Source organism: Condylostylus longicornis, unplaced genomic scaffold (assembly GCF_029603195.1).
Source record: "Condylostylus longicornis isolate FDR11 unplaced genomic scaffold, ASM2960319v2 ptg000028l, whole genome shotgun sequence".
NCBI classification, from domain to species: Eukaryota; Metazoa; Arthropoda; class Insecta; order Diptera; family Dolichopodidae; genus Condylostylus; species Condylostylus longicornis.
The window spans coordinates 3,784,985-3,857,073 of record NW_026577997.1 but is presented as its reverse complement, the minus strand read 5'-3'; the positions used below and the strand labels follow the sequence as shown (position 1 = coordinate 3,857,073).

The 72,089-nt window shown below is 24.8% G+C and overlaps 5 protein-coding genes and 2 non-coding genes across 10 annotated transcripts; 3 read left to right on the top strand and 4 right to left on the bottom strand.

The window, feature by feature from the left end:
• Positions 1-19,516: 19,516 nt before the first annotated feature.
• LOC129607665 (phosphatidylinositol 4-kinase alpha) lies at positions 19,517-27,401 on the bottom strand. The gene is made up of 13 exons (XM_055518806.1): positions 27,223-27,401; positions 26,922-27,135; positions 25,830-26,828; positions 25,057-25,157; positions 24,614-24,987; positions 23,680-24,555; positions 22,717-23,621; positions 21,588-22,648; positions 20,709-21,512; positions 20,462-20,653; positions 20,262-20,394; positions 20,078-20,191; positions 19,517-19,923 (listed from the first exon to the last, which is right to left on the bottom strand). Exons 1-13 carry the CDS (start codon positions 27,313-27,315, stop codon positions 19,538-19,540), a joined length of 6,252 nt encoding a protein of 2,083 aa, XP_055374781.1. The 5' UTR covers positions 27,316-27,401; the 3' UTR covers positions 19,517-19,537.
• Positions 27,402-27,898: 497 nt separating this feature from the next.
• Positions 27,899-30,809, top strand: LOC129607666 (DNA replication licensing factor MCM4). Of its 2 annotated transcripts, XM_055518808.1 has the most exons (3): positions 27,899-27,948; positions 28,009-29,643; positions 29,708-30,809. In XM_055518808.1, the coding sequence occupies exons 2-3, from the start codon at positions 28,046-28,048 to the stop codon at positions 30,690-30,692; spliced, it is 2,583 nt and encodes an 860-aa protein (XP_055374783.1). In that variant the 5' UTR covers positions 27,899-27,948; positions 28,009-28,045; the 3' UTR covers positions 30,693-30,809. The 2 variants fall into 2 exon arrangements, with proteins under 2 accessions (XP_055374783.1, XP_055374782.1); XM_055518807.1 differs by having other exon boundaries at positions 27,927-29,643.
• A 4,258-nt stretch (positions 30,810-35,067) lies between these two features.
• Positions 35,068-42,826, bottom strand: LOC129607684 (LIM domain kinase 1). Of its 2 annotated transcripts, XM_055518838.1 has the most exons (8): positions 42,748-42,826; positions 40,901-41,173; positions 40,563-40,839; positions 40,304-40,378; positions 38,755-40,054; positions 38,501-38,655; positions 37,156-38,435; positions 35,068-37,095 (listed from the first exon to the last, which is right to left on the bottom strand). In XM_055518838.1, exons 1-8 carry the CDS (start codon positions 42,761-42,763, stop codon positions 35,282-35,284), a joined length of 5,190 nt encoding a protein of 1,729 aa, XP_055374813.1. In that variant the 5' UTR covers positions 42,764-42,826; the 3' UTR covers positions 35,068-35,281. The 2 variants fall into 2 exon arrangements, with proteins under 2 accessions (XP_055374813.1, XP_055374814.1); XM_055518839.1 differs by lacking the exon at positions 40,304-40,378.
• Positions 42,827-43,392: 566 nt separating this feature from the next.
• Positions 43,393-47,957, top strand: LOC129607641 (symplekin). The gene is made up of 6 exons (XM_055518773.1): positions 43,393-43,585; positions 43,666-43,859; positions 43,920-45,182; positions 45,241-46,094; positions 46,663-47,576; positions 47,647-47,957. The coding sequence occupies exons 1-6, from the start codon at positions 43,499-43,501 to the stop codon at positions 47,830-47,832; spliced, it is 3,498 nt and encodes a 1,165-aa protein (XP_055374748.1). The 5' UTR covers positions 43,393-43,498; the 3' UTR covers positions 47,833-47,957.
• Positions 46,261-46,334, top strand: Trnai-aau (transfer RNA isoleucine (anticodon AAU)). The gene has a single exon. It is a non-coding gene; the product is annotated as a tRNA-Ile (tRNA).
• Trnai-aau (transfer RNA isoleucine (anticodon AAU)) lies at positions 46,498-46,571 on the bottom strand. Its single transcript has one exon. It is a non-coding gene; the product is annotated as a tRNA-Ile (tRNA).
• A 280-nt stretch (positions 47,958-48,237) lies between the features above and the next one.
• On the bottom strand, positions 48,238-52,591 carry LOC129607642 (CLK4-associating serine/arginine rich protein). 2 transcript variants are annotated; one of them, XM_055518774.1, is made up of 7 exons: positions 52,326-52,591; positions 52,165-52,262; positions 50,185-51,930; positions 50,029-50,128; positions 49,331-49,412; positions 49,160-49,265; positions 48,238-49,097 (listed from the first exon to the last, which is right to left on the bottom strand). In XM_055518774.1, the coding sequence occupies exons 1-7, from the start codon at positions 52,422-52,424 to the stop codon at positions 48,380-48,382; spliced, it is 2,949 nt and encodes a 982-aa protein (XP_055374749.1). In that variant the 5' UTR covers positions 52,425-52,591; the 3' UTR covers positions 48,238-48,379. The 2 variants fall into 2 exon arrangements, with proteins under 2 accessions (XP_055374749.1, XP_055374750.1); XM_055518775.1 differs by having other exon boundaries at positions 49,331-49,397.
• Between the last annotated feature and the right edge of the window lie 19,498 nt (positions 52,592-72,089).

Genomic DNA, 72,089 nt, shown 5'->3' with positions numbered 1-72,089 from the left:
TTATCCTAATAAGCTTCCATTAACAATCAAACAAAGTCATACTCTCTTTCTCATATAAAAAATGTTGTACAGAGTGTGTAATAATACTGCCATAACAGCGTTCAATTTGTTTTTTACAAATTACAAACCTAAACATATGTTAATTATTGAAATTTTATAATCATTGATTAATTAAAACTATACCGTAGTTTCGCAGGAATTTGTAATTTAACAAAATTTATTTTATAATAAATTTCATGAAAAACAATCCATTTAAAATCATTAATATCTTCAATTAACAAATTTAATTTATAATCAAACAACACTGAATTGTAGGTTTTAGTAATATTATATTGAGGAAGAATAATAACGTATCTCATTTCGGTGAACCTAAAATAGGAGGTCATTCAAATATTAATTTTCCTCAGTTTTTTCCTAATTTGTAAAAATACCTATATATGTATTTAATGCCTAACTTCCAAAATTGTGATTCTTCGATAATAACCAATACTTAAGCACTCTGTAAATAAACTAAAAATTCCTTAATCTTTAAATATATTTACATATATATATACACAAACATATATGTATAATGAAAATTAAAAAAAAAAATAAATATAAGTGAAAATATAAACAAAAAAAAAAAGTTTTAAATTGGAAATCGTGCATCATAATCATATCTGGGCGCCAACATAATTATTTTAAGAGTTTTGGTCTTTGGTGTTTATCATTTCTCTTGCGCCACGGGTTATTTATTTTTCTTGCCTTTTTCATTTTTCTTTTTTTTATATCTTTTCTCCTAATAACATTTTTTTTTCTGTTTTTTTTTTTTTTGATGAATTTTATTGTTACTAGCATAATATACAAACTTTAATTTTGTTATATTTTCAGGTTAAAGTATTTAACAGTATAACAGCAGCTTTAACAACATTATAACAACATCAGTAATAAAAAAAATATGTAAGTAAGAACTGAAAAATAAAAATTCATATTGAAAGAACATCATCAATATCATTTAAGTAAGTTAAATTATAATCATCATCATTATGATCACCATAAAACATCAGTTTCAAAGTATTTTAATATGTATATCAATTTTTTCTGTAACAAAAACTGTATTGTAATTGTGACAGGACTTAAATCCCAAACGAATTTTTGCAAATCTTGTGATATTTTCTTCTAGGCGGGTCATTTTATAATTTTTCTCTTGGGGGAATAAGGCCCATAGGCCCTTCTCAAGTCGATCCACGAAACTTTCATTGGAGTCACAAAACCCATTTCAAAAAAGCAGCTCCTTATTAGCCTTTCGCGGCTTAGCCTTGCAAATCACCTCAAAGAATTTGTTAAACAGGAGGTTTCAATCAAGAACGAGTTATTAATAGGCTTAAAAAAAATTTTCAATAAAAATTTGATATTTTATGTACTAGAATTAGAAATTTCATAAAAATTAATAATTTCTGGATCTTATTTCCTGCAGTCCCTATCATATAACTACATATAGACATTTCAAATAAACATTGTTTTACAGATTCATATATCTTCAATCAGTACACTTTAGGTCAGTCAAAGTTTTGAATTTTTTGAAAAAAGAAAATTATGTGTTGTTCTTTTTTTTTTTCTTCTCCCTACATAATATACTTAGCTTGTTTAAGTCAATTGGCTATTTAGATATTTTTGAGCTGATAAATTATTATTTTTTTTTTCTTTGCTCTTTATTTTTTAATTCTCGATCAAAGAGGCTAAATATTCTCATGTTAATATACTTTTCATTTGTATAAAAACATATAGGTACATTCATATGAACAGAATTTATGCAATTTACTTTAAAACAATTCTTCTTATTCCAGGTTATATATTAATATAGTCTCTAAACTAAAACGAATCATGATGCAAAATCTTCTTATAATGATGTAAAACTAATATATTATAACAAAAAAATAAAAAGAAAACACAAGGAGGAAGAGTTGATCATCAGAAGGAAAAGAATAATAACAAGATTTAATACCATTTAGAATAATATTCGAAGTTCATTCATGAACTTTATAATACATTGATTCTACACTTACACATCATAATACTGGAACAAAAAAATCAGTAATATTTTTTTTTTAAATAACAACGTTTCTTAGGGTGTAAATTTGAAAATGAACGTGAGTATAAAAAGTAATAATACAAAAAAAAAAAAACGAATGATGAGATGATATAATTATGAATTGGATGCTGCAATGTGTGGAGCCAAAAGTAACATTGATAATGTTAAAGAATTGAGTGCTGCCAGATATTTAATTTTGAATGGTATTTTTTGGTGTTTCTTATACCATTCTTTATATGCCTTCGTTTTAGTTCTCATAAATATATGCATGTATGTATATCAATAGCACAAACATGTATATCAACTGTATATTAGTGCGTGTGGTCAGACGTAAAACATCTAAAATTTGGTTACTTTAAATTAATATTAAAAGGAACAAAAGCAAAGCTTCACAAAATAAAAATTATAGTTATAACTACAATTTAAATTACTTTAACAAGATATTAAAAATAATTTACGGAAACGAGAAATTTATACATGTAGACATAATAATCGTATCTGTAAAGATATACTTAAATAATATGTGATTTGCAGATATGCATATAAGTGATTACATTGCGGAATAAAAACAACTATGTGACCTCAAACAAGAATTTGAGAAAAAATCAATAAAATTATTAAAATTAAGTCAAAATAATATATGAAATATATGAAATTACTTTTATATGACCGTTGATGATTTCGCCTCTGCTATAGTCGATTGTGGTTGGTGAAGTTCAATGTATTATCATCAGTAAGTTTGGAACAGACAGGGATAAGCTGATAACATAGTCATCCTCAATTGAATCAATGCAAAATTTGAGATTCACATTGTAGAATTCTGATCGAGAGGGGTTGTACTTAATATAACCCAAAAAAAAAATTATCCAATAATAGCAGAATAAATTCTAACATATAAACAACGATGGTTATAAACATCGTATTACCAAAGGCAGCTCAGGCGGTGTAATACAAATGCTACAAATACTGGCCCTCCGCATTGTGATGTGCGTATTGGTAGTGGAAGTGATCCGCCTCTTTTAATTATCTGAATCCAATCTGAATACAGAATATTATGTCCAATTTATTGTGCAGTATCATCAGGTTCCTTAAGGAACTTTGTCTACGGAGGGTGATTGAATTTTCTTAGTTATAAAGCTCGCCCATATATTATCAAATTAATATTTTCATACTCTCATACACCAGCTACATATATTGCAGCCATATTTTTTACCAAAAAATTATTCAACAACTACTTGTGAGCTTACATTAAAATTTTGTACAAAAAATTTTTCAAAAACATTACATTTACTATAAAAAAAAAAAAAATTAATTTAATAAATCAAGAAAAAATTTCTCAACATGAAAGTCAATTTCAAATAATAAAAAAATATATATTAAATTAAAATCTTAAGTACGTAATCCAAAAATTGAAGGAAAAAAGAAGACAATGCAAACATATTGTGAATTATAACTTTCCAAAAAACTATGAGCAGCTTTATTATATTATAAAACAAGCAAATGTACATAACTATTTGAGATATGGACATGCACACAAACAGCCAAATATTACAAGTATGCAATATATGTACTTATATAGGAAAAGATTTACTTATTCAATATAATATAGTATGCTTTTTTGTGCCTCCAACGAAGATTACAATGAAGATTTATAATAATGATTATATTATCATAATTGATATTATGATGATCATTATGACAATGATGATAGTGATGACAGCAGCTTAGCAAAAAAAAAAAATTACAAAAAGGAAAGAAAACCACCACGACATGATTTGTTGATTTAAATTATACGCCATTGTGTAGCCATCATTAAATCAGCCGCCCCAATAGTCACTCAATTTTAATAATTCCTCTAAATCAGGGCGGTCTGTTATGTTTTAATTTTTCTTGTTTTTTTTTCATTTTATTTGTTAAATTTTATTTTTTTTTTCCTTATTTGCTTTCTTACATAAAAATATAAAAATATTTTTGTGGTTTATTTTATAAGCAAAATTGACTGCCATGTATAGAGAAAACTATTTTCTTAATACAAGAAAAACAAAAAAAAAAAAAACAAGTAAATAAACAGAAATTTCTTTTAATTTAATTTAATTTAGAAGCTTTCATAAGTACAATACTTGAATATATGTACATACTTATATACATATACATATATATATATTAATTTAAACAATAGATGTGCTTGCATACTTATACTTGCCCACTTCAAATATAGACAATAAATTCAATTCATGTTTTACTAAAGAACACTTTTATTAAATTAAGGGGGCTATCATTAAATAATGTTACACAAATTTTGATATATATGTATGTACATATACATATGTATGTGAAATAAAAATAAATTAAGAAATTATTGTTTTGTCCAATTCTTAAATTATGTGAATGTTTCATTATATATACTATTTTAATCAATTAAATGTTTAAAATGGAAAACTTTAAATTAAATACGTTGTTTTAGTTGTAAGAAACCCCAAAATTCCAATGTAAATTAGATGTCTATATTACTTTCTTAATATAAGATCTAGAAAGCAAATATTTTCAATATAACAATCACCATTTCTATGTACCATGTTTGAAATAATATCTAAAATAATTTATAATTTATGTGTAGTAAATTGTGAGCACTAGGTTTATAGAAAAGATTGATTGTATTTACTTTAATTGATTGAAGTTTATGTATAAGAATTCTTATGTAGTTACCATAAAAACAATTTAATAGTGCATGGGCCTGATTACATTCCATAGTAAAACAATTCTAAATAGTTAATTTCTGAATTAAATTAAAACCCTTAGAAGTTTTAAAATGGTTTTGAAAAATTTTTCCAACAATTCAAATTTTTTAATTTTTTAACTTGGAACTTTTGTAGATCTTACACTTTTCAATTAAAATTTTCCCTTTTTACGTAATTTTCAAATATTCCCATTTTCATTTTTTAAAAATTAATTAATTTTGAAAAAAAAAAAAATCATTTTAAATAAAGTCTTTTTATCATGTCATCTCGCGTTCAACTGAACATAATAAGAAAAATGTTCATTGATTCTTTCAACAATACACAAAATCAAAAAACAATCTCCCAAAGGAGGTTAAAACTATTATTTTTCCTCTTCCCTAATAAATCTAATTATAAAGTATTTAATTCTAATATATTTTGTATTCCTTTTACATTCCTTGTTATTTTTTGTTTTTAACAATATAATCATTTTTAATCATTCAGATATACAAAAGTGCTTTAATCAGTATATAATCTTCTTGTTCATCAATTTAAAATACCAACAAACGATAATCTCTGCATTAAAAGAAGAGAAAACAACAGGAAAAAATTTAAAATATCTTGTTTGAATCGCGTGCGTCTGTCTTTATTAGACACTAGAAGCATCATCATCACAATTAGAACCCAAAAATACAACAAAAAACCAAAAACCAGAACAAAAAATGATTAAATCTTCTACTCACATATAAAAAGTTTCAAATGGAGTAAACTGAGATGAACGGCAGGGCGACTTTAATAAAAAAAAAAATTTCAAAAGTCCATTCATTTATATAGAATTTTTTTCTTATATTTGCTTTTTATTTTTCTTTCTTAATGATCATCAAATGATTATCAAATGATCACCATATTAAGACTTTAAAAAAAAAAATATTTCATTAAAGGAATTTTTTAATATGATTGTAATAATGTACTCATCATTTTATAACATTATGTGAAAATGAGGATCACAGAATAAAAAGAATAACAGAATAAGTAGAACAACAGATTAACAAAAGACATAACACGTTATGTCGGCACCACCATGGCAGTAGCTCAACATTTAAATATTCTAATATTGTCTTATTTCCTATATATAGGTAATCGTTATATACAAATATAAAAAAAAATTATACCGCCATCATTGTTTCCTCTTCTCTTCAAAATTATTATTAACTCTAACAAGTTCTTTTTAAGTTTGAGGAAAAGATATTATGAAAAATAAGTTAAAAATAGATTTTTTTTTTTCCTAAAAAAAATTTTTAAAGAAAATGATAATTAACTAACCGTTTTTTATATATGTATCTATTTTATATTAGAAACCACTCGATCCGTTTTAAATACCAAACGACTAAATAATTTGAGAATCACAAATAAAAAGAAAATGTGATAGATAATATTTAATTATATGGTGATCCAAAACATTTAAATTTGTTTCGAAATATTTTTTTCTCAGGCCACATAATAAAATGTTAAAATAGAATTAGGAGGTCTACACTACAATATCATTGTAGATTGTATTATAAAATTTAAATTTCGTTGTTCATTTAATAGTAAATTAGATTAGATTTATAGATTGGCAGATGATAACCTAAAATTGAGTCATCGTTAATATAGAGGTAGCTAGGCTTATAATCCTTACGTAATTGCAGATTCAAACAATCGCCACTTCCTACAAGTACCAAGGTGTCATCTCATATTATCCTAAGTAAACCAATTGCCACAGATCTTCGCAATTTATGCAAGTAATAAGCTAATTTGAAATCACTTAATTTAATAGTATATATACGTGTATAGAGTTTCCATATATGTAAATTTATAAATATGACAAAAGCTTAGATTTATTTATGATTTCAAAAATTAATTCTCACGCATATTTATTTAAAAATTTTAGATTATGTATAGTTAGTAGCCACATACCATGCTTTTATATCCGACCTCTTCTTCTATTTGATAATTATATAGAAATTCTGAAATATCTTAGTTTACTCATTTGCATTTAGATCAAGTAAAATCTTAATATAAAATTCACCAGAAGAAGAAACAATTTTCAACCGTAATGGTATAATGGTAAAATAAAATTAATAAAATTTTCAAAATATTTTCTTATCATTTTATATTGTATATGACTTTTCCTTGATCCCTAATATATGTACATAAAAATTCCTTCACAAATTCTATTTATAACACAATATGTTTGTTATACACAATATTAAAGATGAGAAAATGTAACTCAACACTTTTAGGTAGTACTTAGATACTATTAAATTTTTTTTATTTTGTAACCCTACAAACAAAATATATAATATCCAAAACAAAAAATTGTTTTAGATATTATATATTTTGTGTTTCTTAACAACTTAATCAGTACCCAACTATATTGGTAATCAAAAAACCAACAAACAAAAAAAAGCACGAAAATTAAAGGAACCCCATAAATAACTTGGATTGATAATATCGGGAATATGGCATGGTTCATTAAGTTAATGAACTTTAAAATTTTCTAATACTTATTAATTTTTTTCTAATAACAATAATGCAATTTACTCTAATACATATTAGAGTTTATCATTTATAAAACTTCACATATAACCATTTTAGGAAATAAGTGATCATTTATTAGAAAAAACAATAGATGGAATGTTGAGATTTTCAAAGAATTTTAAATTTAGTTTCCGAGTAGAAAAGAAAAAATTATTATAATTAAAGCTATACAACTTATATAACAGGAATTAAATATACGTTTGGAGAAAAAAATTTGTCATCAATAAAAATGTTATTGAAAAAACTAGTTTTGGGGTTCAAAATTGAAACTGTATGATCATAAAGTAATAGTATTCAATTATTTTTTAAATATTTTGTAATAGTTGCTGTATTAACTGTCAAACTTGTATTAAATGCAAATTAAATTTTATTACAATTGTAAAAATAAACTACTTCATCCTAATAATTTCCTTCTATAATGGTCTTTTAGAATTAAATTTACGATATACAGATACTATTAGATTCATACTATTACCTAAACAAAAAATAATAATCAACTCAAATTTTAATATCGAAGTAATTATTGTACAAAGGTAATTAACATTGTCCAGCAATAAAATATAACGTGAAACTGATCTTTGGATACCATATATAAAATTTATACAAATCAGTAAAATTTCTTAATTACCATAAATTTATAATATAAGTTACAAGTGGTATTTCATATATGTACGTAGTTTTATCTGTCAGTCAATTCTATTTCGACTAAAGGCCCCCCCCAAAAAACGAAGAATTTCCCAAATAATCTAAGGAAGTCATTAAAATTTACAAAGAGAAAAAAAAATAAAAGAGAATATCAGAAATATGTAGACATTAAATTTTTTTGTATAATTATAAAAAATATACACAAGAAGTATGTACTTTTAACAGTACAACAAATATATTATAAAATGATGAAATAGTAGAAAATAATTATATTAAATGGTAAGGTTGCAATTCAACAAAGAAAATGCGTTAATCAGATGTAAAATTGCAGTGCATAACATTTTAAATTTAATTACATTATGAAAAAATCCAATTATAATCTCTTTAATTAATAAATTTAAATTGATTTTATGTACATACATACAAAATTATGTATACATACGTATGAGTATGTAATTGAGTACAAAATAAAAAATTCAGTACAAAATAACAGAAAAAATAATTTTATTGAGTTTTAAAAAAATTTTACCAAATTTTCTCAGTTAAAGCAATGCTTAAGAAGAATTAAGAATTTACTTAAGAACCCCAAATATCTCTTATATAAGTCCAGACAAAAAACGTGATATTGTATTGGTACAAAATCTTGTTAAGCTGAAAATGTTATGTTTCGTTATAATTTTCAAATTAATGCAATTGCTTAAGACTGTGGAAAGTGTGGAGACTGCCTACAACATTCAATTTTAAATAATTTGATTATTATGCATCTATAAGAGGTTTATATTAATTCTGTACTTCGAAAATCATTCGATAAAAATTATTATCACAAATTAATTATGTGGATGACCAAAGAAAGCGGCTGATGATATAGTTATATGTATAGATAAATGTGGTGGCTCTAAATGAATAAATCAGAAAACAAACAAAAAATATATTCAAAAAATTCATTCAACTAAAACAAACATTGTTCAATAAACTTATTTTAAACAGATTTTTAAAATTTTTTTAGTTAAATGCTGTAATATGTAAAGAAAACTATTAAAATTAAATGTTATTACCGACGTATACCACATAAAATTTTACATGATCGTATAATTTCCCTCATAAATGCAAATTTACGTTTTATAAATAAAAATTTTATGATAATTCTTAAGAAAACCAGAAACCAATATATTTTACCTTGTAATTTTATTACTTAAAATTTTAATTTCAAAATAGAAATTATAATAAAAATTTAAGGTAAAACTTGCATTTATAATCATTTTGTGTATATGACCATTTAAATACGCTCCATTAATCACAGTAATATTAAGTATGTAGATTTAATAACCTTATTGTTAAATTTTTGTGACAATATATAGAAATATTTATGTATATAAAACTCATACTATAAAATCTGAATATGTGCAATAAAATTTATTGTATATATATTTAATATTCTTTGTTTGCTCGACTATGTATGTACATATATCAAAAAAAAAATTTTGAACTAAAATTTATAAACTATATGAATTACAAAATTAATTTAAGTATAGTAAGGGCAGTTAATTTTATTTTATTTTCAGTTAGATATTATACAATATTTTGACAATAATTGTAACATATTAAAGGATTCAATGAAAATTTATAAGAATAATAATATATTAAATATTTTAATGAAAAATTATATACTATGTGTGTATGTACATTTGTAATGCAAATAACCTACGTACTGCAATTTTTTTAAAATAATGAAGAAAATGTTGCATACATTACGGGGCATTTATAATGTAAAGGTACAATTTTTCTTAACAAAATATTAAAATTATCATATTGTACGCATCTCTTTATTCTCAAACTAATATGTACTGTTCGTGTGTTTTGTAATATAACCTAGCCGAACCTAATTCAAATAGTCTTGGTCAAATGAAATTTTAAATACTTAATAAATAAATGGTATGGTTGAAATGAAAATTATGTGAAAATTTGAAATTTTTCTATGTTATTTTTTTAAATTTATAAATCAAGTGCTTAGTAAATCACCCTATATTAAATAGATCATTTTGTGATTTATAATTTATATTAATTTCATATTAATTTCATAAAATATTTATGAAGCTATATGTATTAATATGTATTCTATAATAGTTTTAGTCAATTAACAAAAATATCTATATGGATATGAAAAGTATAATAATTTATTGATTCATAATACGTATAATTTATATATCTACTTATATGTGTACAATTAAAATATAAATTACGGAATGGCAATATACATATATTTTAAATACAATAATGTTATGTAAATATTGCCAAAACACATACTTAAAAATTACTATGCCTTAGGTTAAACTTTTAAAATTTCTTATTTTACTTACATATAATTTAATGAACAAATTTTGTATATGTACAATAATATGTATATATATATATAAATTTGTTTAATAATTATTTTACATAGAATATAATTCTTAAATAATTGAAAATTATCGCATTAATTACTTTATACTAAAATTAAATGTCAAAGTGTTTTAATCCTTTTCTAATAAAATTAAATAATTTTTGAAAATCAAAATTATTGATCACACTGACTATAGGATACACATATAGTGAGATAATAATTTAATTCAAGCATTTTAAAAATTTTTTTATCACAGATTCTGGAAATAATGTTATTTTCAATAGAAACTATAATTTCCTTTTATTATTTTCATTTAACGATAAGCGAACGATTTTTGTGTCCATTTTGGTGTCTCTTTATTTCTTCTGCTTATCATTTATTTATATTAAGTTTAGGTATTAACTGAACATTTTCAATCAGCCCCCTTGAGTCTTTAGTAATTTTTTCAATATCTCGTTGGTATTGACCTTCATTTTGGAGTGTTGATACTTCTATTCTCTCTTCTGCTGTAAAACGAATAATTTGTTCATTCCTTTAACGAATAGCTCTCCAATTCGAATTGATATTTGGAATTAAACTTGCAATAAAAATTTTAAAAATAAGGTTAAATAATATTTTTTATATTGACTACATAAGATATTGATTTTATAGCATACCATCAGGCGCAAATTAAATTTTTATAATATTTTAATTTCATGTTTGTCTTCCTTTAATTTTAATCTCTCCTATTTCAATATACTCTAAAAGAAATAGAAATAAAAAATCATTAAAAATTCAAAATTATTAATTATCGCATATCAAAACGCAATTATCATACAATTAACACCATTTTTAAGCTCATTATTTTTATTGCATATTTTCTTTTTATGAATTCAATTCAAATATTCCAAAGATTTCATCTCTTTTTCATACATACATTCATGTACAAACAAATGAAATGATTTAAGAAAAATGTTATTAATAAAAACAAAATTAACAACTAAAATCAGAAAAAAAAAAAAACTAAAGACGTCATAAATGAGGGAACGAAAATTATGTTTACAACTGGCGCCTATAATTTTTTTTTTCTTTTGATTTTATATTCAATTGTGGTCCAATTTTCAACTTAGGAGGGCGCCAGAATTTTTCACCATATACACATTCACTCATTCATCCCGCCACTAAAAAAAAAATTCACTTACTAAAAGCAAAAAAAAAAAGTTTCGTGAATAACTCTAACTAACGTTAACCGTTAACGATTTATGAAAAAAAAAAAAAAAACTAAAATTCCTATAAAGAAATGAAAAAGGAGTAAAAATAAATTTGAAAAAAAAAAAATTTTTTATGTTATTAAAAAAAAATCAAAAATATTATCAAAATATATACAGTGTGGAATTTTGATCGATTCCGATTCACAAATATGAATCCGAATGGGGAGAATGAGGAAACCTCAGTGTCAGTACACCATCCGCAAGAGTATGACGCTCTCGCTTGTAGGAGAAAGGAAACAACAAAGACTTTGCTCTGATGGTGGTGGAATTAGGCCTTACAAGATACTTCAATCACTGCTTTCAATACAAAACGAAGCTAAAGTTTCAAAATGACAATATAAACACAAAAAGAAAGTTCCCATTACATGTTTTGTTCACATTATTATTTGATATTAACAGTATTTGCTCATCTACTAATTATACCATATTTCAAAATCTGCTATTTTAGTAACCATTGTAATAATTGACGCTAAATATATTAAAAACTTATGTAAATACAAATGCTTACAAAAGCAAAGCAAAAAGCAAATTCATAAAGCAAAAATTTTGGAAATTAATAAATTTCAAATAAAGTGGGGCTGTGTTGTAAAAACCAATAATAAAAAATGTTGCCCATATAAAATTGCACGTCATTGTGTATACTTATAAAATTTTACATTCATTCTTATTTATATATATATATATATATATATATGTTATAGTGCATAAAAAACAAAAAAGAAGAGAAAAATTTTAGAGAAATTGATGCAGACTTTATTACAATTCCATCACGAATCCCCAAAGTGCCCTAACATAAAATTTAGTACATCAAATTTTTCTTGTATTTTTTTTTTGTGCTCTCTGTTAATATACAAAAAAAAATATGATGTTATAATGATGAAAACTTCAACTGAGTTTTGAAGTAAAATTGAAAAGATTTAAACTATATGTAAGTTATAAATGTATGTATGTATGTACAAATATATGTGTGTAAAAGAAAAATATTAAAAAATTGTATTATACTTCATCCGTCCAGCATGTAATTTTTTTTTTCTTATATTGTATTTTTTCTATATATTTTTAATGTTTCTCCTGTGGAGACTCTAATTATTTGGTTTTCAGCAATTTGGTATACATTATATTATAGTACTTGGAGTATAACACATATTTTATGTATTATGATAAATTTAACTTACATATATAATTTTTTCATTTTAGAAATTATGATAGATGACTCTGGCTAAAAAAGATTTGGTACCTACCTACGTCACAATTGCTATTATCTATGTATATTGCATTGAGATGAGAATTTGAATAAGAAATTGTGTTTATGATTCATTAACTAATTAACATATAGGTAAGTTTAAAATTTAAGTATATATTTATGCATAAATGAATTTTTATTTATTTTTTTTTAGTGTACATCTATTCTATTAAATGTTATACTCAGCAACACCACCTCAACTCAAACAATTCGAATTTGGATTTGATTTAACGTGTATTGTGCTTCTAAATAATATGTTAAGGCAGATTATTACAAGTTTATATAAGAAATTTAATATTATAAAGGAAATCCTCCGTTATTCCTACAGTTTCAATATCTAAGAAAAAAAATCCAAGATAAAATTTTCAAAGAATAAAATAATAATAATAATTTTTTTTTAATTTTGATTTTCAAAATTTTATCAATGAAAATATTTTGTTCTGGTGTATTTTCTATATGAACCCCCAAACAAAAGTAAAAGAAAATTTATTGTAAGACAAACGGCAAAAAGAGAATGGACTACAAAAAAAAATTTTTCAAATAAATCTTAAAAAAAAAATTATGTTCACATTTAAAACAAAAGCACAATAAAATCGAATAATAACCCACAAAACGATTACTACATTTTTAACAAGTTAAACATTTACCCATTTAACATAGAATATTTGGTGACTGAACCATTTTATTGATGATTATGTCTCGTCTTCTTAATTTTTTTTTTCCCTTAAATTTATAACTATCACGAATTGAGACTATACACGCATTAGAATACCATTATGAGACAATAAAATTAAAAACCCGCTTTGATTTTTAAATAACATTTTTATTAAATACAATATAACCTTGCTCCTCATATTGTCCCACCCATGGAGAAAGGGAAAGAAATGCACATATAGGCATAGATGCACGTAAACATAGAATATTATAAAATTAAAGAATACATAAAATAATTTTTATATTAGACATAGATGACTGCATCTCAGTTATGTGAATGAAAAATTCTAAATATAGTTTTGAAAAACAAAACCACGGTGATTTTTGAAACTATTGTATTTAAGTCTCATAAATGTATAATAAAAATTATTGGTTATCATTAATTATTATTCCTCTATATATGTATGTATAATATCATCATCAACTTCCAAAAAAATTCTCAGCAATCTATTCCACATTGAATGTAAGAAAAAAAAAACATTAATAAAGGCACATTATAAGTACGGACATATGGATTCTTGTATACATATATCTGAAATCAATGTGATATTGGTAAACCTTTTCAAAAACAAAATTAATTAAGATGTTAAATGTCTCTACATATTATGTGTAACCCCTTTTTTACAACAATATAATGAAAGAATAATAGAAAAGAAATAGAAATTCTTTATTCAAAATTAATGTCAGTTTTGATATTTATCTAAATATATATAAACAGATTGGGCTACCTAATGGTTATCTTCCGTAGCTTTTAAAATTTTATATTAAATAGTCATAGCACGTACATATATATAAAATAATTTACATGCCTATTATAGGATATTATAAAAAAAAATTACTGAGATTTTTTTGAATTATTTGAAATCCATATATATATATAGGATTAATTAAGATATGATGAGCTCGTATTTTAAATAAAATTCATTAATTAAAATATTTTTAAGGAAGATGTTGTATTTTAATTGAAATTTCATTACATGTGCTCATAATTATGAAAAGTAGATTTATGAATAATTTTATAATTTATTTAACAATAAATTTAGTTAATAATAACTTGAATTTGTAATTTATAGCAAAAAATTCTTCTTTAAAATTAAAACCACAGTAAATTTGTGCAAATTAAAAGACGCACCTGTAATATTTCCAAATATTTATTTAATATTAATGTAATTGGAAATACTTGAGGAATAAAATTTTTAAAATAAAAATTATTGTTAATTCAATATCAATAAATAAATTTTTCACAAAAAATTTACCACATAAAAAAAGAAGACTCAACATTTTGTTATACGAGAATAATATTTTCCTTAAATTGAATACATACATTTAACTTAAAATTTTGGGTGGTCTAATATTTTAAATTAAAATTGTACCTTCTGCTCTTTTAAAACAACATAATTTTTTTACAGTTTCTTTGTGTAATCTAAACTACAGCTCGAATATATTAATATTTTCATAAATGTAATAAAAATCATAATTTATAGCACACGATTTTATATACGTTCTATAATTAATATTAAAAATAAATTTTTTTTTTATAAATAATTCATAATTTAAAATCAGACAATTTTATATTCGAATACTTATGGTTTGCTTGTACGCCCAATTATAATTCATAATGTCCAATTTTTGATAATGGTCAAAAATATTAAAAAAATTTTAAATTTTAGATCATATACGTTAAGTATTCATCCATATGAATGTATGTATGTATTTATTAACAAAATTCTTATTAATTATATTTTTAAAATTATCAAAAAATTTTGAAAATAAATTTTCCACCATATTCCATTTAATTGTAACAAGTCCGAATCCAATTAAGCCTCTGATATAATATTTGTTTGCTCATGTACATATATATACATATACGAGTATAAAACACATTTATATATTATGGTATATAGAATTATTTACTTTCTTCTTTTTTTTTTTTTGTATATAATAATATTATTTTTGAACACACTCCTATCTATCATAAATCAATTATTTATTTAAGTATATCAATAAACCATGATATCAAAATTTTTCTTATATTCATGTACGAATGGTCTAAAAGAATACAACGGAACATCCCCAACACATTTCTCTTACAATCTGTTATATATCTGTTATATATATCTGTTATAAATACATGTTTATTACATAAGTACGAAAATAATATTCTTATAGGTTCTTTCTTTTCTTAATTCTTTCAGTTACATTGTTATAAATATCATCATCATTGATCATTTTTTGTATATTGAAAGGATTAACAAAATTTATAAATTATATAATCAGTTTGTTGGTCCTTTTTAATATATTTTTATTAAAAAATTTCCATTTTTTTTTTTTTAAATAAATAATGAAGGGTTTCAGAACTGTTTTTTTTTTTGGCAATTTAAGTTTACAATTTTATTTGCAGATGTAATCAATTGCTTTTGGTTTTTGTTCATAATTTATTATAATATTTTTTAATATCCAATAATAATTTGACGGACGCCATCCGCTATATATTCGTACACCATATTATCATTAAAATTAATATCGTTAAGTTAAAGACCTCCAAAGGAGCACACGATTTCAATATAATATTGAATTGAAATTACTTTGTATTATAGTTATATTTTTTTTAATTTAATAATTCAACTGCCCACTTAAGTAGTATATCAGGATCATAAGTTTTTATTTTTTTGTTTGAGTATTTATTGTATGTGCATGTACAACATTGTAATTGTCCATATTTTTACTTGTAGCTTATACATTAATATTTTAAAAATGGTATGAAATATGCCGAGAATGCCCAATTGTTGAATAAAATCAATTTTAATTTTCTAAAAAATATTTTTAATATTTACCCAGGACCACAGGACTGATACGTGATATCGTAGATAGTCTTATCCCATATATTCGTACGTCATTAGGTTTTTAACTAGGGTAGGTGGTAAGGCTTCCGTAGCTTTTTCCTTATATTAAATTTTTAAAGTTATTGATATTTTTATTGTCTTACTGGAATTTGAATCTGAGATCCTTCAACTAAAGTATCATTCTATTTTTAAATATTAATTATTAATTAAATAAATTGTTTGCACAAATATAATTTTCTTGAAGTAATATTGAATTATTGCATCCTCTACTATTTTAAATTTCTGTTAAATTTAATTATATTCAACAATACCTATAAGATAACCCCTAAAATAACTCAAAAATGAGTTGGAATTATTATGATATATAACAGTTTATGGCATATTTATATTAATTTATAACATTTATATGGAAAATTTAAACAAAACTCACAATTTCTAGCCGGTATTCAGTATACACAATAATTTTCAAATATTTATTAAAATAATATTTTGTATAAAATTTTTAATCTTTTAAAACATTTAAAATAATAACTGCAATGAATTGAAAATAATTTTCTAATATATTAAATTGTATAGTTAAAAAATAATTTTATATAAACTTTAGAAAAGAAATAATAATATTTTATTTAAGAATTTCTACTTGTAGTAATTTTTAACTTTTTTTTTTTATTTTTTAGTTTTTAATCCATGGGAAAAATTCAAACTTTTACATTGGAAAATAAATATATATAACAGTTGTGTATATAACAGATATGTAAGTTCCTAATACTAATATTTTTATAAAATATTAACCATATTAAAATTTTCAAAGTATTTAAAAGTCAAAATTTTTAACATTACCTTAGGTTATTTAAAATGAAAAAAAAAAAAAAACTCATAAAGATTATAAGAATAATTTTTAAAATTTTCCACAAAGATTGAAATTTTCTTTTCTCTTTCTACTTTTACATACATATTTCTTAAGTTTTAATGTTTTGAAGTTTATCACAGAAAAACTAAGAAAAAGTTTAAAACTGTTAGTAAAATAAATAAATATAATAAATTATAATTTAGTTTTTTTTTTTACCATTAATTTTGAATATAATATAAGAAATTTTCTATACTAGTATATTATGACCATTTCTGTATGTGTAGTATACCATAATATCCTTTATCTATTAAACATCATGTTGTCTGTTATGAATTCCAAAAAAAGTTACCACATATTTCAACTATTAAGACCGATACTTAATTCCTCATTCAAAAATTTTTAAATAATATAACAAAATAAATTTTTATAATACTTATATGACCTCAACTTATGCATTATATTATATTGCGTTTATTAATATATAACGTATACACGTACATTATAAGGACCATTAGCCTTAAGTTAAAAATTTTTTCTTATATGCAAAGGATAAGTTCCTTACATGCAAGTAACGCATTAAACAATTATTATCCTTTTACCATGTATTTCATTTTTGTAAATCTTATGATTCTATATTAAAAGAAAAACGATTAAAATACGGGCATGGTGTTGTTGATACATTTAGGTAGTTGCCTAAAATTTTTATGTACATTAATATATATTTTTTTTTTAAATGAATTTCAAAACTTTTATGAAAAATTTTTGTAATTTTTTCATTTCTTTTTACTGGTATAAAAGTTTTAAGAAAAAGAATATGGTTTATATTTAAAATAAGGATGTTAAAGTTACTGTATAAATTTGTTATATACATGCGTATCTGATTATATTTTATCTTTTAAACTTTTCAATAAACTTTAAATTTTCATTCATCTAGCCTTATACTATTATGACATAGGATATTAAGTCTACGTTTTTATAATACTGGCATATCTTCAGAGCGCCTATCAAAATATTTTGTTTTAAGTTTTGTAAATTTATGTTGGTTATTTAAGTTTTTTTTTTTCCTAAAATAATTTAAAGAAAAATATTTAAAACTTTCATACCATTTTTACATATTTTTGAATCTCATATATCTAACAATTTTATTTTATATACATATGTATTTAAGCATTAATAGCTGACGATTGTATTAAAAACTTAAAATAAAATTACAATTATAATAATTTGTCATAATTTCCTTGAGTATTTTAAGAATTTTTAGATGTTACATTTATACAAATTTTATAATTAACACCTATCATATAGAAAATTAAATATTTTAAAGACTACTGAACAAATTTAATATACCCATAGATTATCATGCTTAAATGCTCAAAAATTATTGCAAGTTATGAAAATATTTAATTAAATTACCGAATCAAAACCGGTAATGAATTCAGACATGAAATATAAATTCATTATTCTACTTCAATTTTAATATTTTGTCAATCCTTTTCTAATTTATTAGAATAAAATAAAACAAATTGCAATTAAAGTTGTTTTTTTTTTTTTTTATTAGCGGGAAGAACTTTTATAATATTAATTATTTATTTATATTTATATATAATACATTTATTCATTATAATTTAATTTGTGATATATATGTTCATAAATATATTTAATCAGTTATAACATTCAAATAATTTTCTTCTAATTATTATATTGATTTTTTTTTTTAATTAATTTATGTCAATTGATAATTTTAACAAAATTGATTAAAATTCATTAATAACATGTTAATAAATTAAAAAAGAAAAAATAAAACATTTACAGGAATATAACACCACTAAATAACAAAGATAATTTATTTATTTATTTTTTTTTTTTTCATTTTTGAAATATAATATACATACTTATATTGAAATATTATGAAAATGAATTTTAATTAAATTTCCCTAATAATTAGAGATCATAAATTAATCCACATACTCATCACCAAGATATATTTTTTTTTAAATGTTATCTACATATAGATTTTAAACATAAAATATTTATATGTACTCGATACTAAGAGGAAATAAACAAAAAGAGAAGCTAAAGAATTCTTCATACAATATAAAATTTGTCCAATTTACAATGTTTTATTACAAAGTTATTATTTTAAGATTTTTGTATACATTTCTGTTAAGAAATCAACCATAATTTAGTCTTTAATTTCTTTTTAGTATATGTATAGTTTTGTAATTTTTTTTTTTTTGCATTAATTTAATAAGGAATTTGATTTTGATAATACTGTATCATATCGTATGTTCGTGTTCGTATATTTTGGAATGAATTTCTTATTACCGCTAACATATGGGCTGCAGCCTCCTTATTATTCTTGTTAGGTGCAAACCTTTGTTTTAATAAATTAATTGTTTGACCACGGAAACACGGTAAACCTGTATCTAACATTAGTGATACCAATGATACAATTGCGTCTTGATACGGACGTATCGCTAAAAATGCTTGTACGCATAATTCACAGAACCATTTAAATGCTGGTGCTTCCATTTTACCACCCATAATCAATATCATTTCATCAGTTAATTTAATATCAGGTTCAAATCCAATATTACCACCAGGTGAAGATTCAAACATAAAGCCAAAATCTGAATAAAAATTTAAAAAAGAATATGTTAAAAACTCGGCAAAAAAAAAGCTTTTGTTTTTATTACTTTCGTGTTAGATTTTTTCACTGAATAATATTTGTGTTAAATAAAAGTTGTGACTGAATTAAGTATCAATGAACATTTTTAAAATTACCTATATGAATAATATGCCCATCTTTATCAATCATAATGTTCCCATTGTGTCTGTCTTTAATTTGTAAAAGATAACCAATTACAGAGTATGCAGCCATTGATTTAGTAAAATTCGCTAACAAAAACATGCAAATTGAAAATAATTATATAAGTTATTTTTAAATTACCAAAATTTATATATTTACCACGAGCTGCTTGAAATTCTTTACAGCTCTCATCACCATATTGATGCAAAAAATACTCATAAAGTCCCGAATCAGTTTGTCGACCAAGTTGATCACGAGATTTAGCATTAGGGACACATTCTATTACACCACACTAAAATTCAATTAAAAATTAAAATCTTACTTAATGTAACTAAAAAACTGGAAAAAAAATGATTTACGCCTGGTGCTGTTGCTACAACTCGATATGGAAATAAAAATAAATCTAATCCAATATGTTGAAAGATATTTTGAAATATTGTTATCACTTGCAAAGCTAACATATCCTGTCTTACATCATCGCCTACTTTGAAAATAGCAGCCTGCCAAGATTCAGCACCCATAGAAGTTTTTCGAATACTTTCTTGAGCATCCTTAAAATAAATTTTTTAATATGACAAATACTACAAATCTGATATAAACTCTTACGGGATTATTTGAAACTTCCATAGCAATTGATTCTAACTCAGAAATACCACACCTATAAACTTTAAATCTAGCCAAGTAGGGTGCTTTGGCTGCACTTTGCATTGGCGTTCCACTGTTGTAATCTATGTCGATTACCATTGCTTCTGGATTCGACGGCAAATAACAACCACTTTGTACTTTTATTTTACTTAAAACTTCTAAACAAGCTTTCTTTCTAGCTGGTCCCTTAGGAAAACTACGGATTTCTCCCGACACAGCAGTTATTTTGCCAAAGAAATCAAATTCTCTTTCATAGAAACGTTTAGCAGCACCAGAAAATCCTGAAATAATATTTCCACTAAGAGCTTCCAGTACATCGTATAAGAGGGGATCTTTGTGTAATTGATCTTCATCCATATACATATTTGTTTGCATATTCCAAATTAATTGATGAGCGACAACCTGCGAACGCTTAGATATATTTTTTACGAATTCTGAAACATAACCCATTGTATCATGTCTTAGTGCTTGAACCAATTGAGGTATATATGGTAAAACAGCTTCCGCAGGATAAGAAGATAATGTTCTTACAGCATATTGAGCTGTGAGGGGATGATTTGGATATTGACGAGAAAAATATGAAAGAGCTTGAATTGGATTAACTGGAGCCCAATTCAACATATAAATTAGATCAGGTGATTCATTCAAAAGATTTTTCGTGGTTACTAAATATTTTAGAGCTTCTGGAATATGGGACACTGAAATTGGGTCTACGGTTATTAAGCGAGCAACTTCGTCCTCGATAGACTCAGCATTACGTATTCTCTAAAATTTTCACATAAAAGTAATTTTTATTTTTAATTTCGTCTCAATTTTAGATCTTATAATTAATGTTCTTACTTGTGGTAAAAATATTGCTAAAGCTGGGTTATAGGACCAAGCCAATCTTGTATAATCTTTCCATACATTTACTTTTATTGGTCTTGCACGCCATTCATTAATTTGATCTTCTCCAGTTATGAGAAGATCCTGGCTTCCATTTGGGTTATACCATGTTATAAGAAATTCAATCTCAACAGCTAAAAGCTCTAAAATCAAATTCCGCTTCTTCATATAATCTTTATCATACGCATCCTTTTGGAAAGGTAATCTCTTCGAACGATTTGATCTTTTTGATAAGGTAGATGTTGAATGAGGAATCGTGTTATACCAACCTCCAGCGTAACTTGATGTTGATCTAGTTAACTCTCCTGTGCTAATTATTGATGCAGTTTCAGGATTTTGTTTGACTGACAGCATTTGAGAAGTTGGATTAACGTCGTTTGTATATTCTCCAACCTCTGATGCAACTAAATGCTTCTTTTCACTACGCATGGTCTGCCAGAACTTTAATAAAATAATGATATCATCTAAAAGTTCTTCTTTAGGTTTGCTTGGACATGTTTGAGGTCCACAAAAATAATCTAATGCATTACTGTATATTCTTTCGCGCAAAATATTCCGAGCTAGAGATTTGGGAATAGTGTTCCCCTGAAGTAAAGAAAGTCCACATTGCAAAAGCTTAAACCGACACCCTACCGCATTCACAGACCTGACTTGCTTTGATGCTTTTGCAATAGGCAAGCACCTATGCAAAAGTAAGCAAAACAATTCAACTTTATCGCGATTGCAGTATTTAGCAGTATCTACCATTTCGGATAAAAGTTGCAGCCAGATTGAATGCGGTGCAACTATTACAGGTTTCGGTACTAAATTACAGCCTTCGTAGGCTGCGAGTGGACTTGTAACTTCTTCTTCTTCGGAAAATATTCCCAATTTCTTGTCGAACGTGGTTTGCCATGCGCTTATCATTTCTTGTATAAAGCAAAGTTCTAAATCCTGTCGTGCAGTTAAGACCCATTGCCAGCAATCTACAGCTGTTTCCATAGCAGATTGTGTAAATAATTCAACTTGTGATGTAGCTAATATAACAAAAATATAAGTTTTTTTTTAATTCTTTCAATAATTTTGAAATTCAATTGCAACTTACCAACGGCGTGCAATAACTTTCGATTTATCCCTTGAGAATATATTAAATACGCAGTTGCTCTCCAAAGAGCCCCTCGATGTTTGGTATCATTTTTATCAGCACAAGCTGTCAAAACATCTTTCACTAAACGATCAGCGAGTCCGCATTTTTCCTCTTCACTTAATACCGATAATTGTCCAGCAATTTCACCTGCATATTTACTTCTCATACAGAGAACAGCGACGAACCGTGGAGTGTCAGACGTCACACAATTTGGTCGTTTATTCGTTGAAGGCAAAGCGTTTGAAGGATAATTGCTACTACTAACTACAGAATCAAAGGCCAGCGCCAATCCAGAATGTCGTGACAATACAGTGATTGGAATAATATTAGTATATTCTTGTAAGTGTGATTTTGTAGATTTTGGAGCCCATTTCATAGCCTCATTTACAATACCCTGGCAACGATCTGCAAAATCTTTTAAACGTCCCTCACGAGCTGGAAGAGTATCCATCAACTGCAATGTATAAGGTGTTGAGCCAACTCGAAGAGTAGGGCTTTCTTCATTTGGATCTATTGTCAAGGAATAAGCTAATAACTGAAGCACATCTAACATACACCACAAAACTCTTCTGTTCCATAGTAAGTGAGGAAATTTATCTACCAATTGAGCCAAATATTGATCGGCAACTAATTGTATTTGTTTATGAATGTGATTGAAATATACAAGTAATAACATTGCTTGGGATTCCAAAACTTGTTCACGAACTTGATCGTGGTTAAGTAAAACGTTCCTAAACTTATCAAAAACTTGATCAGCTATGCATTTGACACATTGCCACATACCATATTTATCTTTTTGTAAAGCAGTGTCACATAAGTAACTTAATATTGGTTCCAAACTGGGTTCTTCAGCATTTTCCACCCTAATAAATAAAAACTTATTCCAAATTATTCAATATTTAAAAAAATTTAAACGTTTACCTTAAGGTTTCTAACCAATATACACTCAATAAGTATGTGCATTGTGCAAATGTTAACTTATGTATCCATGCAGTTACATCTGCTGGTGGATGATCTAAGCATAACAAAATTTGGCTTCTTAATTCGTTTAAATTAACTGAGTCATTTTTTATCGCTGACGTGTAATTGAGCTCTCTCATTTCGCCTTTATAAGCTGTTTGAGATATTAACAAAGGCGATTTTGCTGCTATTTGTTGTACACCTTGATACCAATCTGCTGGCCATAACCGTGAATTAGTAAATCCCATAACGACACAATATAGCCAAAAATCTTTAAACAATTTATGTAAACGCATTTTTGGATTTTTTATCGGTGGAAGTCTTCGTACAAGAACCGCTATTACTGGAATGAGCATTCCTAAATTACCAGCACTTGAACTTGCCTTTTGTGGTCCTGATGCGTTATTATCATAAGATCGTTCACCCTCTAAACCAATTTGAACAAATAATTCAAGCAATTTTCCTAAGAGATCCAACATTTCTGTTTCTCCTTGTATATTTCCAGCTATGTTTCCAAGTGCATTAACTACTGCATCGGAAACGCTATGATATTGTTTACGATATTCTTGACTTGACGAATTGTAAGCTAATGATGCCGATTGAACAGTTACTCTTGAAAACATCTTCATTATTTCTTCGCATATATGAGGTTCACATTTTGAAATGATTATACAACCAAGTTGATCCACAATCAAACAATTTTGTTCAGATGGAACTTTACAAAATCTTTGAATAAAAAACTGTAAAATATTTTGTGTAGTTTTTGGAGTATCTTTTAAAGTGACTGCCACATGTCCCAACATTACTATAATATTCAAACTAACCAAACTTGATTCACTAAAAAGGAAAGTTTGCAATAAATTTGATATTAAATAGGTTAAAAAAATTTTCTTACGATTCACTCTTTTCTGCAGTAAACAATCTATTTGAAACATTTGCTACTAAAGCTGGTACGCAATAAGGATCTAATGTTTGAGCAGCACTTAGAGCTATACTTAAGTTTTCTATTGCAGCATCGCGCAGTGCTTCAAATGCTGCAACTCCTGATTTTACTGTTCCAACAGTTGTATGTAAATCCACAGACTTCGCATCGTTACTTGCTTGCACAACAATTTTATAAGGTGCAATTTCTTTATCCTTTTTCTGTTTAGCTATCGTTTGCGCATATAATTTTGCTAAAATTGGACTGGGGTCCACAAGAAAATCTCTTAAGTAACAAATTGAAGTGCCAGCAATATTCGGAAACTTTTGTGCCAATTTTCCTAAACCCTAAAAATTTAAAACAAAATTAGATCATTAATGTAACAAAATTGAAAGCTTTTTGAAGAAATGGAATACCTCCAAACAAACCATCAATAAAGGCATATGATCCAAAACTATTTTATGACTTAAACTTGTATTAAGTTTTTGCGATAGCCTAGAGCATAATTTATCGGCTTCTGCACAAGTTTAGTAAAAATATTAAAAAAAAAAAGAAAGTAATTAAAATTATATTACACAAAATAGAATTTATGTTTTCGGAATGGATTTGGGAAAACAAAAAAAAGCTGACTGAACTGATTTATTTCATAAATAATGATAATCATAAGTTGAAAATCAGGTTTCGGATTGAAAAGAACAAAATACAATTTTAAGACAAACTCATGCTATGAAATTCCCACTCATGTTTCCTTTTTTATTTGAATAAAAAAAATGTAGTAAATGCAATTGTTTAGTCAAAATGAGATTTTCTTTTTATCATACAGTACGAGTATTAGGTATAACTTATTTAATTTTTTCAAATAGTTCATGATCTATCTAGTACAATATTCTTGGCGTATTTATACAATCCATATAACTACTGGATAATACGTCTTGATTTTATTCCAGTTAATTTCGCTATGTATAGAAAATATTTTTAACAATAAAACACCAAAAATTTATTCAATCAAAACTTAAAAAAAAACTGCACCCAAAATATAAAAATAACCTTTCTTTAAAATATAACCTAAACCAGTTTGTAAAGAAGGAATACTATATTCTCTGTCAACTGAAAATTTTAATATCGAAAAATTTACAACATTAAATCTTTAAAAAACATTTGTTTAATTAAATGACCAAAATAAATTTACCAGTTTCATCACGAATAGCCCATACTAATAAATCAACACAAGCAGCATTAGCCATAACATTAATTTTCAATTTATTTACTATGGTTGCGGTTGGTTCTTCGCGTTTTTCCTTTTCTTGATCTTGTTGTTTACTTTGTAATTCAGTTTGCCCTATTAAAAATAAGCGTTTAACGAATTCTTGTACATCTTTTGTAAAAGGAGTTGGTAAATCAGATTGATTATGAAGCAATTCTCGCATTAGAGTAACCATTATTAAATTAAGAGTTTCAGAAAAACTTTTATAACAATAGCTTTTGATTTGATGTAATGCAAATATATCAGCCGCTTGTTCATCTAAATGTTCTAAAATTTCTTTTGTCAATAATTTCTTTGCAATTGCAAAAATTGTTTGCAAATGTTGTATACTGAAACAATTTATTTTCTGCTTTTTAACCGGTGTTTCTGTTACTCTCATGTTCGGAAATTGATTAAAACTAGAGCCAAATTTGCTAAAAAAATGTGTTGTAGGATCGTATGGCACAGATGAATATGTGTGCAAAGATGGTCGTTTCGATTCATTAATAGTGGAAGCATTTCGTAATATTCGGGATTCATTTGAAGAATCTTGACTTAAGCTTCCTGACATTGAACGTGGTATAATCGGTCGGAATTGACTCAGTGATGTTAACTTTTCATTTGAACTTCCTAAAGTTGATTCTTTATTTTTAACAACAGGCATTTCTTCGGGTGGAAATATTCTGCATAAAAGTGGAGGATCTGTAGTTGTATAACGACCCATCGCCCTTGCCAAACCAAAAAGAAGTGGTACTGTGGCTTTGCACAGTATAATTGGAGGAGGGGCATTATTACCTTCTTTACTTGATTTTATTATATTCGAAAGAGCGCTTAATGTTTCGACTTGATTCATTACAATTTCTTCTCGTAAATCTGGACATTTCGTTGCTATATCGGATAATAATGTGTTTAAACAAAAGCTAAATTTTTCGGATGAAGGTATTCCTAAAATGAAAAATCGGTAGATAAAAAATGTTTGCAGATTTTATAAGCTTTAATTAGAAAAATTAACACGTCATGTAAATGTTAATGACTCACGATCCGTTTTAACATGTTTTCCATCATCGACCCAAACTGCTTTAGGCAAAGCTTTAGCTAGACGTAAAAGATATGGAACAATTTCATCTTCATGTTGACACTCGGATTCTAAAAAATATAAACCCAAGGCTATAACAGCATCTTGACTTCTTGAATCTAGGCAAAATACTCCGACAGCATTTTCTTGTGGACAATATCGAAATAATGATTGTACCTTAAATTTAATACGTATGAATTCAAGTCTTAGAATTTTTTTTGTACTAACAATAACTAATTACAAAAAGTTAAATCAATAGTTTACCTTAATCCATGGAGTTGGTTTAATTAATGCCAAAACCCTTGCTAAACTTTGTACTGTCCTTTGAAATGAAAATCTATCTGCATATCCGTTCATTTCTACATGTAAATATTAATTTGGAGTTTTAAATTTTTATTACTTAATTTTAATTTAATTTTTTCCGATTTTACGTCATTTGGGATTAAAATGTTTTTTTAAGATTAAAACTCATTGAAAATGAAAACACAATAACTATCGCCGCTTCAAAACTGCAAAAGCGATCTTTCTTTTCTATTTGATCTAACGTACAAACTTACGAAAAATCAAAAAAAAATATTAACACAAATAAGGTATTATTTTAAAAACCATAAAAAGAAAATATTAGCTCTAAAAATATATAAAAATTTTAATTTTATTTAAAAAAATATTAAAAGTTTCGGCGCTTTGGTTTTGTTTACATCGCTTTAGCTAATAGTGCTTCTATGTTTATTGAAACAGCTGAGAGATGAATTGTCAAAAATATTTATTTGTTGTTTTTATTATAAATGTTTTGATAAGAGGACTGTCATAGTTTGACATCTGCAAATGTTTTTATTTGGAATTTCAACGAATTACGTAAGATGGCCTTCTGTTTACTAATCAATTTATGAACTATCTCCAATTTGCAGAAAAATTGAAAATGACATTCGCCGCCAGATTTTTTTGGTTTTGGCGCCATTAAATTCATTCTGATTTATAAAGAGGATAGTTGTTAGTTCTCGATTTGAAAACAATTTTCAATATTAAAAAATTAAATAAATTTCTTTTTAGTATTTTGCATATTTTGCTGTTTTGAAAATTATAAAAAATGTCAAGTCCTACATCATCTTTAAGAACTCCGAATCGGGGTAATAAAACTCCAACAAGAAATAGAAGTCAATCATCACTATCTTCTTCGCAACAAGATACTCCTATGAGAATGGGACCAAATGCTACTAACAATGACAACATTAGCATATCTCAAACATCCCCAAACCGCACTTTACCACCAACAAGTCCAGGAAGATTTGGTAGTAATATGAGTGAAATTGATTTAAGCTCTCCTCTGAATTATGGAACACCTAGCTCAATGGGTTCTGTCCGTACTCCAAGGTCTGGCATACGTGGTACACCAGTACGAGTACGGCCTGATATCAGATCAGACAAAAGAATGCGTCAAGTTTCTGTCGGATTAAACGAAAACCTTCAATCTATCCCTGAAAGTGAGCAAGATCTTCAATCTGAATCGTCAACTGCACCTCAACTGGTTATTTGGGGTACAAATGTAATTGTAAGCCAATGTAAAACAAAGTTCAAAAATTTTTTATTACGTTATATTGATCCTGCTGCAGAACAAGATGAGATATCTGAAAGTATAGATTTAAACCAACCATTGTATATGCAGAAATTAGACGAAATCCATACACTTGAAGAGCCTTATTTGAATATTAATTGTTCTCATTTGAGAACGTTTGATGAAGGTCTTTACAAACAACTAATTTGTTACCCACAAGAAGTGATTCCATCTTTTGATATGGCAGTAAATGAAATGTTCTTCGAAAAATATCCTGCTGCTATTTTAGAACATCAAATTCAAGTGAGGCCATTTAATGCCGAAAAAACTCGTAATATGCGTTTATTGAATCCAGAAGATATAGATCAATTAATAAGTATTTCTGGTATGGTTATCAGAACATCAAATTTAATGCCTGAAATGCGTGAAGCATTTTTCAAATGTATAATATGTGGGTTTTTTACAACTGTCGAAATTGATCGAGGCCGCATTGCAGAGCCTACACTTTGTTCCAATTGTAACACAAATCATTGTTTTCAATTAATTCATAATAGATCGCAATTCACCGACAAACAATTGATAAAATTACAAGAATCGCCAGATGATATGGCTGCTGGACAAGCTCCTCATAATGTTCTTTTATTTGCGCATAATGATTTAGTTGATAAAGTACAACCTGGTGATCGTGTCACTGTAACTGGAATTTATAGAGCTATACCTATTCAAGAAAATCCGAGAGCACGTAATGTCAAAAGTGTTTACAAAACCCATGTTGATGTTGTACATTTTAGAAAAGTTGACAGCAAACGCTTATACGAAGAAGAAGATGGAAAAGATCATATTTTCCCTCCAGAGCGAATTGAATTATTACGAACACTTTCACAAAAACCTGATGTTTATGATCGCTTGGCTAGAGCTCTAGCACCTTCTATTTATGAAAATACTGACATAAAGAAAGGAATTTTATTGCAACTTTTTGGGGGAACCAAAAAGAAACATACAACATTAGGTCGCCAAAATTTCCGATCAGAGCTTCATATTTTGTTGTGTGGAGATCCTGGTACCTCTAAATCTCAACTTTTACAATACGTATTTAACTTAGTTCCCAGATCTCAGTATACTTCTGGAAAAGGGTAAAGATATTTTATTTAACTTTAATATTTTAACAATTTCAATAATATAATTTTTTAAATTTAGCTCTTCTGCTGTAGGCTTAACTGCTTATGTAACCAAAGATACAGAAACTCGTCAACTAGTTTTACAAACAGGAGCACTTGTATTAGCTGACAATGGTATATGCTGTATTGATGAATTCGATAAAATGAATGATTCCACTCGAAGTGTTCTACATGAAGTTATGGAGCAGCAAACTTTAAGTATCGCTAAAGCGGGTATTATATGTCAATTGAATGCTCGAACATCAATTTTAGCAGCAGCAAACCCATCTGAATCACAGTGGAATAAAAACAAAAATATAATTGACAATGTGCAGTTGCCTCATACCCTTCTCTCAAGATTTGATTTAATTTTTCTGGTACTAGATCCTCAAGATGAGGTATTTGATAGAAGGCTTGCTACACATTTAGTATCACTGTATTATGTTTCAAGAGCTGAAGAAGAAGACACATTATTTGATATGAGCGTATTACGAGATTACATTGCATATGCACGGGAGCATATCCATCCAACATTATCAGAAGAAGCACAACAACGTTTAATTCAAGCTTATGTTGATATGAGAAAAGTTGGTGCAGGTCGTGGACAAATATCAGCTTATCCACGTCAATTGGAAAGTTTAATTCGATTATCAGAAGCACATGCTAAAGTCCGTTTAGATGATACAGTAAAAGTTGAAGATGTTGAAGAGGCATGGCGTTTACATCGTGAAGCCTTAAAACAATCTGCAACTGATCCATTATCTGGTAAAATAGATGTTGGTATTTTGACAACTGGTTTATCGACGGCAGCTAGGAAAAAACGAGCTGAGTTAATAGTCGCAATTAAAGATCTATTAAAGAAGAAAGGCAACATTCCAACAATTCCATATCAAAAATTATTTACCGAAATAAAAGAAAACTCACAAGTTTTAGTTACAAAAGAACAATTTGAAGATGCTCTAAAAGATATGCAAGATGAAGGTGTTGTAGTAGTTTTAAGCAAGAATACAATTAAAATATGTTAATACTAATTAACTTCTATTTAATTTAATGTTCTAGTTTTAAATTTGAATTATTTTTATTTTTTATTTTTTGAAAAATATACATAATGTATGTGTGTACTCACTTTATTCGAAAAACCCGAAAAAGATGTTTTTGTTTTTTTTTTCAAAATTTCAGTAACCAAATTTTTTTTATTTTCTTGCAGTGAAGCCTTATCAATTTCGATTTCCAATGAAAATTTGAATTTTCTACTTAAAAATTATTCTGAAATAAGTAAAACAAAATAATCGTATTGTTAATTCAGTATTTAAAAAATATCATTGATGAAATTTAATTAATACATAAGTTCTCCATCATGAATTACATTCTTAGAACATTTCAATATATTTTTTATGACAATTATTATTCATTATTGTTTAAATAGTACCAGTTATAGAATGAAATTTTCATTATTACAATGGAGCCAATTTCAAGTTGCCACAAAAAAGTTGAAAAAAATTATTGTTGTATGCGCACAAGGTTTAGTTGATCTACATACATATGAGGAAAGATATTTATGCATAAAAAGTCTAATCTGAGGTTGCGGGGCCTTACTATATAATTCGATTTTCGTGAATACGAATTGATTGATGCTATTTTACCATTTTTCGCATACGGGAACCGAATTAAAAGTGAGACTCCTGAACACAATATTGAAGTTATTGACTTTTCATTTTCGTGTATGTATAATTTGTTAAGCTTAACAAATTTCAACTTGGCAGAGTACGAAAAACATTTAGAAATACTAAACACATTTTACAAACACAATAATTACATTTTTAAAACATTTTATTGTTTACATATAATTAATATATATATATATAAATGTATATATTCATATAATTTACTGGTTTATAATTTTTTATCTCCTATTCTGTATAATGTCTAATAACATTATATAATTATATATTAATATACATACATAAATAAAATTATAAATATTTAAAATAATGTAAATGAAATTGTCTTTTTTAGAAAAATATACAAAAAATTAATACAATTCGTGGACAAGAAAAAAAATAATATAAGTACGATTTCAATTAATACTAAATAACTTATTTCTAGGAAAAAAAAAATATATAAAATAATAAAATTGAGCAAAAAAAAATGTTTATATAAAAAAATTATATTTCATTTCATGTCTTTAATCGATCTCTGTTAATTAAATTTTCTTTTATTTGAACTTGGGAATGTGTACAAAATTTAATAATTATATTGTTAGTTAATTGAAAAAAAAATATTAATTGTTAGATGTTATTAATAAATGTTATGTACTTATGATATTTTAATGTTAGTAAATAAACTATAATAAAAAAAATGAATGTATATAAATTAAAATTTATTTAAAAAAAAAATTAAATATATTATAAAATGTGGTGTATAATTTTAATCAAGATTCTTTTAGTCACATAACAAAGCTAAATTTAACAAATGCATTACAATCATTGTAGAAATCAGGAATGCCTGAAAATCGAGTCGAATTTTTAAGATATTTTCAATATTTTCCATAAATTATCCTAAATCACCCGACATAAAAATTTATTTTAAACAATAGTTATTGATTTTGAATTGGAAATTCAAAGAACGATTTTTTTTAGAAAATCTTGATTAAAATAAATACACTGGATTATAAATTTATGAAATATTGCAATTATTGTTTTTCTTTAAAAATTTCGAGTATGATTTTTTTTTATCTACATATTTTTTGATTAATATTTTTTTTTTTTTTTTTGAAATTTAATACTGACAAATTATAATTTTTACTTATAGTTTTCATTTTTCGCATTTACAATTTTAGTATCGATAATTTTTAATTGAAAATTAAATATAAAAATGGCAAAAAAAATAAAAATATTACTTTTAATTTAAATCTGATATATTTAAAAAAAATATATATATATATTAAATTTATAGGTAAATTTTGTAGGTATATAAATATTTAATGAATAAATTCTTGGGTATATTTTTTTTTTTAATTATAACAAATTTTATTGGATTATATTGAAAGGAGTTTTATAATAAGGAGAATTATAAATTTAATTAAATTTATGGCAACATTAATTTATGATAATTATTATTAATTTGTTTTTTAACAGCAAAAATGAAAAATTAAATATTTATATAACAAAAAAAAAAAAAAATTCAATACAAAATTTATTAATAATATTTAAAAATGAATCAAGTAACAAAGTTGTAGGGAAATTTTATTTTAATATTTAGAATTTTCAAATCCCTTTAACTTCTTGATTCCCTTCAAAATTTATAATCAAAATTTTTTTTTTAAATTTTTCAATTTTAAATATTTTGTATTGAATTAAAAAAAAAAGAAATTATTTAATATATATATTTTTTTCTTTGTAATTGAATTTTCTTTTAATAACATTTTTTTTTTATTTATAAATATTTATTCCTAATTTAATAGTGTCTTAATTGGATGCTTATATATTATTGTTTTTTTTTTGTTTATTAGTATTTTGTTGTTGTTAAATAATAATTTTAAATTATTTTTGCCTTTTTTTTTATAATTATTGTTTATTTCGAGTATATTGACAAATTTAAATAAAATATATTTTTCTTATGTATGGTCTTTTGTAATACATAATGTTTAAGAATATTATATATTTTATATAATTTATCTTCTTTAGTTATATAAAATTGATTAAAATTTCCGAAATTAAATTTCATATATTGCTTTTTGCATATTAAATTTATATTAATTTTAAATTTTGTCAAATTTAAATTAGTTAATAAATAATATAATTTATTGCACAGTAAATTTTAATCAATTTTTTTTAATTTTTTTGTTTTTATTAAATAGAAAATTTTCTTTTTTTTTTTTTGTTTTACTTTGTATAATCATTTTTATACAATATAATTATATATTAATACATATATTTTTTATAAATGTATCACAGTTGTGTTAGTTTAAATTACTATTTCTATATATATATATATATAATAAATGTATAATATAGATTTTTTCAATCCAATATATATTTTTTTTATTAAGCATTTAACAATATTTTTAGTTTAGTTCTTCTTTACTAATACAAATTTCTATGTTTTTTTTTTTGTTTTTGATATTATATCAGGCATTGAGTTTTTGTAATTACTTTAAATTTATATAAAACATAATCAAATCGAAGAGTCTTGTTTTTACTAATCAGTTATTTAGTAATTAATTAGTACCTTACTAAAGAAACTATATTTTTTAAATTGCGTAATAAAAAAAAAAAAACACTATTATAACTAGATTCATGTAATTTATAAAAAAAAAATATATATTTATTATTTAGAATTAATTAATTAATAATTTCTAATTATTTGTAAAAATTATTAATGAGTCAATATGATGAAGTGAAAAGTTTTTTTAAGACTCTTGATCGTATACATGTGCATATTGATTTTTTAATATTTAACATGTTCTTTTTATATTATTTTAAATTAAACTTAAAGTAATAGTAATTGTGTGCTTCTTTATAATTTTTCAAAAGTGCATCACTTGAATATTACATTTTTATGTATACACTGCTATTAGTATCATTGTTATAATCGATATTTTTTATATTATTTAATTTTATATTATTTTTATATTATTTTTCAACAAAATTGATTTTGCATCTTGTTATTACAAAAATTTATTTAAATGTGTTTTAAAACATATTTATACATAATGTACAATATATGAAATAATAATTTTAATAAAAATTAAATAATGAATTGTGTTTCTTCAATTATCTATGAATTTGAAGTGCATATACCATTTTTTTGTTTTAAATAAATTAAATTCAAATAACATTTATAATATTCAATATTCAACGCCTTTTACATGCTTAAATTATATATTTACATATTTTTAAAATAAATTGTTTAAATAAAATTAAATTTGGGAAAAATTTTGAACAAAAATAAATTGAAAAAATTAGTAATTAATTAATTAGGAAATGTTAATTTATAATATAAATTTGTTAATACTTTCTAAAAAATACATTTTATATAATACTTTTTCGTTTTTTTTTTTTTATGCTTTCTATATGGATTTCGATAATTTATCTCTTTTTTTTTTTTTTTTTGAAAATATTTCAAAGAAATATTTTCTTTAATAACAATATAATTAACTCTTGTGTTTTTAATCTAATAAATTGTTATTAGTCTTATCTTCTAATGGCACCTGTTAATATATTATTAATATTATTATTATTAACTAGAGTATGCAGATTATTATATTATTAAATTTTGGTTAATAATAATGTAACAAAAAACATAAAAAAATTAATCTTGTGTCATTTTAAATTTATATATGTAATTGTATAAGTATAGTTAGCTTCTAATAATACATGATTTATTAATATTATATTATAAAAAAAAAAAATTGAGCAAATATTGAAGATTCATTTGTTGGCATTTTTTTTTTGTTTTACAAAATTAGATTTAGAAATTTTGTGCATTCTTTCTATTATGTATGTGGTTTATGACAAAAAAAAAAATAATATTATTTTTATAGTCAAATTTCGAAATGAAAACAAAAGGATTTCAATTTTACAAAAAGATGAAAATTTAAACATTATCCATTTTATAATGGAGTGGATTCTACTATAGGTAAATTTGTATTAGTGGGATTGTTACTATTATTTGTAAGTGAACGATTTTCATTAAGTTTTTTCCTATTTGGTGATGCAAATCTATTAAAAGTTATTGGATTTAATTTTTTATTTGCATTTTCACGTGATATTGTGCTGATTGTACTATTAAATAAATTTGATTTTCCTACTCCTGATTGTTGCTGTTGTTGATGAAATTGAGATTGTGAATTTATATTATTGTTACTTAAAGTCATTTTATTATTTTCTAATGAATTTTGCTTTATTTTATTACTAGTTTTAAATAAAGATTTACGTTGAATATCATTTGGCGGTGGTATATTTTGTGTTGTTGATGCTAATAACATCATAGTATTTGGATTATTAGGTGAACTATGTTGTTTTGTCATTAAATTACTATTACTAGATTTATGTTCTTTTAAACGTTCATTCATTTTTCTAATGGTATCAGGACTGGTAATTGAAATACGATATTTATTTTTAATTGAATTATTTCCTGTTTCAGAATTCGTTATCTGTTTACCTAAACTATATTTTAAAGGTACATGAACTTCAGTTGTTTTTACATTTATTTGAGTATTGGTAAAGGAATAATCATCTTTAATATCAAGTGTTCTTCCGTTATCAATTGTTATTGGCTCTTTAATATTTAATTGATTTGCATACAAATATTCCTCACCTTTCATTAATTTCTTGGCATTATCAGGATTTTGTTTTAGAAAATTGGATTTTTTCAAATTAAAAAAATTTTGATTAAATATATTTGTAGATTTTTTATCATTTGATTTATTTGAACAATTAATATTTATTGTACTGGAATCATTAAAAGAACCTTTGTTTGATACAAATTTTTCATTACTTGGATTTGATTTAGAAAATAGTTTACTTTGTATTTTATTACTTTTATTACTACTTGTACAAGATTTGTTATTTTGAGTTTGTTCTAATAGTTCTTTCGAATTTAGTAATTTTTTTGGAGATTCATTATAATTAAAATTATGGAAACCAACTGTTGGTTTTAAATCTAAAGTTGGAGATATTTTCTGTTTAAAACTAAAAGTTTTTTCAGCCGGTGATTGAACTCTTGGTTTTTGTCTACTAACTTTTACTAAATTTGCATCACCCCTATCAAGTTGAATTTTATTGTAATCTAATTTTATATTTACTGAAGTAGTATCATCTCCTATATTCTGTATATTATCGTCCGAATCGGAACGCTTAAATAACGAGAAATTACGAAAATTACGTCTTTCAAATATAGGGGTATCATTAATACGATAAACACGACTTTTTCTAATATTTTCTATTTCTTTGTCAATATCACTAATAGATGCAGATGTTGTTGCTGACGGTTGTATAGTTTCATGTTTTGAAAACATTTTAATTGGGGAATTATTTTCATTATAATATTTACTTGAGTTATTACTAAAATAATTTTTCATTGAGGTTTGTGAATTTGACAAATTTTGTTTACTTGCTTCGTCCAATGATTCAAATTTGGATTTACACAAATTGAGTTTGGCTCTAATATCGTCTAAGGCATTTTTATAAGATTTTTCGGCTATAGATTCTTGAACACGTTGAATTGATGATGTAGGTGAAATTACATTTTTTTCATTAGGAATTTGTTTACGTTGTGACTTTATTTGTTGTGAATTTTCATCAGATATAGAACTTTCTAACGAAGACTTACGGCTTAAACTTGGAGATGGCATTCCTGTACCTTTTATACTACCAGTGTTTTTCTGCCCCACTGATTTCCTTGATGACAACGAATTCTTACCAGCTAAAATAAAAAATTATATTTGAAAATAAAATTTTAATAGACATTATAAAATGAAAATACCTGTTCTAAGTTTTCCAGGCGACAAATTCAAATCAGTTGTTTCAGAATGTTTTCGGGACGATATCGATACTGAACAACCTGAAGGAGGCCGTCTTGCTGGGCTAGGGCTCGCTTTTCGAGATAATTTAATTTTCGTGTTTTGCTCAGGGCTAATCATTTTACCTCCAGAGTTTTCTTGAAACTTTTTAGAAAATAACGACGTTGTTCGCTTTTCCTTTACCAATTCAGGGTCGTTAGTTACTTTTCTTTTATCTTTTCCAACAAAACTTTCATTTCCAGAATCAGAATACTGACTGTCTAAAGATGACATTCTAGATATTGAAGGTCTATTCTTGTCTATATTTACTCCATCGCTACCAATATTTGTACTCATATTGTTATCAGTATTTAATGTGTTGGGTAAATTAACATCGATATAATTTAAACTATTGTCGCAACTGGAATCGAAATCTGAGCAATTTTCCAAATCTCTAACGTTATTCAAAGATAAATTTCCATCGCGATTATAATTAATAATAAAGCCCTTTTTACCATAAGGTCTTTCCTTTTCTTTATTTTTAAGTTTTTTTTCTCTGTCTTCATTTAAACGTTCTTGCAATTCACGATCTTTTTCTAAACTATCTTTTACTGCTTGTAGTACCTGTTCCGTAATATCTGGTTTTTTAACTATTTCAATCAAACTTGTTGGTTCGGAAGGAGTGGCCGTTTTATCATTCGAACTTAAAAATGATTCTAAATCATATTTGCCTAGTTCAAAATTTATTTGCTGTTCTTTCTCCGACTGCTTATCCTTTTCACGTTGCGCTGCGGCTTCTTGCTGCATTTTTAACATTCTTTGATGTCGCCTAGCTCGCAAACTATCCCGTATACGATCACCACTTGGCGAAAAATCTTTTCCTAAGTGAGGCGATTTTGGAATGTCACGGATAAAATGATTTTCTTCACTTTTCGGAGTATTTTGAACGTTTAGGGTACTATTATTTAAAGGACCTAAGTCAGCACTTTCAAGTTGATCTGTTAATTTATCAATTAAATCGTTATTTTGAATTTGAGTTTCATTATTAATGAAACAGTCATCAAGATCGTCTCGACTTCGACTGTTTGCATCAGCAGATTTTGGTGTTAAGACCCCATCTGGTGTTGAACTAATAGAAGAACTGCAACTTTGTTGCCCTTTATAGTGTTCTATGTCAAAAACTAAATCGTATGGCATTGGATGGCCAACCGCAACATGCATTGCTAAGGTCTCTAACCATACCTCTAATACTTCAAAAGGAGGCCTAGAAAAATTCGAATTTTTATATATAGCTCATGCAGAGGTTTCATTAAGTTCAACGAAATTCACCTTTTATCTGGATTCAGTTCACAACATAGAAAACCTATTTTATAAAAACATTTAGGACAATTTTGACAAAATTTCTCTTTAAAAACTTCCTGATTTAGACCAAAATCTGAAGTTCTTGGTAAGTAATCCGGATCAGCTTGAACACGGCCAATGATCTAAAAATTTATTATCAATTGCAAGAATATATTTATATTTTTTTTTGTAAAACATTCAGGAGTAAATAATATTGTTTTACAGTATATAATAAAACATACTTCGCATAATATGATTCCAAAAGAGAACACATCAACTTTTTCATCATATTTATTGCCTTTCATCATTTCTGGTGCCATCCAATATGGGTTTCCAACAACGGTATAGCGTTGTCTTCTTTGTCTGCTACGTGTTCTACCAATAGTTCCCGTTCCTCCAGAATTTGTCCATTTATCTGCATTTTGCAAAGGAGAATTTATAATTCTAGCTAACCCAAAATCCGCTACAATAACAGTTTTATCTTCTCGAACCAAACAATTTAACGAATTTAAGTCCCTATGTATTATATTCATTGAATGTAAATAACTCATTCCGCATGCTATGTCCTTTGCAAATGATACTCTCTGTTCCCAAGGCAAAGGTAATCCCGAATCATGAATTAGTTCTTTCAACGAACCACCGGGTATAAACTCTGTAACCAAATGTAACTTTTTATCTTTGTATAAAACTCCAATAAATTTCAAAACATTATGATGGGATAATGATCGCAATACAGCAACTTCCTTTAAAAAATTCCTTTGAGCCTCCTCGTCTACTCTATACAATTCTTTTAGTACCATTACTTCTTTAGTCACTTTATGCGTAACTTTATAAACTTGACCAAAAAATCCTTTACCTAATAATTCCCCTTGAACTAAATCCGAAGCCCGAAAAATCCTTTGAGGTTTTGGCTCAACACGAAAGGATTTTGTGCGTGCTAAATCATACAACTCTGGAACCGGAACATGATTTTCATCTAATAATTTTGACATACTTGCACAACGTTCCTTTTCTTTTAAACTGTTTGTTGCGTTTGAGCAATTTAAATTCAGGTTCTTGGCTTTTCTTAACTGTCTTGTCTTTGTTCCACTAATATAACCCTCATCTTTACGTTTAAAAATTCTTTCTTTTTCTTGTTTTGTCATACGATTACGTTCATTTACCGTTTTATCTAAATTAACAATTTTTGCATTTAATGAGCTCCTATTTGAACTTGTTGGAATGCTTAAATTTATATCACTATCCTTTTTAGAAACAGTTGTTGGTATTATAAGAGATGTTGTACTTGATTTTTGTAAATTTTGCGAATTTTTATTGATATCAACAGTTTGTAATGGTGATGTAGTTCGTGTTGTATTAAGATTGCTACAACTACGGCTGATTTCAATAGGATCATGTTCAATTGTCAACTGCAAAACTTTTTCCGTGCTCTGGATCAAATTATCAATTTGTTCGATTGATGAATCTTTAACTGGTGTTCCATTTACTTCTAAAATTTTGTCTCCAACATGTAATGACATTAGATCCGTATTCACATCAATCCTGTTTCATATACAAGCAAATTTAAATTTGTTATATGGTTAATAGTCTCAAATTATTTTAAGAAAAATAAGTAACTTTAGATGTAATCTTAATAAAAGTAAATAAGGAAAGTTAAGTTTCTTTTAGGGATATTTAATAAATCATGTGAGTTAATTTTTTATATTTTGAGTTAATAAAAAAGTAAAAAAAAAAATAATGTGCTAATACAATTTCGCGCCAACATCTAATAAATTAAATATTAATTAGTACCTATAATTTCCACAGCACGAATCAAATGCTGATGATATGAAGGAAAAAACATATTTTCCTACACGTCCATAAATCCTACAATTGTTACAAAATATTATTATTGTTTAGTATACCCCATATACAAAGATATGGTATTAGTTGGTTATGTTTAAAAAGAAAAAAAGTTTTCTAAGCTATAAAAACTCAATTGTTAGCTTTTCAATAGAAATTAAAAAAAAAAATAAAATTATGAAATATTTTTAAAACAATGAAATCATACTCTGAAATCCGAACACCACGGCATGCTGCATCTGGTGTTACTGGTGTACCAATTTGATTTTCATCTATAGCCAATCGTATGCCACTTTTATTGCCTTTTTTCCATGGAATCTCTATTAAACGAATGGAATGTAATGGTTTTTCTAAACCAGTTGTATTTTTTGACAAAGGACTCATCAATTTTTTATAACAAGATCCACAATATAACTTTGATCTTTCTACCAATGCATATGAATCGCCATCACCAATAAAAGAGGCACAAGAATCACATCTAAAACCTAAAAAAAATGTGATTTATACTTTTTTTTTTGAAAGTCAAAATAAATTTGATTTTATTACATTCTGGATGGAATTTATGATCACCAGCAACCATAACTGGACCAGTTATAACATTTGAACATTGTTGACATGATTCACCAAATTTTGACCAATAATCATCGCGACAAAACAATAAGCCATCTTTTTCAAAATACCAACTAGATAATTTTGCGTCACATGCTGAACATCGAAAACAATCATTATGCCATTCTTGACCCAATGCTGATAAATACTGTTTATCTTCGACAATATTTAGACATCCAGAACATGAGATCATATTATTACTTTCATTATCTAAAAAAGAAAAATTCGATAATAAAAAAATAAGAAAAATTGATATTTTTATTGAAAACTGGAAAATTAGCAGAATATTATAGAATTTTTCAAGTAGAAAAGAGTGGTACCTACAAAGATACATAGGTACATATGTATGTAGGTACTTATACATGAAATTTTAAATAGGCAAATAAAAAATCTACCTATCTATCAACTTGTTTACTAATATCTATATGTGATTTATCTAAAAATACTATCATTTTATATAACAAATCTATGAATAAAATTAGTTAACCTAATTTATTAAGAAATTGAAATCCGTTTTCAGTTTATTCGTGCAAAATTTTTGATAAATATATATTTGATATATAAGTACATTGAAATCAAATCGAAAGTGAAATGATTTCAATCAATTATTTATCAACAAAAGTATGACGCAAAAATAAAGACATTAGAAAAACTTTTATCGAAATGAAAAGTGCAATTTACCTACTTAGTTGGCTAAGATATACCTATACCTATGTACCTATATATCAAAGTAGATATGTAAAACCTGCTAAATCTATTCAAATATTCAAGGTCAATTTTATTTTTATTTAATTTGAAATCATCTACTATGTAGATACTATTATGTGTTTTTCGTTTTAATTATTTTCATCTGCAATTACGAATTCATAAAACACACACATTAATTACCTACTACTATAAAAATAAAAACAAAATAAAAGCAAAGAAAAACATACAATTTGCATTCATTATAAAACATTAAGCATACTCCTTTCCATAGTATTTAATCCGTATTAAAAGCTTATGCTTAATTTCAACTATTAAGTTTTCATATATTAAATTACAAACAACAGATTAGTTTTGTTACTTGTATTGTTGGATAGCAAGGTATATGTATATACATATATTCATTTACCTACAAATTCATATAAGTAGGTATGTATATTTGTATATATTAAAATTAAAGCAGCTGTGTTATGTCTCATACAAGCGGATGAATGTTAATAATATAACTGATATTTTTAAGGGAATAATTATTGAATACAAAAAAATGGGATTATAAATACTTATGTTCTTCATTTACCAAATTTTCTTGAAATTAAAATAATTATATTCAATTGTTAAAATATTTTGAACCTTCCCTTGCTTGTTCTAAATTTTTATACCATAAAAAATATACATGTACATGCAACTATCTTTTCTCATTTATTTTTTTTTTCTTTTTTGGCTCCATAAAGTCTGGCCTTGATTGTTATGAGTTTAAATAAAAAATAATAAATAATTATTATAAAAATTTAATTAATATTATATAATGCTTTAATTTTCTTTAAAAAAAATAAAATATTTTACGAATAACATTAAGATTTTATTCAAAAAAAAAATCAACATATTGAAATTCCAATAAAACAAAAATGAATAATGGCCACTAAGAGTTGTTAATCATCCCACGCTTAAATGTTTTATACTAATTCATAATCTATTATATTGATTTAAATAATATCGCACATTTATTATTTTTTTTAAATAACTATAATTTAATTTATATTTTATTTAAATTTTAAACAATTTTTTAATATTTTTTTTACCGAAATGTTTTTCCATCGTTGCATTTTTTTTTCTTTTTATTGTTTGCGTCGCGAATATTTTTCTTCTTTTGAAGTCGAATCGAAATGAAATGTCACTTTTTTTTCAATAAAAAATTCAATCGCAATTTTTGACAGCATAATATAATAATAAAAATTTAAAACCGTTGTAGGGATGACATGATTTTTAAAAATTCAACATTAATGTTCGTAAGAAGGTGCATAGACGTATAAGTTTCATATAAAATGTTCTGTCAATAAAAAGATAACATTAAGAGTGAGAGTATTGGTGAATTTATATTTGCAGTTGCAAATAATAACTACAATCATAGCCCGTTTGAGATACTTCACTGTCAAAAGCAGTTCGTTATAATTTGTGGTTCTGCAGCAAGAAAATTGTGTTATTTATTAAATAAATTATTTATTTATTTATTTTTTTTTTCACAATTTTCGCATTTTTTAGCAAAAATTGTACATTTGCGTTTTTATTAGCAGAACCACTTTATTCAGACATATCGTGATATTGTTCTAAGTCTATTGTTATTTACTATTATTATAAAGTAGATTTTTACTACATTTCGCTTTAAAGTGGTTATACTATTGATAATGAAGACTCATATGTCATTGACATCGCTTTGCCATCAAAAATCTAAACAACCATGTATTTGAAGCCGACTTCAAAATTAAATATTTAATTTTGAATATTCAATTATAAAATTAAAAAAGATAATATTAAATTTTTTATTGTATAAAAATGTCTGGTATATTAGGACATTCTCAATTTTTTGGAGAAACTGCATCTTTATTTGCTGACGAAAAAACTGTAAATGCAAGATCAAAGGTAATTTCCCATTATTAATTGAAAGTTTCGTGGGATGACAATAGAAAGTACTTAAATTTATTTTTTTAAATGTTTTGTAGATTATAGAATGGTTAGATTCAACTGCAACTGGTACAACACAAGAAAAATGTGAAGCTCTTGTTAAAATTCAAGAAACACTGTTAGGGTCAAATATTGAGCTTCTTGATGAATTTCTCGAAAATATAATTGCAATGGCACACGATCCAATTCAAGAAGTAAGAAAATCTGTTGTTGGAGTTATTGAACAAATATGGTATATATTATGGTAATATCTGAAATTTTTAAATGATTTTAAGTTTTTTAAAAATTTTAGTAAAGCAAAAATTGAATACACTCCAAGAATAGTCCGTCCATTGGCTATGTTGTTGCGCGACTCTTCACCTCAAGTCATCAAAAGAGTGATTCAGGCAATGGGGTCAATTTATAAAAATTCATTGAAATGGATTTGCACAACATCAGATATAACCGAAAGTATTGAAGACGCATGGGCAATTCTATGCACTATGAAGGCTCAAATATTGGATATGATTGATCATGACAACGATGGAATTCGTACAAATTCAATAAAATTTCTTGAAGGAGTTGTAATTCTTCAAACATACCCCGATCAGGACAGTATGAAAAGAGAGCAGGATTATTCATTAGAAGATATACCTTTAACATTAAAAATAGTTCGTAGAAGAAAACTGGAGGACGAAGCAAATGATATATTCGATTGTCTACTCAAATTCCATGGTGCAGTACACATATCCTCAGTAAATTTAATCGCATGTACTGGATCACTTTGCACAATTGCCAAATTGAGACCATCATTAATGAAAAGTGTGGTTAAAGCAATCGAGGAATTACATTCCAACCTACCACCTACTTTAACTGATTCTCAAGTAAGCTCGGTACGAAAAAACCTTAAAATGCAGCTTTTAAATTTGTTAAAAAATCGTGGTTCATTTGAAATGCAAGGAACAATTATAGCATTACTTAAAGATTTAGGTAGTTCACAGCAAGAAATCATAAAGGCTATCCCAAAAATGGATAAACAAGAACAACAACGTCGAACCAAAAGAGCCTTAGAGAGCGCAACAAGTTCAGTTAGTAAAAAATCTAAAATTTCAAAACCTGTAGAAAAGCAACAATCGCTTGAAATCGACTATGAAGTTATTGCAGAGCAAAGAACAAAAGCTATGAAAGTAAATGAAAAATATATTGTCGAGGCATTAAAAATTCCAGAGAACGTAGTTAATTTAGTAATAGCATGCATAAAACATCTTCCTAATGAAGCCCCAAGTCAGTTTATTAAGGAATATAAACCTTTTGATGGATCAAGTCACTCTGAACAAATTACCTATGTATCAAGAGCTTTAGCGGAAGCTATGTCAGATGCAAAAATAGGACCTGGATCTAGCTGTTTTTCGAAGGAAATCCCAATGAAGGTTGTAAATATTACAGAGGATTCGTACAATTTGGACGACGAAACTGGTATTATGGAGGTTGATGAAGAGGAGACAACTAATGAAGACTCACAAAAGAAAGACGAAGCAACGAAAAAATTGAGGGAAACTATGGAAAAACAAAAAGGGTAAGTGATAACTATAAAACATAATTAAATACAACTATTACTTTTATAAATATTTTAGAGAGCAAGCTATGATAGCTAGAATGAAGCAAAGGGCAAAGGCGCTTAAATTACAGGAAATTACAAAACCAATTTCGAGAGTAGAAAAAGAAAACTTTTTAATAAAAGCTGTGAAACGCATATTAAATTCAGAAGGACATTGTACCATTGGTGGCGTTGCTACAAAAAGACGTAAGATATTAACTGTAATGGCAGCGACTTTCCCTGATAAAGTTCGGGAAATAATTTTTAATTTTATAATGGAAGACATAAAGAACCGTTTGGATCTTGGATTTAGCTGGCTTTTTGAAGAATATTGTTTGTTTCAAGGATTTACAAGACATACTTATGTTAAATCAGAACATAGACCTGATTATGCCTATAATCAATTGATGATGCATTTAATTGAAGGGATTTATGAAAGTTGTGATTTTAAGGACAAAGTAAAATTACTAAGAAAGCTTTTTTTAGAAGCACCACTGTTACCAGAAGATTCAGTTAACATGTTAGTTGGAATGTGTGAAGAGCCAGAGTTAGGACCACATTGTTTAGAACTGATGCGAGATTTAACAATTCGTCGTCCACCAAGAAAATTGAAATTTGTTAAAATTCTTTTGAATTATTGTGTACACGAAAATGTTGCGTTAAGAGATAAAGCTATAGAAAATGTTGTTAACTTGTATTCTGTTCACAAAGTTGTTACTGATAAAATACAATTGTTTGCAATACAATTCCTAGAATTTATTGAATGCGAGAAACCACCACCATCAATGTACGGGAAAGAGTTCGGTCGTTTGGAACCAGATACAGCATGGCATGAGGAACTAACAAAAATTTGTTTAGGGTTATACTTAGCAATTGTGCCGTATAATGAAGGTAATTAAATTCTTAAAGTTCTTAAAAACAAACATTATTTTTAACTTAGTTAATCTATTTTGTAAATTATAATATACTTTTAACGAAGAAATTTAATAGAAGAAATGAAAAAGAATGAAAAATAGCACGGGGGAAAAATGATAATTTTAAAAGTAATTATTAAGAAGGCCCATTAGCTCAGTTGGTTAGAGCGTCGTGCTAATAACGCGAAGGTCGTGAGTTCGATCCTCCCATGGGCCAAATTTTTTTTTTTACAAACTTTGTGTGATTTTTCACAATGTTTTGATTAATTTTTTAAATATGTATTTTAAAGTTCGTTTCAATTTATATGTGCAAAATTGCGTTTATATTAAAATTTTAATTCATTGTCAAACCAAAAATATAAAAAAATGCAAAAAAATAATGGCCCATGGGAGGATCGAACTCACGACCTTCGCGTTATTAGCACGACGCTCTAACCAACTGAGCTAATGGGCCTTATATACACCATCCACAAATATCATATATAATTTTGATACATCTTCAAGTTTCCAAATTAGTAATACACATTTTTTTTTTTATTCCGTAGACCTTTTAAAAGAACTAGTTAATGTTTATATACCAACAAGTCCAGATTTAAAACGTACGATACTGCGTTCAATAGATACAACAATAAAAAAAATCGGTCCAAATTCTCCCAAACTTTTAGAAATGATAGAGGAATGTCCAAAAGGAGCCGAAACACTAGTTACCAAAATAATTTATATTTTAACTGAACGTACTGCCCCCACAACTGAATTAGTAAACAAAGTTCGTGAACTTTATCAAAATAAAGTTAACGATGTTCGTTTATTAATACCAATAATATCTGGACTTACTAAAAAAGAAATAATCAATGCTTTACCCAAATTTTTAAAATTGAATCCAGTTGTCGTTAAGGAAATTTTTAATCGCTTATTAGGAATTGGACCGGAATTCTCTCAATTTGATATGCCAATAACACCTAGTGAGCTTTTAGTTGCGTTGCATAACATCGAAAATTCAAAGTGTGAACTAAGACTTGTTATGAAAGCAACTAGTATATGTTTAGATGAAAAACAAATTTATACTCAAGAGATATTAGCATCGTGTCTTCAACAATTAGTTGAAATTTATCCATTACCAACATTATTAATGAGAACAATGCTGCAATCATTAACTTTGTATCCAAGACTATCAATGTTCATAGTAAATTTATTACAACGTTTAATATTAAAGCAAGTTTGGAAAGTAAAAGTTATTTGGGATGGATTTTTAAAGTGCTGTCAACGTTTAAAACCAGATTCTTTTGGTGTACTCTTACAATTACCAGGAACACAATTAATTTCAGCTCTTAATGAATGTCCAGAGCTTCGAACTCCAATGTTGGAATATGCTGTAAAAGTTAGAGACACTCAAAGTGGTTATGTGTCTCAGCAAGCTATGGATATTTTATTAGGAAATACATTGGATTTATTCGTTACCGTAACTAATATTTTCTACATTGCAATGGATTGTAAAAAAAACATTTTTAATTTTTTTTATATCATTTTAGGATGAAACTGGAGGATATATGCAGCTTGAAAATATTAAGAAGGAAAATATAGACGTAGAACAGTATGTTGTACCAATAATTTCAACTAATACACTTCCTGTACCCATTTCTCAAATAAAACAAGAACCTGGAAATCGTATAAGTCAATCTGGTGGGCAGCAACCTTTACCACCCGGCGAAGAATAATTTTCTTGTTTTTTTCATAAACCTCTATTGATAGAAAAAAAAAACAAATAAATTTTAAACAAAAAAATATATTAATGCTTTTTTTTTATTTAACAATAGACATACGTACTACAAAAGCAATAAAGACTTCGTAATAAAATGAATAAAACTTGATTTATTTCTACTCAAGATGTTAAAATTTTATTTTTGATTCAATTATATAAGTAGATAAGTATAAAAAACTTAAAATTAAAATTTACAAGGTTTTATTTATTGTAAAATTTACAGCACTGTCTGAAGAGTTTTCTTAAAGCGAGTTGCAAAAATAAATATTGACCCACAAAAAGAATTTTTATCAATAATAGAAATTTTTTAAATGTGCTTAATTAAAGAAATTTTTCAATTGTTAACATTTTAATTGTTAGTTTTAAAAATGAGATGAAAGAGAAAAAACAAATTTAATATTAGAAAAACAAAAAAGTTATTTTTTTTTATTTTAGAATTTTCACTCTATATTATAAACAAAAGTTTTGTTTTAATAAAACTTAACATTTTTTTATAATGAATATCAATAGTCAACCAAACGTTTTGTGCTACTAAAAACTTTTGGTGAAGATGAACTAATATTACCAATACCACTTTGATTGTCATTAGTTCTATCTCTCTGTCTATTGTAATTATTATCCTCTCTACTACGATCACGTGGTCTCGTACGATTATAATTTCGCTCACGTGATTTGGATCTAGATCTACTTCTATAGTTTCTTGAATAATTACGGAATTCATCACGACGTCGATTATTATATCTATCGCGGTCACGATCAATCTCACGATACGATGATGTTCGACGATCGCGACTGCGACTTCTTTGACGATATTTATATGGTTGATTTTGCCGATGTCGTGAGGAACTACGTGAACGTCTTCTTGAATCTCTTTTATAATCCATTGAATTAGATCTACGCCGACGATTAGTATTATTATTACTATTAAATCCTCTACCAATTGTATTGCTTCCAATATTACTTCCACGATTTCTACTCGAACTACGTCTTTTTGTTTCAAATATTCTTTCTTGTGATCTTTTTCGATGTTCCCTATCTCGTGGGGTCCTTGATCTTGATTTACTTTTCGATCTTGACCTTTCTTTAATTAATTTAAGAGCATCTTTGTTTATAACAGGTGCAGCACTGATTGAAATTACTGTTGATTGCTTTTCAGAATCTGATTCTGATGTGTTTGCTATTGGTGATGGTGTTCCATATTTATGACGTAATTCACGTTGCCTATGAAACATTAAATAATGGAACAAAGAGTGTATTACATTTATTTTATATACAAAAATTACCGTCTTCTAAGCTTAAGTGCCAGCTCACGCATTTCATCTTCTCTTTCTTGTTGCTGTTGGATTTGACGTTCAGTTCTTTCTATTTCTGCTTTTTTATCCGCCTTGTCTATTTGTTTTTTGTAGCATTATAGTCAAAATTTAGTCTTCATAAAATTTAAAATAAATACTCACATTGCTTGTTTAATAAAATTTGCATTTTGCGTTTCAAACGGTCTCTCGGATTTATTTTGCCTTGCCCCTGAAAAATATTCAACTTCGAAAAGTTTAAAAACGTTCAATGCATATTTGAAAATTTTGAAAATTTTTATACTAATTATTAAATAATGTTACATATGTAATTAAAATAATGTTTTAAATTTCATATTTATTGTTAAATAGTTAATGATATTCCTTTAACTAATTATTTATTTTGTTAAATTAATTAATATTTTAAATCGGTATGAAAAGTAATTGAAACTAAAAATTTTCTTTGAATATTATGCAAGTTTATATTATATAAGAATTTTATTAATTTTTATTCATTTCTTTTTCGTATTGCAATATTACGTATATATACACATTTTGCATTTATAATTTACCAAAATAGGCAAAACTGCAATGTAAACGCTTCAGAAAATTTTAAAAATTTCATTTAAAAAAAAAGAGTTACAAAAGAACCGGTTCCAAATTTTACTTTTACATTATAAAATTTGTAATATGTTAGATTTTGTAAAATAAAAAACTCAAACACAAATTTGTTTGATCTATTCTTAATAAATTTTTACGCTTCATTGAAAAATAATTTTGAAATTGTCATTATAAAATCTTTTCGACAGGGAGTAGATAAAATCACAAGCAAAATAATATATTTTTGAATTATTCTTACTGACTTTGGCATCGTAGGTAGAACAGTTCGTGTTAATGGTACCTGAATTACCAGCACCAGAATTTCCACTAATATTATTAGCAACTACAGGAAATGGTTCAGAACTAAAATGAAATAAAATTTAACAATGTTTTTGTATTAAAAGAAAAAAATAATTTACTTTGAATTTTCATTAACATTTTTATTATCCGTTTCATCTTCAGTACTATTATCCTCGCCAGAATTTGAGGAAGACTCATCACTTTTTCGTCGACCATAGTAACGTTTTATAGGAACTTCTACCTCATTAGGAGAACTGTTCGGCTGAGGATTAAATTGCAACGGTTTTGGCGACTGTTGTGGTCGTATAGGCGATAATGTAGGTTTATTAAATGTGATTATTGGCTGGGGTAATTGTGATGTTACAGGAGGTTTTGCTACTTGAACGATACCACAGGTTAATGGCACGTTTGTTGATTCACTTGGATTAAATGTACTATTACTTGGAACAATATATTCCCCAAAAGTAAACGGTTTTTCTGAAATAGTTTGATTTTGAAGTTCACTTTCTTTGTTTACTACTTCTATATTTGCTTTTGATTTTGGAAGAGATTTTGATCTATCACGTGATTTCGATTTACTACTGTCTGTATAAGATGATGGACTTTTCCTTTTTCGGCTACTTGTATAACGCATTTTTGAACGTCTTGGACTTCTTGATCTCGAATAATCATGTTTTCGATGCACAGATCTTGACTTTGATTTCCTGCGAATACTGCTACCTCTTGAATCGCTTGAACTTGAAGATCTTCTTCGACGACTCCTGTAACTACGATCCCTACTACGACTTCGACGATAATTTCTGCTACCACTTCTCTTATACATACTTCTGCTGCGAGACCGTTTTTTATAGCTTCTGCTACGACTTCGAGTTCTAGTTCGACTTCTTAAGTATTGCTTAGGTACTTTGGGAGATTCCGGACTTTTTCGTTTCTGTATTTCATTGATTTCCTTTAGTTTCGCAAGATTTTCCTTCACTTTTTCAGCGTAGCTAATTGTACTACCGCTGCCAAAAGGCTTATTTAAATTTATTGAAATTTTTGAATGAGGTTGCAGTTCGTCTTCTCCTCCAAATGAAGTAATGTACGTAATTTTCCCAGAATTTTCTGGTGAAGGTGAACGGGAATCAGCACTTTCGTTTTCTTTTTCCTGTGGCTCTTCTTTCGCAGCATAACTAGGCGGGCTCAATGGTCGTCCTATAAACCTCCTCTCCCTCTGAGCTCTACGCTCTCGTCTGCTTTTCCTCCCGCTTAACATTATTTTTTCAGCTTCTTCTTCTCTTGCCATACGAAGCGCCTCCGCTTCGTCTGCATCTTTATGCAAATAGGAAAAGAAATCATTTCCCAACATTCCATAATTACGACCACACCCATTTAATTCATGGGCTTGGGTTGTATCTAATTTTGTGATTTCAATTGAAACATCCATATCTAGATCAGATTCCGAGTCATCATCTTCAACATTCGAGGTTTGAGGAACAGTAGGAGCACTTAGTATATGACTGAAAGGCGCCGATGAACTATCATTATCTTCATAATTATAACCTATTGCAGCACCAGAACCAGTGGACGGTTTCTTTTTAGTAGTTGCTGTACTTTGAGTTGTTCCGGTGTTGGGACTTGTGATATCAGTTGGAGCATTTGCTCCAAATTGTTCTTCTAAATAAAGTTGATGAAGAAATTTCTCTTCAGATATATTTAAAAAGTCATTTTGTGCTAGTATTCTATATCTTTCATAATTGCATTGCCTTTCTTCTAATGTCAATTCCTCCGGTTCATTACTTTTTTGAACTGCCGGTATATAATCCAAATGAGCTCTAACATCAAATCTATCTATCAAATTATCCTTCTGACCTTGCCAGGGAACACTAAAATAAAAATATTGTTACATTTTTCATGCTCAACTTTTTTTTTCTATTATCAAAATATTAATAAGTTAAATTTCTGTATGCTTAATGAGTGTATTGTGAATTTTAATTTTTTTTTTCTAAACAAAAATATTTTTAAAAATTTGCAAGAAAAAACTTATTAGAAATTGGCATTTTAATGTCATATTATTTTATGTATAAGGATATGTGTATATAGTTCGAAATATCACTTGCATGATAGCCGAGCCATCGCCTGCTGCTGCTATTGCTGAATCTAAATGTATTTTACATTTTCTGCCATGAACTTGCATAAACTGTGTTGGATCAGCTTTCTAATATTAAAAATAAAAAGTAAAATTTATATAAAAACTTCATTTAGATATTAAAACACTTACAATTTTTTCATAAAAATCTTGCCGACGCTCTGCTCTTTTTCTAAAATCTACAATCATACCACGAATTTTCCTTTCTTGTTTTCTAGCTTCATGCCACATTTTTTATAGCGCTAATATATCACAAAAGAAGATTAATATTTATATATTTCATAAAAGGTAATATGATCTCATTTAATTTTTATTTAAGAACTAATTTTTTTAAATAAAATATACAAGAAATATTTTTTGATTGCCGGAGTTCTTTGTAAAATTTTATCTAATTTGGTTTATAGTGTTGCCAAAATATTTGAAAAAATATTATAATTTAAGATTTCAAGTGAAGAACTAAAGATAAGTTCATACGTACAGATAATAATTTTAGAACAAAAAATTCTTGCTATAAAAATATATGACATAACGTTTATGGAGAAAGAAGAATTTGTTATTATCCAATTATTATTATGAATTATTATAAATTTTTTAAGACAATATTAAAACAAAAGTGTCATGTCATGTAAGACAATTAAATTAAATTTTTGAATGAAATAGTTTTAATTGAAAGTGACAAATTTTTAATTTTTATTTGTACTAAATGGAATATTTTTATTTTTAAATTACGACTATAGGAAATTAATTTCAAAAAAAATTTTTCCATTAACGCGGAATTTTGATTTCCCTTAAGAAAATTTCAATAAGTATAAAAATTTGTAATTAAATTAAGAATTCATAATATTATTTTAGCACATGAATTTATTATTTAAATAACTTTCGAATTTTCCCCTAGATAACGCTACTATTTACATTTAATGTAGCGTATAATTTCTGATTAGAAATTTCGTGGGTTCATGACTTTGCTATTTATTGTATTAATATTTGAATAAGGTGTTGCCTTTATTATTCTTAACAATATTTTTTTTGAATTTAGATGTTTAATTCATAATAATTAATTTATGTACTTATAAAACTATGTATTATTTAAATATTTAAGCATAAGAATACAATAACTGTTATAAACTGGCTAAATAATTGTAATAAATATATTTTTTAGAGTAAAAAACATTTGTTAAATATTATATCTTCAATAATTGATTGAAATTTTCTCCATTTCAAATTAAAGAAAAATATATATTAGAAGTATGAATTTTTATTTCCCATTGTGCTGTATGTTATGTATATCAGTTTTGTTATTTATCATCATGGAAATTTCGTCATTTTATTTGCACACAATATCTTTTAATATATAAATATAACATTTCTTTTTCTTCAAAAATATCTATATTTATTTTCTTGTTGTCCTTTATTATTAAATAAAACTGAAAAAAATAATCATGTTATATAAATATATATAGTTATATATATTTATTTAAATATATAACGCAAGAATATTAAGATTTTCACATATGAATTTTTTTTTTCATTTACTTTTTTATCATTTATATTCGCCTGGTATTATTCTAGAATATAAAAAATTCTTTTAAAATAAATATAATTTTTTTTCCTCTCATATTTTACCGTTATATTATACATATATGTTTTTATTTTTCATATATATGGTATATTATTATGAACATATAAAAAAAACCTCACTTTTTCTCCATATTTCAAATTATAAAAAAAAAGAAACGCATAGCCTCTTATAAATTTTTACAAATCCCTCACTTTTTTATGGTTTTATGAATATCATTGTGTAAATATGTGTGTGTGTGTGTGTGTAAGTATATATATAATTCACATATGCATTCATTTTTCTGGGAAAACCTTTTTTTCTTATTTCCATTTCTCTATATGCTTTGTTTTTGTTTGTTTTCCTTTTTGTTTTATTTAATTTTATTTCCTTATATCCTTTTTATATCCAGATCACGAACATACACACTAGATTTTTTGTTTCGTTTTTTTTTCTTTTAGATTTTCCTTTTTAATCTTTTGTTTTCTTTTCTTGTATATTCTTTCACTTATATTCTTATACATATGCATACATACATACATACAAAGATAGTGTAATATTTGATAAATTCTTTTATTCATTCTATATAAGCATTATAAGTAAAAAAAAAAAACACCAACAAAGAAAATTGATGAGGAGCATAAGGATAAGAATTTTTAATTTTCATTTTTTTCTTCTCTTCTATACTTAAAAACTTTCAAGGATAAATTTCTTAAGAGTACAGAAAAGTCACTTTTTTTTTATTTTATTTAATTTTTATTACTTTTGTTTTTTGTTTTATGCTTTATTTTTCATTTTATTCAACTATATACCTATATCCAATACATGTGATATATATGATTAGATGGGGAGAATTATTATCGTATATAATTATTGAGTATTCCTTTCACATACATGTAAAAGAGAAAATTTACAACAGCAAAATAAAAATAAAATAAAATGTTTAATTTTATTTGTTTTTCTTGTTCATTTTATAACAAAACGAATTCGCTTGATTAAGTAAAATTTAAATTAAAATCACGTTTAATATAAAATATATTGGTGGGTCCAATTGGATATTATACTTCTTTTTTTTTAATATACATATTTACATACTACATGTTTACTATATAGTATGTTTACATATACACACATATATGATATGAAACAAAATATGTGGTATCGAATATACAATTTTTATATGGTGTACTCGTATACCTTTAAACAGTAAAATATGGAAAAGTTTGTGAGAGAAGAAAATTTTTAGAGGTTTACAGAGAATAAAACTTAATTATATAATTTCTGATTTGCTCAACAATAACATTCGAAAGTGAATATTAATAAAATGTTCTTTTCTTCAACTCTATATACCTTGATAATTGTATGGCTATACATTTTCTAATTCTTATACGCAGGATTCATCTATGATCATTAATGTAATAGAAATGCGTACATGTTAAAGATGAAATAATTAAATTTTTTTACTTACTATTTTCATCTTAGAATCTATTCTTCTTGTTCAATCAGAAAATAATCAGAAATCAGTTAATACCGAATTATAATCTAGATATTGTTGTTTAATCTAAATCTTAAGTTATTTTAGTAATTACAAGCATTGTAAATCAAATCATTGTAAAATTATTTTGTCTAAAACAAAAATTTTTTAAAATTTGAAAATTTTTAAATAAATTACCTATAATGACAATTGAGGACATAAAATTCCAAAAATTTAAATGACAATTTTGTTTTAAATTGAAAAAAATTCAATTTGACAGCAAGTAATTAATGATAGCATTTTCATATTAATGACGTATTTCAAAATTATACTATAAAATATAGCTGTGTTTACACAATGATTTTTACATCAATGGTTGACATACCTTTCATTTACCATGCAAACTTAGTTGGCAATTGGATATGAAACCGTAGATGCCAACAAGTAATGAAATTATTTTAGAATCCACTGTACAAAAGTAAATTTTAGCCAAGATCAAAAAAAAAGAAAAGAAAGAATTAGAAAAACAAAGGTTTTGTATATATATGTTGTATATTTTGAAAGTTTTAACAATGTACAATATATACAATTATTTTTTAGTTTTATAGTTATATACACATTACTCATACACATTTAATATTCTATATGAATTTTTCTTCTCCTATATATTTTTTTTTAATATTGAAGTTTTTATTCCTTATAGTGTTTATAATTTATTACTGAAACATTTCAAAAAAAAAAGTTTACTTTTTTTATATTTATAAAGGTATATTTTTAAGAATATTGTATATATTCTTTTGTTCAAAAATACAAAAGTTTTTCTATCCAATAAATACAAAATTTATATTTGAAATGATTTATTGGTTAATATTTTTGATTATAAATTTGACATTTTTATTTTTCCCGGGGAAAATGATAAATGTGGTTAATATCCTTTATTACAAAATTCTGAAAAAGACTTAATTTTATAGCAAGAAAAATCATAATATTCTAAAAATTGTACATTTAATAAATTTTTAAACAATAATTTAATAAATTTAATTTTATTCTTTTAATTTACAGAAATGATTAACACAAATCAGTAATTTCTTCAAAATTACTAAAAATTCAAAATTTAGGTGACATTTTGCAGTAAAAATTTTGTTTTATGTATCATTGTTTCATTTTTCCTAAGTTTTAATTCTAATAAACGCTAATTGTGAAATTCTCTTGCTTGGTACTTTTGTAAACATTAATGTAAACAATTACATTCTAGTTATATAGCGTGAACAGCGTTGAAGCAGTTTAACGTACACTTATTTAATTATTACGACATTAGCTTGCAGTTTACGATTATATTCATCTCTTATTTTGTAGGCTCTGTAAATTTTTTTTTTAACAATAACAAAATTTAATATTAATATTGTTAGATTGTACCGTGTATTTTTTTGCATTATACTCTATATAATATATAAATTAGTTAAGAATGGGAAATAATCCTCGTTTTTTCTTAATATTCTTCATATTTGAGCTCCAAATTTATTATTAATTTTTTAACAAAATTTTATTTCAAAACACGTTCCAAATTTTTAAACAATATCATTTTTTGATAAAATAAAATATATTGTGTAGATCACCCCTTAATATTGTACAAGCATATAACTGCAATATATTTTTATGTATTTCAACTATATAAAACGATTATATTATATTATTTTGGTATATCATAAAAAAGGTTAATATAAATTGTTTATACTCTTATTTAAAATATAATTTGATCTCATATAATCATAATAATATTTCAGTATATATATACTATACATATATAAGTATGTAATATACATATAATAAGATATATATATATATAGAATAAAATTACCGGCAAAAAATTTTTGTTGATTATTCCTGCAGTATACTAAATGCGGAGCTATTTGTATAAATTTTCATTTACAATATTAATAAATTTATAAATAAAGTAGTTATAAATGTATACATAATAATAAATATCACATTATATATGTTTTAATTAAAAATTTTAATATATTATATTATGCTATAGGTATATTTCACATGCTCATTACTATATAAACATAAATATTTAGTTACAAAAATTTTTTGACTAAAAACTATTATATATAAAGATATGTATACTAGAATTACATATTGTATTGTATATATACATATATACATATAGATGTTAATGGTACTTGAATATAAACATAATTAATATTGCAATATATTTTTGTAAATAAATGAGAACTTATAGTTGAATTGAAATTTTCACTTTAAATTAAATTTTTAGTAATATTATGAAACTTATATTATTTAATTGGATTATATACTAAAGAATAACAATTAAATTACGGCAGTATTTACATAAATTTAATAAAATCCAATTAAATTAAATTTTAAAATAATTTAAAATTGATTTATAATGTAAAATGTAGAAAGAAAGATCAGAATTTTATAATAAACATAATATATTGTAGAGGTGAGGTTTGCGCCGCAACATATGCAATATTTTCTTAAAATTTAAAATTTATTAACAAACATGAATTTTTCATAAAAGTATGTATATTTATAAAACTATAAAATAATAAATAAGATAAGAATTTAGAAAAAATGAATTTATTGAAGGTGTAAAATGAATTTATAAAATTTTACACTTAAGATCTCTATTTAATAGAAAAATATAAATTACAATCTATAGTTATAATGGATTAGAATTAGAGAATTTTATATATAAGAAAAATATTTCATTCTACATACAAATATGTATATATATATAGATATTATATGATAATAGATATATAGAAGAAAGACCCCTAATATCCCCTAATACAAAAATGTGCTTGTACTATGAAAAATAAATAAAATAAAAAAAAAAACTCTTATATATGTGGAAAAACTTTCAAAAAGCTCATATACAATATTAGAAAAATCGAAAAAAATAAAAAGTTCAACACGAAACCTGAATTTCATATATACTAAAAATTTATAAATATTTATTCTATTACGTTGGTATGTATATGTATTTATGATTACTTAGTACACTAATACTAGCATCCCAAAATATACTGTGAATTTTGTTAAAATTGCATATACGTGTATGTGTGTGTTGTGGAAAGAAGCGCGAATATATTATTTTTCTAATTTTCTTTTGATTTTTTTTATTATTTCTCGCCTTTTCTCTTTTCTTTTGTTATTCTACCGCTGTAACGTAAGTATATTAAATGAAATTTTTTATTTTGTTAATGTATTTGTGTGCAAATATATGAATGTTATATACATCGTATATACATACATTTGCTTATATACATTTTAATATTATTACGAATTTAAAGCATGTATGCTTGTTTTGTTGAATATTATTGGCATTTTTTTTGTTTTAGTATGTGTGTGTGTATAGAATATATTTTCTTGTCACGATTTTCATTCAGATTTAACTTGAAAATGTAAGTCACGTTTAACTTGGTTAACTGCGGGCTAAAATAACTACAAAACAATAAAACAAAAAAAAAAAAAAATAGGAAAAACATAATAAGAAAAAATAAAATAGAAAATTAGAAAATATAGAAAAATTTGTATGCCATTCGCAATTATTGTATATTGCGGGTTGTTGTATACTCAAAAAAAATAATGGAAAAACAAAAAAATATTTATTCTAGTCATTCCAAATTGCAAAAGGTCTTGTTGTATATATTGAAAATTGCTTTTTTGACTTATGTATATAACAAAAACAAAAGAGAAAAACAGAACAAACAAAATAACAAAATTTTGTGGCATACGCTCATATTAAGCATTTACGTATATGTTGTACTTATTTTATGTATAATAACATGTATATATGAATATGTATAGTCATAGATTTCGATAGGTTAATGTTATTTCTTTTTTAAATTTTTTTTTAACTTATTTTAATGCAGAGAGGTGCTTAATACAAAAAATAGTTATATACAGACAAGAATATTAAAAAATATATAAAAAAATAACATGTACATTTGTACACATTGGATTTTATATACAAAAGGAACGAATTGAAGAAAATTCTTCAAAAAATTGTATACATATAACAAACTGTTATATGATAACATAAGATCAATGTGAATTATAGAGATGTGATTTGAAATCATAATGTACAAATGGAAATACGCGATCATCACATTCTTAATATAGCCTGTTTTAAAAGAACAACAATTAAAAATATAAAAGGGATTATTTGAAATTGAACAATTATTTTCAATGTAAATTTAATAAATCACAATAGAAATATAATTTTGAATAATTTTTTCAAGCTTTTAAATCATAATTATTAAAACGGGTAATTTTTAAGGGCAATGCCCACATACCAATCAAAAATTTTTTAAAATACAAACACAATTTTATTATGGCATGTCTATATAGTATCAAATGAATAGGTAAAAGTCACAGTAAATTATAAGTTATATATTTGACAGATGAAGAGAGTATTTTGACAGATAATATTTCTGTAATTTTCCGCCATTGCACGCATCCATATATGAATTTCTTATTATACAATCAGAGTTTTTCTCATTGCGAGCCTAAAGACAAACAAAGTAGTATAATAGTTAATAAGTTAAGAGAATTAATTTGACAGATAAAGAGAGTACTTTGACAGCTAATATTTTTCTGTTCATCAATTTTTGTATATTCTCTTCTTGTATATACCAATTTATTACGACAATTTAAAGTTATACGCAATTAATAATTTTGTCTTTTGAATTTTAATTTTCATTAAAAAAATTTTGTGTAAACAATTTGAATACGAGTAGTAAAAAAAACCTACTCAATTAAAATCCATGAGAGTAATAGAGTACAATATTTTGTAATTCATAATACCTTTTTAATTTATTATACTATAAATGGTCACTGTAAGAATTTCATTTTTTTTTTTTTGAGAAAAAGAGCAGAAAAATTTACACAAAAAAAAGAAAAAAGTATAATGATAGTGCAAAGTTTTATCTCGATATCATAAGTATCTGGAGTTAATGCGGTATATAATATAAATAATATTTATAGATAAAAATGTACATTTTACTTATACATGTACATACATATATATTCCATAAATAAATTTGGATAATATTTAAGGTACTTGTAATAAAAGTAAAATTGCCTTTTCTCTTTCACCATTCCTTCATAAGGAAAAATAACCATATAAGAAAGAAAAACCAATAACTGAAAGAAATCATAATATTTTCCTATAATTGTACATAACATTTTAGGGTTATTAAAGAAAATTTCTTATACATATAACAGTTTTTATCGTTTACAATTTCTTCTTGTATATTATTACAATATTTTACTTTATTTTTTAGTTTGTATAAAATAAGCCCGTTTATATGTGCTGATTCTGAATTTGATGTTTCAGATCATTAATTTTATTTTGAGATAGAAAACCTAAAAAAAAAAAAAACAAAAATTAATAGAAAAATAACAAATGATGTAAAAAATTTCCTTTCTTTGTTTGTAGTCCTTATATATATTTTTTTTTTCGACAACTTTTTATGAATTAAAAAAAGGTCCTTTTTTATGATGATTATTTTTTATTAAAGATATTTGATTTTTTTTTAAATGAAAAGCATATTTATGTTTATTTTATTGAAAAAGGTATTTATGTTTTTTTTGGTAAAATACAAAGATTCTTAAAATTTATTCGATATACTCGTAATCAATAGTCTGTGAAAAATAAACACTGAAATGACAATATTAAATATTTTATAAAATGATGAATTTAATAATGTAAGGGTACCCACATAAAGGTAGATAAGATTAAGAAGAGAAAACTAATATTTAATAACATAAAATAAATGTATAATAGTTAATATTTACTATATGATTAAGGCATAAAGTTAAAATTATTATATAACATTAAAATTCCTTAAAAATTTTAAGACAAAAATTTTAATAACATAACCATAAAAATACTAGGATTCCTAAAATTTATAGTATATAGATCGAATTTATAGTAGTAATTTATTTTTTTAAAACAGAGGTCTACAATAAATTTAAAATATTTTTCAAATAGACTACAAGCAAGAAGAAAACGTGAAATTTCTTCTATAATATCCTATTTCTCTTGTTCTATAGATGTTCTATAGTTTTTAATCCTTGATTTTGTTTGCTATAAAAAAAATATACACTATTGTGAAAAATAACAAGAACACTGCTGCAACATTATTATTATTATCTTATCATAGATCCCATTATCATTAACAACCGAGAATATTATTTTGGTGTACTACCTAAAAATATGCAATATTTTTGTATTAAAATTACAAATTACAAAATAAATGTTACCGTCTTCGAAAAAACACATTTTGTTGATTAATGTTTTGATTCCATAATAGTAAACTAATTGAGAATTTTTATGTCTAATTCTTAATCTTGTGATTACAATACAGATTTTTTTTCCTTTTGGTAAATAGTTTTTAAATTTTCCTCTGCAATCATAACTCTAGTATTGCATTTAATGATTCTCGATTTAATATTTTCTATATATTACGCCAAATTCGTCATTTAATAAATTTTTAATATTTTTTTTTATTAATTAAAGTGTTTATAATCTGTTATATAAATATAACAGTTATATATTTTATGATTTACCAATATATAGGTTATTTAATTGAGTCGAATTAATTGTGCTAGTATAGATGTATATTTTTCAAAAAAAAAATATTTAAAAATAATAAGAGATCATATATCACTTTAATAATTTTAATAGAACAGTTAAGATGTTTGTGTTATACAATATGTGTACCTAAAAAAAAATATAGAATTTTCGATAATCTCATATTTGATTTTTAAATATAATCATTTAATAAAATATAATCATATTTTGATAACGCATAATCAATATTGTCTTTTATCTTAAAATTTTAGAACAATTAAATTTTTAATATTTTATATAACATGTATTGATTTTAATTTATTTTATATTATATATGATAATTTCGGACAATATAGGATAATTTGATCTGAGCAGCATTTTAAGTATTCGAAAATAATAATTGTTTTAGTGATGCTTAACTTAAGCAATTCGTTTTATAAATATTTATATGATGGTATATAAATTGTGTATAAGAAATTCTTAAAGGAAAAATTTTAAGTGAGACTACATACTTATTACATTTGATAATTTTATTATGAATATTAAAAAAGCATTATACTTTTTGATGTGCAGTTATATAACATTATATTGTAAACAGCTCAACAGTATATATGTACATATACAGCGGAATGCGGCTCTGAGTAAACGCTCTCTGTGTTAGCAGAAGGTGATACGTTGGAATTTTAAAAAAAAAAATAATTGTATGGGTAGAGAGGGGTAGATATTACCTCAAAAACTACTACTATAGAATCTGATTTTCTCTCCCTTCCCACCCATATACGATTTTTCTTCTAAATAAACTCCAAGGAATCACCTCCTCCTCAAGGCGCATTTACACCTAAATCAGACCACCCTGTATACAAAATATAAACATACTTTCTTTATTATCTTGTAAAAATATTTTTTTTATACACGTTACCTATATACTAATGCTATACTTATGAGAGTTAAAAAAAAAAACCGGCATGTGTTTTTTAATCTAATTAGCGTGTAAACAAAATTTAATATGCATGGCATTTTTTTCTCTCTCTCTCTCTCTCTCTCTCTCTCTCTGTTGATAAGATTTTGTAATTATATTTTGTACGGAGAAATGTGTGTTTTATATATGATGTTTGTATATAGAAATACAAAATAAATGTAAATAAAAAAAAGGTATAATGATAAAAAAAAATTAAACAAATACTTGAGAATTTTACACAAAAATTTTTTAATGATAAAAAAAAAAAAAACGAAAATGTCATAATAATCAACTTATATTTAATCGATTATTTGTTCAGATTTAGATAAAGATAACAAAAAATTCGATAATGTTCGATTGTGTTACAATTGTGTGCCTGTATGTATATAAAATATATTATGCTATGAATGTGTAGTGTTTGTAGAAACTAGAAAAATTATTTAAAATTATTTCAGTTCAATTGAATTCCATAACATTTTTTTATTATGGATTTTTTTTTATCGGTTACTCAATTGGGGGTAAAAGAAAAAAAAAATTTTTTTTTTTTATTTTGATAATGATAAGGACTTGTATATTACCTGGTATGCATATGCATACCTAACCAAATAAAATTTAAATAAATATTATGTAAGATTTTAGACATGAAAAATTCTTAGGATTTTCCAGAATTCTTATGAAATTTAAATTCAAATTGCAACATCAAAATCCATAATGGAAAATTTATTTTTTGAAAAAAGCAGGGACTTTTATATCTATACTCGCTCTTATAATCCTTGACATAAAAATAATTTTGTAATGTTCTCGATTTTACATTATTCTGAATCTCATATTATGAATTTGTATTCCAGCTTTTAATAATTGAAATAATCTTGTACCATTTTCTTAGATAATTGTATTTCAATTGATTTTTATTTTGGAATTCACTACTAAATTCAATGAAATTTTGTTGGCAAACATTTTGTATTGTTAAAATCTTTTATATATTAAAATTTTCATATAACTAATCTGTAAAAATTTGTTAAATTTTTATGTGAAATAGAATAAAGAATTTAATATTAAAAAAATTTTTAAAATATTAATGAAAATTAAATAGTTATCAAGTCCAGGGTACTAGAAACTAGACTGTTAAAGCCAAAAATTCCATGTACTTATTATAAAGGATAATAGATCAACTTTAACTCAAAAAAAAATCTTCTAATTTCAAAAATTTAGAAATTTCAAAAATAGAAAATTAAAAATTTTATGAGGAAGAATTTGACTTAACCTGTATACACGCAATACATCTCCCCCAAAACTGTTATAATTGCAGTATGTTGTCGGTATTTCACCGGTCCAATGGCTTTTGCCCTGGTATAATAGTAACTAATTGATAACAAAGTAAAGCTTTGAGGGTAACAACACGAAAAATAATTTTTTTTTTTATTTAAACTACAGTGTAGCAAATATATTGCATTGCATATAACAGATTAAAGGATTTATAACATTTTGTAATGTTTGATTTTGTATCTAAAAATTTGAAACTTAAAGTCTGTATTAATTTTTTATATAAAAACATTAAGCAATGAATTATGAATGCTTTACAAAAATCAAGATAAAACTATACTTGAAGTGTATATACCAAAGTATATGATTTAGAAGCCCATCATTTTATAGAATTTCAATCTTAATAGAAAATAGAAATAGAAAAATTTCACGAATAGAAAAATTTTTAAATATATTTTTTAATTTTTCATAAATATTATGTAAACATCCTTTCTAATATAACAGAGTTGTAATCCCCCCTCACCCAATCCCTAAATAATATTCCTAATATATAGTAATTATACAAAAATATTTTTTACAAACACACACTCTTATATACAATGTATACAAATAAAATATTTATCATCTTATTTACATTTTATTATCACATATTGTTTGTACGTGTATGTCTTCTTATACACTAATACTTATCCGTATAATGTATAATATATTATACAATATAATTATGTTATCAAAATTAAAGGCATTTCGCTATCTTTTTAAAAAAAAAATAAGAAAAAAAAAATTTTATTTTTATTTTTGGTTCATTTCTTTTTTCTGTATTTAGTTTTTGACACCTTATCACTATAAACAAAGGCGATAACTTATGCAAGATAGCGTAAAAATCAACATTGTATGTACTCATATATACATATACAATATATTATGTATGTATATATAGGTATATAAGTATGAATACATGTAGGTCGACTTAAAATAATTAAAACCGCATATACAAAATAACAAAACAAAATAAATTTAAGAATTTCATTTAAATTTAGACTCATTTCAAAGAAGAAACAGAAGAAGAAAAAATAAAAAATTCTGATAGCTGAGGTCGAATTCTTCGTCGCATATACAAAACAGCTGATAACAAAAAAAAATTTTGTAAGTTTATTTTTAGTTTGAATTTCCTATATGAATGTTACGAGTCAAATATGTGTAATACAAAATATTGCATTCCACATGTATTAGTGTAAAATGGGGAAAAAAAAAAATTACCCTTATCACTTAAAAAATAGAAAAGAAAAAAATAATTAAGCAACGCAATTCAACAATTTTGTTTAATTTCGGTGAGTGTATTGGTGAACAACTATGATTAAAAAAAAAATAAAATTAAAATTGTCGCGGTTTTTATTCTTGCTTTTTTTTTTTTAATTTTAATTTCATTTTAATTCCAATTATACAAAAGATTAGAAAAAAATTATATTGTATTTTGTTATTCCAATTTTAATCTTAAAAAATTATCATTAAGTAAATTTTAATTTGTTGTATATATGGGTGAGGAGGGGAGGGTTAAAGTTTTTTTTTTTATTTTTCGCAATGAATCAGAGAAATTGCTTTTCTTTTTCTTTTTTTATTTGTACAAATCGAAAATATTGTGTACAAAACTAAAATTATCTTATAAGAATTAATTTTGAATAAAGTAATGTATAACAATTATGTATAACAGTTAAGTATATGTATAACAGTATGCAGTATAAAAATTCAAATTCTATAATACGCAATATTATTGAGAAAACATTGTATTTTAAAGTGAAATTATTGCTATATATGAATCATTTACAGTCGAACCTCTATAACATGAATCAACATTTTTCAAATAAAATTAGTTTACATTAGAAAGAATATGCACAAAATGATATGGCGAAATTAAAAGAATTATAATAATTTTGCAAATCCAATTATTTGTTAAAACACAAAACAGGTCTTTCCGAAATTAGCATGTAGGTATTTGTACAAATTTTGTATAAGAAATCAATACATTCCTTGATATAAAAATTATTATGTTAAAGAGATTGTTTATACGCATTTAAAATTGTTTGATTCTGAACAAAATTTTGTCAAAAATAATTTTTTGTATTATAGAAGCAACTGTTGCCAAAATGACGTTCAGTTTATTGAGATTTCATGTTAAGTGGTGAATGCAATAAAACAGTTTTGTACTAAGAAAAATTTCATCTTCTGAGAGTTCATGCTATAGGAGTTTGACTGTATGTGTAAGTATATATATTTAAATAGTGATATTTTCATTATGATAACCATAACCTTTCTAATATAAAGATATTTATTTATTTATAAATATATAGTATGTATTAGAGATAACAAATTGCAGCTATTCTAACCTCCCTCCGTATATCAAAATTAAAATAGGCTATAAGTTTTGAAATTGCATAATGTTGAATTATTTTATTTGCATAATTTTAATCTGTAAAGAATTTATTATTCCATCTTTTTTAGAAATTTGATGTTAAAATAAAATAAATTTCCATATTAAATTATGTTTAATAACAATTTTTAATTGAAAAAAGCAGTAAATTATTTACTATATAAAAATTCATAGCATATATTTAGGCTGTGCATTAAATATTCAATATTCAATAAAAGGAAGTAAAATAGATGTGCATATTTCCCAATATTGTTATAAAATTCTAATTACAATTCATAAATTTTTCAATTTATTATACAGTATGTAACAAATTTTAAAAAAATTATTCAGAATTTCTCCATTATATACTTATATAAGCAAGGTATAATACTCATAATTTTATTATCTCATAAATTATCTTATCTGTATGAAAATCTTTTAAAAATTATTCATTGATTTATTATACTTTCTATATCATTTATACAAGGTATAAAAAAAACTGAATTAAAATGGGTTTTTCCCAAACTACATTAATCATTTATTATCCTATTCCATACAAATTTATTGGAAATTAAAATTTAAGAGATCTAAATGGAAAAATCTTTAATTTTTAATTAATATTACTCCTATATTTAGTTTATAATTATCTTTTATTTATAATATTATTCATAATAATTAGTATTATCATTAATTTAATATAAAGAGAGGCGATATCAGTCTAAATTTTAATTTTAATTTTAATTTCTATAAAAAAACTTATTATTAAGTAAAGATTATTGTAAATAGTCGCTTCGAAATCAGTTCTCAAATTAAAATTAGTTTCTTATAAGTTCATCATTAATTTTCATTACACACATGTACACAATGTAATATAGGCACCCAAAATACAAAATTTTCATACACGTATACCCATAAAACCACAGAAAAATAACAAAAACAAAAAAAAAAATTCTTATCAATAAAATTTTCTTATCAATTTCGCCCTGAATTCTTCGAAGTATACAAGTAACTTTAGCAATATATACATAGTTGCAGCACAGGCTTATGTCAACAAAAATTCTCTTAATCAGTACAATTAAATTGGCTTTTTTTTCTCTTGATCTTTTCTTTAATATTCTTTTTGTTTTTGTTAAATTGTAACTTTTTATAGTAAGATTTTTTTTTTGTATTTGTTGTACATAGCCGCTTATATGTAAAAAAAAAATAATTTTTTAAGATTAAATTTACAATTTAAATAAAAAAAAAACAATTGATAATAAAAAGAAAACGGAAATAAATGATGCAATTTCAGAATTCGATAGAGAGAGAGAAGAATGAAAATTTTATAAGAGAAAAATGTACTCATACTTAAGTTATCAATGTTGCTAAACAAATTTAAAGTTTTTGTATACATAGTTACAAATTATGAGTAATTATGCAAACATACTAAAGTTGCAGTACACTCTCTTGTACTATACTCAATATTCTGAAATAAATGTGACATCAATGTCTGAAATAAAGATTTTCTGACACATTGGAAAGACGTACTTGCCTTGAAAATTTAAATTAGACCTGTGGTGAAATGATGTTTTAAATAATGATTAATTTTTATTATTTTCTATAGGAAATCTAATATGTATCAGGGAGAAATCTTCAAAGTTGCTCGAATATAAATTTATCATAAATTCTAATTGGTTATGAATGCAGTATAGTAAGAGCATAAGTTGTTTGGTTCATCTTACACCACATATTATTCAAGTAATTGATCATGAATACAATATAGTATAAATTAAATATTAATATTCTCATAATTTCTGCGTTATAATAATAAATTACATAATATATGAAAAGTACATATATGAGAAGTACAATTTTCATTATTCTCTATCAGGTTGTATATTATAACAATATGTTTTAGAGCCAAGTGTGAATGAATTTCCATGAATCATTGGAACATTCTGCATTAATCTTATTCTTTAATCTTATTCATTCTTGATTAATCAAGTCCACAAATAGTTATTCTCAATCGTTTTGTATATCATTTAGCATTTATTTCTAGAATTTATCAAAAATTCTGTTCTACACATTCATTGATCAATCTTAAATAAAAATCTTATTATTTATAATATACTTTATAAAAAATAATAACTCTTTACAATATTATAGCAAATAATTTAATTTAAAGTACACAATATAAAATAAAATAAATTATTTGTATTGTTTAAATCAACGTGAAAACGTGAGTAAAACATTTAATTAATTTTAATGTTAAAAAAAAAAAATACAAAATAACTTACTTGCAAAATTATTTTATTTCAATTAATAAGAATAACACTCACTAACCAAGTTCATTATTATTTTAAGTGAGAGTTCTTTTGAACAAAAAAAAAAAAAAACAAAAATCGATATGTTCGCCTGCCTATATGTCAGAGGAATTTTAAAATAATTTTATGAAAATGAAAAATGTCAAAAACCTTCAAAGTGAAATCAAGGACATTTTTACGAAACTAATCATAAATATTATAATAAATGTATAAGAGTATAATAAAATAATCATATCATACAGTATAACAATATATATGTATAACAAAACAAAAAATAATTGAAATAAATTAAATTAAAGAATATTATTGAAAAGAGTTTTATTTTTCATATTAGACGATTTACACAATTCAATCTCATACATGTATGTATGTATGCGTTTCAAGAAGAGAGAAATGTTTCCATTTCATTGAACATTTTGCATATTAATTCAAATCATGATTTGATTTTTTTTTTTTGTAAAATAAAATTGAAGGCAATGTATTTAGTAAGTACCCTCCTCGCATATACTTTTCAAAATTAATTTATCATACAAGTATTCGCGAATTTAAAAAAAAAAATTAAAAACAAATTCTTATAAGTAGGCATTCATAGGATTGTTTAATTGTAATAAGAAAATTTTCTATTTGTAATCAAAAATGTTTTACATAATTTTGAATATATTTAGGATAATTTAAAATTCAATTTATTTTTAATTTTAAAATTCTTATATTTACAAAATGATAAATGGTTTATAAAATGATAATGTAAAAAGCTTGAATTAGAACTTATATATAAATAGTTGAATAGAACAATAAATAATCAGTTAATCATAAATTTTCTAGTTACTAGAGCAGAGTATCTAAACAGCGCAATATTTCAATATTGCTCTAATAATGGACTTAGATCACTTGGAAAATAAACCATCCTATAAACAATAAACTATTTCTGTTGTCTCGATTTTTCTATTTTGTTGCATGCTAATTAATATCATAACATTTCATGCAATAAATTTATTGCACTATACAATATTGCTACTTATTATATAATTGTGGTATTATAAATACAATCAGACACGGAAACAAAAATTGCAAAATATAAGGGTAATATGCAGCAGGTAAATACTATGTATCCCATTCCGAATCAGCATTTTATTTTCAAATCAAATTTTTGTTACTTTCATTTATAAAATATGGAAAAAAATTTTTAATTAAAATTCTTTTCTTTCGAAAGTGAAATAAAGTGGGTAGAACTGCACAATATTCAAATCAGTAAGCAGCCGATTACTAATTACGGAATAACCTATTTTTAAACTGCTAGGTACACATTTTAAAATTGAAAGTATTTCGTAAATAACAAATTCTTTATTTTTTTTTTATAAATTTTTAACTTAAAGCACCTACCCATTTCTTTAAATAGAAAATTAAAATTAATCAATATTTTTAACATATAAGTTTACCTTTAATATTTAATTTTAATATATTATTATTAACGTATTACAGATCTATATACTTGATATATATACTCTAACTTGATATTATATACTTTTATATCATAATATAAAACATTAAAATTGCATGTCAAAATAACATTGTTTATAATTTTAATTTTTAAATCGATATTATTTAATATATATATATATTATAGGTACAGGGAGTGTTGAAAATAAAATATCCTTAAAATATAATAGAATCATGAAATTTCTTATTTTTATAACTTATTATCGTTATTATTTATTTCTTATACTTATAAAACATACCATATACATACATATATAATTTCAAAATTAAATTAATTTTATTTAATATCTTCTTTTACATTTTATATATTTTATATTTTTATCTGTTATACGCAATTAAATAATTATTCTTTATTTCAATAGTCCTCAAATTACTTATTCTCATTCTATCGTATATACATTTGTATATAAAAAATTAATGTATAACAGTATTAACGGTATGTATGTGTGTGCGTATAACGTTTAACTAGCGATGATATAAATTTTTATTCTATTTTCATTGGAAAAAAAAATTATTTCGAAAATAAAATTTTATAAAAAATTGTGGACATACGACATATTCAAAATTATAATATACTTATTATATATTATTCACACGTATGTATAACATTATTACATATTATTATAATTTCATTAAAGAAATATATATATGTATGTATGTCCAGTGTATATAGATATGTGGTTTGAATTAACCGGACAATGAAAATAATAATAATAATAGAATATCGTGACAAAATTTAATTAAAATAGGAAATTTGTTCGTGTATCTCTTCTTCCTTTTATATTTATGTGTGTATTTAATACGAGTATTATACGCATACATTTATATATACTATTATAAATTTTTATTCAAAAACCAAAATTAAAAAATTTTTCAAATTCAATTTTTTATTTATTTTTTTTTTTTTTATTATAACAATAAATAGCAAGTCATGTCGAAAGGTACATATAATATTTCTTATGAACGCTTGAACCAAAAAAAAATTGCGTTATATGGATATATATATATATGCATGTGTTCATATGTATATGTTAATGTTAATAAATAAATATACATATCGCGTGCAATTAGAATTATAATTATTCATATCACGTTCAATACAGGTACATTATTACGTGATCAAAATTTTTTAATAAAAAGTTCGTTTTTTTCTTGAACAAAAAAGAAAATTTTTGTTTTTTTTTTGTTATTAAGAAATTTGAGATGTATATACATATATTTAAACATATTGTATAATAAAATGTATATATTCATATGTGTACTTAAATAATATATTCACTCATATGTGTACATACATGCCAATATAAAAAATTTACACAAAAGTGTAAACTTAGTCGTATATAATAAATGTATGTATGCATATATATATACAAAATTTTTGAATTCATATAAAATTCATCCGATAAATTAATTATTTAAAACCATGTAGTATAACAAATTAATACTAAAAGTACTTTGTTTTTTATTAAATACCTATGATATTTTAATATTAATTATAACTTAAGTATGTATAATTAAAACTGAAGGGGTGTACCAGAGATGACTTGCTTACTTGTTGTGTGTGTGTTTTACCAATTAAAAAAAAAATATTATACGAGTATACAATAATTAAAAATTATTCTAATAACGCTATTTTATTCACAATATACATTATACTTTTTCTAAATAGCTCAATTAAATTTGAGTTGGGACTGGTACATCCCTGATAATAATAATGATTGTATCTTAGAAACTGAACACAATATTATTATTTCGTGCATATACACGTTTCCAGCATATTATTAGTATGCATATTTAGTATAGAAACTTTTATTCAATTTTAATTTGTA

What these genes read in the sequence shown, in the direction of transcription:
- LOC129607684 (XM_055518838.1), bottom strand. An exon ending in CGTGGTGTTCGGATTTCAGA is followed by an intron (nt 40,379 to 40,562) that starts GTATGATTTCAT and finishes TAACAATTGTAG; the next exon opens with GATTTATGGACGTGTAGGAA. An exon ending in GAACTGAATCCAGATAAAAG is followed by an intron (nt 38,436 to 38,500) that starts GTGAATTTCGTT and finishes GAATTTTTCTAG; the next exon opens with GCCTCCTTTTGAAGTATTAG.
- LOC129607665 (XM_055518806.1), bottom strand. Translation starts at nt 27,315, where the DNA reads ATGAACGGATATGCAGATAGATTTTCATTTCAAAGGACAGTACAAAGT. An exon ending in TATTGATGGTTTGTTTGGAG is followed by an intron (nt 24,988 to 25,056) that starts GTATTCCATTTC and finishes TTAAATTTTTAG; the next exon opens with GGTTTAGGAAAATTGGCACA. An exon ending in AGAATTTCAAGCAGCTCGTG is followed by an intron (nt 20,192 to 20,261) that starts GTAAATATATAA and finishes TGTTTTTGTTAG; the next exon opens with CGAATTTTACTAAATCAATG.
- LOC129607666 (XM_055518808.1), top strand. Translation starts at nt 28,046, where the DNA reads ATGTCAAGTCCTACATCATCTTTAAGAACTCCGAATCGGGGTAATAAA. An exon ending in CAGTATACTTCTGGAAAAGG is followed by an intron (nt 29,644 to 29,707) that starts GTAAAGATATTT and finishes TTTTAAATTTAG; the next exon opens with CTCTTCTGCTGTAGGCTTAA.
- LOC129607641 (XM_055518773.1), top strand. Translation starts at nt 43,499, where the DNA reads ATGTCTGGTATATTAGGACATTCTCAATTTTTTGGAGAAACTGCATCT. An exon ending in CTGTAAATGCAAGATCAAAG is followed by an intron (nt 43,586 to 43,665) that starts GTAATTTCCCAT and finishes AATGTTTTGTAG; the next exon opens with ATTATAGAATGGTTAGATTC. An exon ending in GGAGTTATTGAACAAATATG is followed by an intron (nt 43,860 to 43,919) that starts GTATATATTATG and finishes TAAAAATTTTAG; the next exon opens with TAAAGCAAAAATTGAATACA.
- LOC129607642 (XM_055518774.1), bottom strand. Translation starts at nt 52,424, where the DNA reads ATGTGGCATGAAGCTAGAAAACAAGAAAGGAAAATTCGTGGTATGATT. An exon ending in AAGATTTTTATGAAAAAATT is followed by an intron (nt 52,263 to 52,325) that starts GTAAGTGTTTTA and finishes TTTTAATATTAG; the next exon opens with AAAGCTGATCCAACACAGTT. An exon ending in AATGTTAATGAAAATTCAAA is followed by an intron (nt 50,129 to 50,184) that starts GTAAATTATTTT and finishes ATTTCATTTTAG; the next exon opens with TTCTGAACCATTTCCTGTAG.